Source organism: Triticum urartu, chromosome 2A, assembly GCF_056163025.1.
Source record: "Triticum urartu cultivar PI428250 chromosome 2A, HENAU_Tu73, whole genome shotgun sequence".
NCBI lineage: Eukaryota > Viridiplantae > Streptophyta > Magnoliopsida > Poales > Poaceae > Triticum > Triticum urartu.
The window spans coordinates 547024429-547096517 of record NC_141874.1 but is presented as its reverse complement, the minus strand read 5'-3'; the positions used below and the strand labels follow the sequence as shown (position 1 = coordinate 547096517).

General features: G+C 46.0%; 1 protein-coding gene and 1 pseudogene across 5 annotated transcripts; one reads left to right on the top strand and one right to left on the bottom strand.

Moving 5' to 3' along the window:
* Positions 1-29405: 29405 nt before the first annotated feature.
* LOC125538571 (peroxidase 31 pseudogene) lies at positions 29406-30943 on the top strand (annotated as a pseudogene).
* Positions 30944-33191: 2248 nt separating this feature from the next.
* LOC125538572 (uncharacterized) lies at positions 33192-38501 on the bottom strand. 5 transcript variants are annotated; one of them, XM_087544336.1, is made up of 9 exons: positions 38266-38501; positions 36980-37119; positions 36325-36371; positions 35397-36211; positions 34731-34811; positions 34327-34360; positions 34179-34241; positions 33629-33741; positions 33192-33549 (listed from the first exon to the last, which is right to left on the bottom strand). In XM_087544336.1, the coding sequence occupies exons 1-9, from the start codon at positions 38311-38313 to the stop codon at positions 33499-33501; spliced, it is 1392 nt and encodes a 463-aa protein (XP_087400462.1). In that variant the 5' UTR covers positions 38314-38501; the 3' UTR covers positions 33192-33498. The 5 variants fall into 5 exon arrangements, 4 of the variants coding, with proteins under 4 accessions (XP_087400462.1, XP_087400463.1, XP_048557792.1 ...); XM_087544337.1 differs by having other exon boundaries at positions 36331-36371; XR_007296444.2 differs by lacking the exon at positions 34327-34360 and having other exon boundaries at positions 38266-38498.
* Positions 38502-72089: the final 33588 nt, after the last annotated feature.

Here is a 72089-nt window from a genome sequence, read left to right as displayed (position 1 = left end):
CGAACCCTTACCCGATCTGAGACCCAGGGGCCGAGGAGTTTCCAATCCTGGAAGTTCGGGTTCCGGGATGTTGCCCGATAAGTCTGGCCCGCTGCCTGACTCTAGGTTTAGGGCTTGGGTGATGTCCTCCCGTAAATGGGTATCCGGCTCGGAGAGCTCAGGAATCCGGACATAGTTAGTCCTCAAGATAGAGGAAGAATCGCCGCATTGTTCCTCCACCACCGCAATATGATGGGTGACCGGTGGAGAGTTAATCTACCTTCGATCTGGTTTAAGCACAATCCGATCATAGTCCGTAGCGACTCCCAAGGCGGCGATGCCATCCAAGAGCTCGTTTAGGGAAGAGAGCTCCATTGGATCCATCTGCTCGGCAAATTCCAAGCTGACGTGGAGGCTGTTTTCGATGACCCGAGAAGTCATCGTCGGTGCAGCAGCCGAACGGGCGGTCATGATGAAACTGCCTAGCCGGAGAGTTTGGCCGACACCCAGGGCTCCCCCGGCGGTAATGTTGTTTTTAACAACGAGACGAGGCATCCTTCCTAACGGTGACGACATAGTGGAACTCTCAATGAAAGCACCAATGTCGGTGTCAAAACCGGCAGATCTCGGGTAGGGGGTCCCGAACTGTGTGTCTAGGCGGATGGTAACAGGAGGCAGGGGACACGATGTTTACCCAGGTTCGGGCCCTCTTGATGGAGGTAATACCCTACGTCCTCCTTGATTGTTCTTGATAATATGAGTAGTACAAGAGTTGATCTACCACGAGATCAAAGAGGCTAAATCCTAGAAGCTAGCCTATGGTATGATTGTTGTCGTCCCTACGGACTAAACCCTCCAGTTTATATAGACAGCGGAGGGGGCTAGGGTTACACAGAGTCGGTTACAAGGAAGGAGATCTACATATCCATATTGCCAAGCTTGCCTTCCACGCCAAGGAGAGTCCCATCCGGACACAGGACGAAGTCTTCAATCTTGTATCTTCATAGTCCGATAGTCCGGCCAAAGGATATAGTCCGGCCGTCCGGATACCCCCTAATCCAGGACTCCCTCAGTAAGCTTATAGGTATTTTCTCTATCGTATCTAGGGCCCTCTGCTACGCGTTCCTCTTATACGGGACATATTCTGCTCAACTCTCATCTTTCTCGATAGCAGGTTGTGGTAGCTGGTAGGATTTGACGGTTGAGGAAAGCAAATGTGTTCAGTACACAACAACTTTTGTAGTGTACCTCTTATTTCTAATCTTCGGTCACTTAATAGTGTTATTTTTCATATGCATATAGTTGCTATATGAGTCTGTTCAGAACACATCTAGACGTGCCTTGATTATTGCACATCTAATTGACTCAATCAAACTAGAAAGAAAGGAAAATGCTTACACGAATCTTATCGTAAAATCAATGACATATGACTTAAATGTCCAATACTTAGAGCACATCTAAATGTGCTTTAGCAAAACTGTGTATTAAAATCTCAGCATTATAGAAACACCCTTGAAAACAATAATACAGGAGAATCCCTATAGAGTCCATCATCTTCAGACTCTGGGATGAGTGGATGAAGCCTTGGTGTTGTGGCTATTCACTGTCGGAGCCTGCCAAACCTAGTTTGTTGCATATGAAAATTCATCACCACTTCATTCCCATCGGACAAGCATCCCAGAAATCAAAAGGTGGAGGCAGGAGTGGGGCAGACCCAAAGCTTGCTTCAATGTGTTGTAGTTGTAGGATGATGTTCTACACTAATGAAAGCCTTTGCGCGGTCGTCAGCCCCGAGCCACGGCCCAACATGCCCAAGGTTTGTCTCCACCCCTTCTTAGAGTCAAAGCCTTCACTTGAATCGATGAAGAACATCACCGAGGGATTTGGGTACTTCTCGTGGATGCAACCTTACACTGTATTTTACTGAAGAAACACAACTGATAATGAGCTCCACCCACCTTTCATGGAAACCAAGTCGCGCATTTCCTATTTAATTGTAAGCTTATAGGTATTTTCTCCATCTTAACTAGGGCCCTCTGCTGCACGTTCCTCTTATACGGGAATAATTCTGCTCAACTCTCATCTTTCTCGATAGTAGGTTGTGGTAGCTGGTAGGATTTGACGGTTGAGGAAAGCATATGCGTTCAGTACACAACGACTTTTGTAGTGTACCTCTTATTTCTAATCTTCGGTCTCTTGATAGTGTTATTTTTCATATGCGTATAGCTGGTATATGAGTCTGTTTAGAACACATCTAGATGTGCCTTGATTATTGCACATCTAAGTGAGTAAATCAAACTAGAAATAAAAGAAAATTCTTACACGAATCTTAGTGTAAAATCAATGATATATGACTTAAATGTACAATACTTAGAGCACGTCTAAATGTGCTTTAGCAAAACTATGTATTAAAATCTCAGCATTATAGAAACACCCTTGAAAATAATAATACAAGAGAATCCCTATGGAGTCCATCATCTTCAGAATTTGGGATGAATGGATGAAGCCTTGGTGTCGTGGCTATTCACTATCAGAGCCTGCCAAACCTAGTTTGTTGCAGATGAAAAGTCATCACCACTTCATTCCCATCGGACAAGCATCCCAGAAATCAAAAGGTGGAGGCAGGAGTGGGGCAGACCCTAAGCTAACTTCAATGTGTTGTAGTTGTAGGATGATGTTATGTTCTAATGAAAGCCTTTGCGCGGTCGTCAGCCTAGCATGCCCAAGGTTTGTATCCACCCCTGCTCAGAGTCAAAGCCTTCGCCTGAATCGATGAAGAACATCACCGAGAGATTTGGGTACTTCTCATGGATGCAACCTTACACTGTATTTTACTAAAGAAACACAACTGATAATGAGCTCCACCCACCTTTCATGGAAACCAAGTCCCGCATTTCCTATTTAATTGTAAGATTATAGGTATTTTATCCATCTTAACTAGGGCCCTCTGCTGCGTGTTCCTCTCATACAGGACAAATTCCACTCAATTCTAATATTTCTCGATAGTAGGTTGTGGTAGCTGGTAGGATTTGATGGTTGAGGAAAGCATATGCGTACAGTACACAACGACTTTTGTAGTGTACCTCTTATTTCTAATTTTCGGTCTCTTGATAGTGTTATTTTTTCATATGCATATAGTTGGTATATGATTCTGTTTAGAACACATCTAGATGTGCCTTGATTATTGCACATCTAAGTGAGTCAATCCAAATAGAAAGAAAAGGAAATGCTTACACGAATCTTAGCGTAAAATCAATGACATATGACTTAAATGTACAATACTTAGAGCATATCTAAATGTGCTTTTGCAAAACTGTGTATTAAAATCTCAGCATTATAGAAACACCCTTGAAAATACTAATACAAGAGAATCCCTATGGAGTCCATCATCTTCAGAATTTGGGATGAATGGATGAAGCCTTGGTGTCGTGGCTATTCACTATCGGAGCCTGCCAAACCTACTTTGTTGTAGATGAAAGTCATCACCTCTTCATTCCCATCGGACAAGCATCCCAGAAATCAAATGGTGGAGGCAGGAGTGGGGCAGACCCTAAGCTTGCTTCAATGTATTGTACTTGTAAGATGATGTTCTGTACTAATGAAAGCCTTTGCGTGGTCGTCAGCCCAACATGTGCAAGGTTTGTCTCCACCCCTGCTCAGAGTCAAAGCCTTCGCTTGAATCGATGAAGAACATCACCGAGGGATTTGGATACTTCTCGTCGATGCAACCTTACACTATATTTTACTAAAGAAACACAACTGATAATGAGCTCCACCCGCTTTTCATGGAAACCAAGTCCCGCATTTTCTATTTAATTGTAAGCTTATAGGTATTTGTGCCGGGCAAGGCGAAAATTCACATGTGGCGTTTGATAAGGAATGGACTGGCAGTTGGTGCAGAGCTCCTTAGGAGGAAGATCAAAGCAGGTGTGTTCTGCACAGCGTGCGGGCGTGAGGAAACGAACCTGCACAGATTTTGGGGTTGCTATCACTCTAAGAAATTTTGGGCGATAATGCAGTCGGAGTTGGGAGTACCGGTGGCGATCCCACCAGAGTCAATCTATTCCCAGAGTGCGTTATCTAGGTGGCTACTATCGTGGTTCGCGGATGCCTCGGATGATGAGCGGGCTGTTATGGTGCAGGGTGTATATGCACTCTGGCTTGCCAGAAACAATGCTCGTGATGGACAGAGGATTGAAGAGCTGGAGCCGATCGCGCAAAGGGTGTTTAATTTGATCTCAGAGTGGCAGGCGATCCATGGGCGCAAGAGCAAGCAGGCTAGACCGGTTTTGAAGGAAAGATGGAAACCCCCGGATGAGGGCTGGATCAAGCTCAACGTCGATGGTGCAACTAGTAAGGGCGGCGAGATCAGTGGTGCTGGGATGATTTTCAGAAATCATGATGGAGCATACTTGGGTGGTGCATGCCACGCCCTCCCACTGGGGAGGGACCCGGAGCGTTGTGAGCTCTTGGCATGTAAGAGAGCTATCCAAATGGCGAACGATCTGCATGTTACAAAGATACACATTGCAATGGACTGCAAGTTGATTGTTAGCAAACTCCAGAGTGAGCAGAAGGATCTCTCACCGATAGGACCAATCATCGAAGAAGTTCGGCAGATGTTGGCCTCGATGGAAAGCTGGAGAATTGCTTGGGTAAGGAGAGAAGCTAATGGTGCTGCTCATCTGCTTGCTAAGGAAGCAGTTTCGAATAATGTTTGCAAGGTGTGGCTGCATGTGCCCCCAGATTTTATTTTGCGTACTGTTTCAGACGAAATGCCCACGTGGGAGACCTAAATAAAGCTTTGATGTGAGTTTCAAAAAAAAGACACAGTTCCGAGCGACCCCAATAATTTTGCCGGGGACAGCGTATAAATGGGAGCTCGGGGGACCAACGGACCGGCTCGTGCGCAGGTACATCACGCATGTGCGGACAAAGTGTCATCCACCGGAAAACCCGTCTACTCTCAAACTACCACAAACTGCACTATCAGGAGGGTCGAACCGATACGATACATCTTCGCCATGCTCACGGTCACAGGCGAACAAAAGGCGATTAGGGGTTGCCATGGCTCCCGTCCGCACCGTTGCCGACCCGCTTCGCCGGCACGTTCGGTTTTTGCTTACATTTCCTGTCTTGATCAAGTGTCCTGCTCAAAGCGGCGAGGCGGCGGCGGCTACATGTTGAAGCCAGAATAATATCCTTTTCATCTAACCCTCGCTCTGGCGGTGCATCCAACAACAAAAAGAGTGTAGTATTTGATTGAGTGCGAGGGCGTTGGTTCGAGAGGCAATGATGGTGCTCTGACTCTGAGCAGGGGGGAGGTGCATCTACGTTGACTCTGAGCAGGGGTGGAGACAAACCTTGGGCATGCTAGGCTGACGACCGCGCAAAGGCTTTTATTAGTATAGAACATCATCCTACAACCACAACACATTGAAGCAAGCTTACGGTCTGCCCCAACCCTGCCTCCACCTTTTGATTTCTGGGATGCTTGTCCGATGGGAATGAAGTGGTGATGACTTTTCATCTGCAACAAACTAGGTTTGGCAGGCTCCGATAGTGAATAGCCACGACACCAAGGCTTCATCCACTCATCCCAGAGTCTGAAGATGATGGACTCCACAGGGATTCTCTTGTATTATTATTTTCAAGGGTGTTTCTATAATGCTGAGATTTTAATACACAGTTTTGCTAAAGCACATTTAGATGTGCTCTAAGTATTGTACATTAGTCATATGTCATTGATTTTACGCTAAGTTTTGTCTAAGCATTTTTTTATAGTTTGATTGACTCACTTAAATGTGCAATAATCAAGGCATATCTAGATTGTTCTAAACAGACTCATATACCAACTATACGCATATGAAAAATAACACTGTCAAGAGACCGAAGATTAGAAATAAGAGGTACACTACAAAAGTCGTAGTGTATTGTACGCATATGCTTTCCTCAACCGTCAAATCGTACCAGCTACCACAACCTACTATTGAGAAAGATGAGAGTTGAGCAGAATTTGTCCCGTATAAGAGGAACGCGCAGCAGAGGACCCTAGTTAAGATGGAGAAAATACCTATATGCTTACAATTAAATAGGAAATGCGGGACTTGGTTTCCATGGAAGGTGGGTGGAGCTCATTATCAGTTGTGTTTCTTCAGTAAAATACAGTGTAAGGTTGCATCTACGAGAAGTACCCAAATCCCTCGGTGATGTTCTTCATCGATTCAAGTGAAGGCTTTGACTCTAAGCAGGGGTGGAGACAAACCTTGGGCATGCTGGGCCGTGGCTCGGGGCTGACAACCGCGCAAAGGCTTTCATTAGTACAGAACATCATCTTACAACTACGACACATTGAAGCGAGCTTAGGGTCTGCCCCACTCCTGCCTCCACCTTTTGATTTCTGGGATGCTTGTCCGATGGGAATGAAGTGGTGATGACATTTCATCTGCAACAAACTAGGTTTGGCGGACTCCGACAGTGAATAGCCACGACACCAAGGCTTCATCCACTCATCCCAGAGTCTGAAGATGATGGACTCCATAGGGATTCTCTTGTATTATTATTTTCAAGGGTGTTTCTAGAATGCTGAGATTTTAATACACAGTTTTGCTAAAGCACATTTAGATTTTAATACACGGTTTTGCTAAAGCACATTTAGATGTGCTCTAAGTATTGTATATTTAAGTCATATGTCATTGATTTTACGCTAAGATTCGTGTAAGCATTTTCTTTTCTTTCTAGTTTGATTGACTCACTTAGATGTGCAATAATCAAGGCACATCTAGATGTGTTCTAAACAGACTCATATACCAACTATACGCATATGAAAAATAACACTATCAAGAGACCGAAGATTAGAAATAAGAGGTACACTACAAAAGTCGTTGTGTATTGTACGCATGTGCTTTCCTCAACTGTCAACTCCTACCAGCTACCACAACATACTATCGAGAAAGATGAGAGTTGAGCAGAATTAGTCCCGTATAAGAGGAACGTGCAGCAGAGGGCCCTGGTTAAGATGGAGAAAATACCTATAAACTTACAATTAAATAGGAAATGCGGGACTTGGTTTCCATGAAAGGCGGGTGGTGCTCCTTATCAGTAGTGTTTCTTTAGTAAAATACAGTGTAAGGTTGCATCGACAAGAAGTACCCAAATCCCTCGGTGATGTTCTTCATCGATTCAAGCGAAGGCTTTGACTCTGAGCAGGGGTGGAGACAAACCTTGGGCATGCTGGGATGACGACCGCGCAAAGGCTTTCATTAGTACAGAACATCATCCTACAACTACAACACATTGAAGTAAGCTTAGGGTCTGCCCCACTCCTGCCTCCACCTTTTGATTTCTGGGATACTTGTCCGATGGGAATGAAGTGGTGATGACTTTTCATCTGCAACAAACTAGGTTTGGCCGGCTCCGACAGTGAATAGCCACGACACCAAGGCTTCATCCATTCATCCCAAATTTTGAAGATGATGGACTCCATAGGGATTCTCTTGTATTATTATTTTCAAGGTTGTTTCTATAATACTGAGATTTTAAGACACAGTTTTGCTAGAGCACATTTAGATATGCTCTAAGTATTGTGCATTTCAGTCATATGTCATTGATTTTACGCTAAGATTCATTTAAGCATTTTCTTTTCTTTCTAGTTTGATTGACTCACTTAGATGTGCAATAATCAAGGCACAACTAGATGTGTTCTAAACAGACTCATATACCAACTATACGCATATAAAAAATAAGACAATCAAGAGACCGAAGATTAGAAAAAAGAGGTAAACTACAAAATTCGTTGTGTACAGTGCGCATATGCTTTCCTCAACCGTCAACTCCTACCAGCTACCACAACCTACTATCAAGAAAGATGAGAGTTGAGCAGAATTAGTCCCTTATAAAAGGAACGCGCAACAGATGGCCCTAGTTAAGATGGAGAAACTACCTATAAGCTTACAATTAAATAGGAAATGCGGGACTTGGTTTCCATGAAAGGTGGGTGCAGCTCATTATCAGTTGTGTTTCTTTAGTAAAATACAGTGGAAGGTTGCATCGACGAGAAGTACCCAAATCCCTCGGTGATGTTCTTCATCGATTCAAGCGAAGGCTTTGACTCTGAGCAGGGGTGGAGACAAACCTTGGGCATGCTGGGCTGACGACCGCGCAAAGGCTTTCATTAGTACAGAACATCATCCTACAACTACAACACATTGAAGCAAGCTTAGGGTCTGCCCCACTCCTACCTCCACCTTTTGATTTCTGGGATGCTTGTCCGATGGGAATGAAGTGGTGATGACTTTTCATCTGCAACAAACTAGGTTTGGCAGGCTCCGACAGTGAATAGCCACGGCACCAAGGCTTCATCCATTCATCCAAAATTCTGAAGATGATGGACTCCATAGGGATTCTCTTGTGATATCATTTTCAAGGGTGTTTCTATAATGCTGAGATTTTAAGACACAGTTTTGCCAAAGCACATTTAGATATGCTCTAAGTATTGTACATTTAAGTCATATGTCACTAATTTTACGCTAAGATTCATTTAAGCATTTTCTTTTCTTTCTAGTTTGATTGACTCACTTAGATGTGCAATAATCAAGGCACATCTAGATGTGTTCTAAACAGACTCATATAGCAACTATACACATACGAAAAATAACACTGTCAAGAGACCGAAGATTAGAAATAAGAGGTACACTACAAAATTCATTGTGTACTGTACGCATATGCTTTCCTCAACCGTCAAATCCTACCAGCTACCACAACCTACTATCGAGAAAGATGAGAGTTGAGCAGAATTAGTCCCGTATAAGAGGAACGCGCAGCAGATGGCCGTAGTTAAGATGGAGAAAATACCTATAAGCTTACAATTAAATAGGAAATGCGAGACTTGGTTTCCATGAAAGGCGGGTGGAGCTCATTATCAGTTGTGTTTCTTTAGTAAAATACAGTGTAAGGTTGCATCGATGAGAAGTACCCAAATCCCTCCGTGACGTTCTTCATCGATTCAAGCGAAGGCTTTGAATCTAAGCAGGGGTGGAGACAAAACTTGGGCATGCTGGGCTGACGACCGCGCAAAGGCATTCATTAGTATAGAACATCATCCTACAACTACAACACATTGAAGCAAGCTTAGGGTCTGCCCCACTCCTGCCTCCACCTTTTGATTTCTCGGATGCTTGTCCGATGGGAATGAAGTGGTGATGACTTTTCATCTGCAACAAACTCGGTTTGGCAGGCTCCGACAGTGAATAGGCACGACACCAAGGCTTCATCCATTCATCCCAAATTCTGAAGATGATGGACTCCATAGGGATTCTCTTGTATTAGGATTTCAAGGGTGTTTCCATAATGCTGAGATTTTAATACACAGTTTTGCTAAAGCACATTTAGATATGCTCTAAGTATTGTACATTTAAATCATATGTCACTGATTTTACGCTAAGATTCATGTAAGCATTTTATTTTCTTTCTAGTTTGATTGACTCACTTAGATGTGCAATAATCCAGGCATATCAAGATGTGTTCTAAACAGACTCATATACCAACTATACGCATATGAAAAACAACACTATCAAGAGACCGAAGATTAGAAATAAGAGGTACACTACAAAAGTCGTTGTGTACTGTACGCATATGCTTTCCTCAACCGTCAAATCCTACCAGCTACCACAACCTACTATCGAGGAAGATGAGAGTTGAACAGAATTAGTCCCGTATACGAGGAACGCGCAGCAGAGGGCCCTAGTTAAGATGGAGAAAATACCTATAAGCTTACAATTAAATAGGAAATGTGAGACTTGGTTTCCATGAAAGGTGGGTGGAGCTCATTATTAGTTGTGTTTCTTCAGTAAAATACAGTGTAAAGTTGCATCGACGATAAGTACCCAAATCCCTCGGTGACGTTCTTCATCGATTCAAGCGAAGGGTTTGATTCTGAGCAGGGGTGGAGACAAACCTTGGGCATGCTGGGCTGACGACTGCGCAAAGGCTTTCATTAGTACAGAACATCATCCTACAACTACAACACATTGAAGCAAGCTTTGGGTCTGCCCCACTCCTGCCTCCACCTTTTGATTTCTCGGATGCTTGTCCAATGGGAATGAAGTGGTGATGACTTTTCATCTGCAACAAACTAGGTTTGGTAGGCTCCGACTGTGAATAGCCATGACACCAAGGCTTCATCCATTCATCCCAAATTCTGAAGATGATGGACTCCATAGGGATTCTCTTGTATTAGGATTTCAAGGGTGTTTCCATAATGCTGAGATTTTAATACACAGTTTTGCTAAAGCACATTTAGATATGCTCTAAGTATTGTACATTTAAGTCATATGTCATTTATTTTACGCTAAGATTCGTGCAAGCATTTTCTTTTCTTTCTAGTTTGATTGACTCACTTAGATGTGTAATAATCAAGGCACATCAACATGTGTTCTAAACAGACTCATATACCAACTATACGCATATGAAAAATAAGACTATCTAGAGACCGAAGATTAGAAATAAGAGGTACACTACAAAAGTCGTTGTGTACTGTACGCATATGCTTTCCTCAACCGTCAAATCCTACCAGCTACCACAACCTACTATCGAGAAAGATGAGAGTTGAGAAGAATTTGTCCTGTATAAGAGGAACGCGCATCAGAGGGCCCTCGTTAAGATGGAGAAAATACCTATAAGCTTACAATTAAATAGGAATTGCGGGACTTGGTTTCCATGAAAGGTGGGTGGAGCTCATTATCAGTTGTGTTTCTTCAGTAAAATACTGTGTAAGGTTGTTTCCACGAGAAGTACCCAAATCCCTCGGTGATGTTCTTCATCGATTCAAACGAAGGCTTTGACTCTGAGCAGGGGTGGAGACAAACCTTGGGCATGCTGGGCTGACGACCGCGCAAAGACTTTCATTAGTACAGAACATCATCCTACAACTACAACAGATTGAATCAAGCTTTGGGTCTGCCCCACTCATGCCTCCACCTTTTGATTTCTGGGATGCTTGTTCGATGGGAATGAAGTGGTGATGACTTATCATCTACAACAAACTAGGTTTGGCAGGCTCCGATAGTGAATAGTCACGACACCAAGGCTTCATCCATTCATCCCAAATTCTGAAGATGATGGACTCCATAGGGATTCTCTTGTATTATTGTTTTCAAGGGTGTTTCTATAATGCTGAGATTTTAAGACACAGTTTAGCTAAAGCGCATTTAGATATGCTCTAAGTATTGTACATTTAAGTCATATGTCATTGATTTTACGCTAAGATTCGTGTGAGAATTTTCTTTACTTTTCGAGTTTGATAGACTCACTTAGATGTGCAATAATCAAGGCACATCTAGATGTGTTCTAAACAGACTCATATACCAACTATACCCATATGAAAAATAAGACTATGAAGAGACCGAAGATTAGAAATAAGAGGTACACTACAAAAGTCGTTGTGTACTGTACGCATATGCTTTCCTCAACCGTCAAATCCAACCAGCTACCAAAACCTACTATCGAGAAAGATGAGAGTTGAGCAGAATTTGTCCTATATAAGAGGAACGTGCAGCAGAGGGCCCTAGTTCAGATGGAGAAAATACCTATAAGCTTACAATTAAATAGGAAATGCGGGACTTGGTTTCCATGAAAGGTGGGTGGAGCTCATTATCAGTTGTGTTTCTTCAGTAAAATACAGTGTAAGGTTGCATCCATGAGAAGTACCCAAATCGCTCGGTGATGTTATTCATCGATACAAGCGAAGGCTTTGACTCTGAGCAGGTGTGGAGACAAACCTTGGGCATGCTGGGCTGACGACCGCGCAAAGGCTTTCATTAATACAGAACATCATCCTACTGTTGGAAATATGCCCTAGAGGCAATAATAAAATGGTTATTATTATATTTCCTTGTTCATGATAATTGTCTATTGTTCATGCTATAATTGTGTTATCCGGAAATCGTAATACATGTGTGAATACATAGACCACAACACGTCCCTAGTGAGCCTCTAGTTGACTAGCTCGTTGATGAAAATATAGTCATGGTTTCCTGACTATGGACATTGGATGTCATTGATAACGAGATCACATCATTAGGAGAATGATGTGATGGACAAGACCCAATCCTAAGCATAGCTCAAAGATCGTGTAGTTCATTTGCTATAGCTTTTCCGAATGTCAAGTACATTTCCTTAGACCATGAGATTGTGCAACTCCCGGATACCGTAGGAGTGCTTTGGGTGTGCCAAACGTCACAACGTAACTGGGTGACTATAAAGGTGCACTACGGGTATCTCCGAAAGTGTCTGTTGGGTTGGCACGAATCGAGACTGGGATTTGTCACTCCGTATGACGGAGAGGTATCTCTGGGCCCACTCGGTAATGCATCATCATAATGAGCTCAATGTGACCAAGTGGTTGATCACGGGATCATGCATTACGGTACGAGTAAAGTGACTTGCCGGTAATGATATTGAATGAGGTATTGGGATACCGACGATCGAGTCTCGGGCAAGTAACGTACCGATTGACAAAGGGAATTGTATACGGGATTGATTGAATCCTCGACATCGTGGTTCATTCGATGAGATCATCGAGGAGCATGTGGGAGCCAACATGGATATCCAGATCCCGCTGTTGGTTATTGACCGGAGAGTCGTCTCGGTCATGTCTGCGTGTCTCCCGAACCCGTAGGGTCTACACACTTAAGGTTCGGTGACGCTAGGGTTGTTGAGATATTAGTATACGGTAACCCGAAAGTTGTTAGGAGTCCCGGATGAGATCCCGGACGTCACGAGGAGTTCCGGAATGGTCCGGAGGTGAAGATTTATATGTAGGAAGTCAAGTTTCGGCCATCGGGAAAGTTTCGGGGGTAATCAGTATTGTACCGGGACCACCGAAAGGGTCCCGGGGTCCACCGGGTGGGGCCACCTATCCCGGAGGGCCCCATGGGCTGAAGTGGGAGGGGAACCAGCCCCTAGTGGGCTGGTGTGCCTCCCATGGGCCTCCCCCTGCGCCTAGGGTTGGAAACCCTAGGGGTGGGGGGCGCCCCACTTGGCTTGGGGGGCACTCCAACCCCCTTGGCCGCCGCCCCCCTTGGAGATTGCACCTCCTAGGGCCGGCCCCCCTAGGGGTCCTATATATAGTGGGAGGGGGAGGGAGGGCAGCCGCACCCTAGCCCCTGGCGCCTCCCTCTCCCTCCCGTGACATCTCTCCCTCTCCCTGAGCTTGGCGAAGCCCTGCCAAGATCACCGTTGCTTCCACCACCACGTCGTCGTGCTGCTGGATATCCATCAACCTCTCCTTCCCCCTTGCTGGATCAAGTTGGAGGAGACATCTTCCCAACCGTACGTGTGTTGAACGTGGAGGTGTCGTCCGTTCGGCGCTAGGTCATCGGTGATTTGGATCGCGACGAGTACGACTCCATCAACCCCGTTCTCTTGAACGCTTCCGCTCGCGATATACAAGGGTATGTAGATGCACTCCCCTATCCCTCGTTGCTAGATGACTCCATAGATTGAGCTTGGTGATGCGTAGAAAATTTTAAAATTCTGCTACGTTCCCCAGCAGTGGCATCATGAGCTAGGTCTATGCGTAGTTTCTATGCACGAGTAGAACACAAAGCAGTTGTGGGCGTCGATATTGTCAATTTACTTTCCGTTACTAGTCTTATCTTGATTCAGCGGCATCGTGGGATGAAGCGGCCCGGACCGACCTTACACATACGCTTACGTGAGACTGGTTCCAGCGACTGACATGCACTAGTTGCATAAGATGGCTAGCGGGTGTCTGTCTCTCCCACTTTTGTCGGATCGGATTCGATGAAAAGGGTCCTTATGAAGGGTAAATAGAAATTGGCATATCATGTTGTGGTTTTGGCGTAGGTAGGAAACGTTCTTGCTAGAAACCTATAGCAGCCACGTAAAAACTTGCAACAACAATTAGAGGACGTCTAACTTGTTTTTGCAGCATGTGCCGTGTGATGTGATATGGCCAAAAGGATGTGATGAATGATATATGTGATGTATGAGATTGATCATGTTCTTGTAATAGGAATCATGACTTGCATGTCGATGAGTATGACAACCGGCAGGAGCCATAGGAGTTGTCTTTATTTATTTATGACCTGCGTGTCAACATAAACGTCATGTAATTACTTTACTTTATTGCTAAAGCGTTAGCCATAGTAGTAAAAGTAATAGATGACGAGACAACTTCAAGAAGACACGATGATGGAGATCATGATGATGGAGATCATGGTGTCATGCCGGTGACAACGATGATCATGGAGCCCCGAAGATGGAGATCAAAAGGAGCAGATGATATTGGCCATATCATGTCACTATTTGATTGCATGTGATGTTTATCATGTTTTACATCTTATTTGCTTAGAACGACGGTAGCTTAAATAAGATGATCCCTCGTAATAATTTCAAGAAAGTGTTCCCCCTAACTGTGCACCGTTGTGAAGGTTCGTTGTTTCGAAGCACCACGTGATGATCGGGTGTGATATATTCTAACGTTCGAATACAACGGGTGTAAGCCAGATTTACACACGCAATACACTTAGGTTGACTTGACGAGCCTAGCATGTAAAGACATGGCCTCGGAACACGGAAGACTGAAAGGTCGAGCATGAGTCATATAGAAGATACGATCAACATGAAGATGTTCACCGATGTTGACTAGTCCGCCTCACGTGATGATCGGACACGGCCTAGTTGACTCGGATCATGTTTCACTTAGATGACTAGAGGGATGTCTATCTGAGTGGGAGTTCATAATTTGATTAGATGAACTTAATTATCATTAACTTAGTCTAAAATCTTTACAATATGTCTTGTAGATCAAATGGCCCACGTTGTCCTCAACTTCAACGCTTTCCTAGAGAAAACCAAGCTGAAAGATGATGGCAGCAACTATACGGAATGGGTCCGGAACCTGAGGATCATCCTCATAGCTGCCAAGAAAGATTATGTCCTAAAAGCACCGCTAGGTGACGCACCCATCCCAGAGAACCAAGACGTTATGAACGCTTGGCAGTCACGTGCTGATGATTACTCCCTCGTTCAGTGCGGCATGCTTTACAACTTAGAACTGGGGCTCCAGAAGCGTTTTGAGCAACACGGAGCATATGAGATGTTCGAAGAGCTGAAAATGGTTTTCCAAGCTCATGCCCGGGTCGAGAGATATGAAGTCTCCGACAAGTTCTTCAGTTGTAAGATGGAGGAAAACAGTTCTGTCAGTGAGCACATACTCAAAATGTCTGGGTTGCATAACCGCTTGACTCAGCTGGGAGTTAATCTCCCGGATGACGCGGTCATTGACAGAATCCTTCAGTCGCTTCCACCGAGCTACAAGAGCTTTGTGATGAACTTCAATATGCAGGGGATGGAAAAGACCATTCCCGAGGTATATTCAATGCTGAAATCAGCGGAGGTGGAAATCAAAAAGGAACATCAAGTGTTGATGGTGAATAAAACCACTAAGTTCAAGAAAGGCAAGGGTAAAAAGAACTTCGAGAAGGATGGCAAGGTAGTTGCCGCGCCCGGTAAGCAAGCTGCCGGGAAGAAGTCAAAGAATGGACCCAAGCCTGAGACTGAGTGTTTTTATTGTAAGGGAAGTGGTCACTAGAAGCGGAACTGCCCCAAATACTTAGCGGACAAGAAGGCCGGCAACACTAAAGGTATATGTGATATACATGTAATTGATGTGTACCTTACCAGTACTCGTAGTAGCTCCTAGGTATTTGATACCGGTGCGGTTGCTCACATTTGTAACTCAAAGCAGGAGCTGCGGAATAAGCGGAGACTGCCGAAGGACGAGGTGACGATGCGCGTCGGGAATGGCTCCAAGGTCGATGTGATCGCCGTCGGCACGCTACCTCTACATTTACCTACGGGATTAGTTTTAAACCTCAATAATTGTTATTTAGTGCCAGCTTCGAGCATGAACATTGTATCAGGATCTCGTTTAATTCGAGATGGCTACTCATTTAAATCCAAGAATAATGGTTGTTCTATTTATATGAGAGATATGTTTTATGGTCATGCTCCGCTGGTGAATGGTTTATTCTTAATGAATCTCGAGTGTAATGTTACACATATTCATAGTGTGAATACCAAAAGATGTAAGGTTGATAATGATAGTCCCAGATATTTGTGGCACTGCCGCCTTGGTCACATAGGTGTCAAACGCATGAAGAAGCTCCATGCAGATGGACTTTTGGAGTCTCTTGATTACGAATCATTTGACACGTGCGAACCATGCCTCATGGGTAAAATGACCAAGACTCCGTTCTCAGGAACAATGGAGCGAGCAACCAACTTATTGGAAATCATACATACTGATGTGTGCGGTCCAATGAGTGTCGAGGCTTGCGGTGGCTATCGTTATGTTCTCACCCTCACTGATGACTTGAGTAGATATGGGTATGTCTACTTAATGAAACACAAGTCTGAGACCTTTGAAAAGTTCAAGGAATTTTAGAGTGAGGTTGATAATCAATGTGACAGGAAAATCAAGTTCTTGCGATCAGATCGTGGGGGAGAATACTTGAGTCACGAATTTGGCACACACTTAAGGAAATGTGGAATAGTTTCACAACTCACGCCGCCTGGAACACCTCAGCGTAATGGTGTGTCCGAACATCGTAATCTCACTCTATTGGATATGGTGCGATCTATGATGTCTCTTACCGATATGTCGTTGTCATTTTGGGGCTATGCTTTAGAGACTGCCGCATTCACTTTAAATAGGGCTCCGTCGAAATCCGTTGAGACGACACCGTATGAATTATGGTTTGGCAAGAAACCTAAGCTGTCGTTTCTAAAAGTCTGGGGATGCGATGCTTATGTCAAGAAACTTCAACCTGAAAAGCTCGAACCCAAGTCGGAAAAATGCGTCTTCATAGGATACCCTAAAGAAACTATTGGGTATGCCTTCTACCTCAGATCCGAAGGCAAGATCTTTGTTGCCAAGAATGGATCCTTTCTAGAGAAAGAGTTTCTCTCAAAAGAAATAAGTGGGAGGAAAGTAGAACTTGATGAAGTATTACCTCTTGAACCGGAGAGTGGCACAGCTCAGGAAATTGTTCCTGAGGTGCCTGCACCGACTAGAGAGGAAGTTAATGATGATGATCATGAAACTTCAGATCAAGTTGCTACTGAACTTCGTAGGTCCACAAGGACACGTTCCGCACCAGAGTGGTACGGCAACCCTGTCTTGGAAATCATGTTGTTAGACAACGGTGAACCTTCGAACTATGAAGAAGCGATGGCGGGCCCAAATTCCGACAAATGGCTGGAAGCCATGAAATCCGAGATAGGATCCATGTATGAAAACAAAGTATGGACTTTGACTGACTTGCCCGATGATCAGCGAGCCATAGAAAATAAATGGATCTTTAAGAAGAAGACAGACACGGATGGTAATGTGACCATCTATAAAGCTCGGCTTGTCGCTAAGGGTTATCGACAAGTTCAAGTGGTTGACTACGATGAGACTTTCTCACCCATAGCGAAGCTGAAGTCCGTTCGAATCATGTTAGCAATTGTCGCATTCTATGATTATGAGATATGGCAGATGGACGTCAAAACGGCATTCCTTAATGGTTTCCTTAAGGAAGAATTGTATATGATGCAGCCGGAAGGTTTTGTCGATCCTAAGAATGCTGACAAGGTGTGCAAGCTACAACGCTCGATCTATGGGCTGGTGCAAGCATCTCGGAGTTGGAACGTTCGTTTTGATGAGATGATCAAAGCATTTGGGTTTACGCAGACTTATGGAGAAGCCTGCATTTACAAGAAAGTGAGTGGGAGCTCTGTAGCATTTCTCATATTGTATGTGGATGACATACTGTTGATGGGAAATGATATAGAATTCTTGGAAAGCATAAAGGCCTATTTGAACAAAGTGTTTTTCAATGAAGGATCTTGGAGAAGCTGCTTACATATTAGGCATCAAGATCTATAGAGATAGATCGAGACGCCTCATTGGTCTTTCACAAAGTACGTACCTTGACAAGATATTGAAGAAGTTCAATATGGATCAGTCAAAGAAGGGGTTCTTGCATGTATTGCAAGGTACGAGATTGAGCACGGCTCAATGCCCGACCACGGCAGAAGATAGAGAAAAGATGAGTGTCGTCCCCTATGCCTCGGCCATAGGGTCTATCATGTATGCTATGCTGTGTACCAGACCTGATGTAAACCTTGCCGTAAGTTTGGTAGGAAGGTACCAAAGTAATCCCGGCATGGAACACTGGACAGCGGTCAAGAATATCCTGAAGTACCTGAAGAGGACTAAGGATATGTTTCTCGTTTATGGAGGTGACGAAGAGCTCGTCGTAAAGGGTTACGTCGATGCTAGCTTCGACACAGATCTGGATGACTCTAAGTCACAAACCGGATACGTGTATATTTTGAATGGTGGGGCAGTAAGCTGGTGCAGTTGCAAGCAAAGCGTTGTGGCGGGATCTACATGTGAAGCGGAGTACATGGCAGGCTCGGAGGCAGCACAAGAAGCAATCTGGGTGAAGGAGTTCATTACCGACCTAGGAGTCATACCCAATGCGTCGGGCCCGATGACTCTCTTCTGTGACAACACTGGAGCTATTGCCCTTGCCAAGGAGCCCAGGTTTCACAGGAAGACCAGGCATATCAAGCGTCGCTTCAACTCCATTCGTGAAAGTGTTCAAAATGGAGACATAGATATTTGTAAAGTACATACGGACCTGAATGTGGCAGATCCGTTGACTAAACCTCTCCCTAGAGCAAAACATGATCAACACCAGAACTGCATGGGTGTTCGATTCATCACAATGTAACTAGGTTATTGACTCTAGTGCAAGTGGGAGACTGTTGGAAATATGCCCTAGAGGCAATAATAAAATGGTTATTATTATATTTCCTTGTTCATGACAATTGTCTATTGTTCATGCTATAATTGTGTTATACGGAAATCGTAATACATGTGTGAATACATAGACCACAACACGTCCCTAGTGAGCCTCTAGTTGACTAGCTCGTTGATCAAAAGATAGTCATGGTTTCCTGACTATGGACATTGGATGTCATTGATAACGGGATCACATCATTAGGAGAATGATGTGATGGACAAGACACAATCCTAAGCATAGCTCAAAGATCGTGTAGTTCGTTTGCTATAGCTTTTCCGAATGTCAAGTATCATTTCCTTAGACCATGAGATTGTGCAACTCCCGGATACCATAGGAGTGCTTTGGGTGTGCCAAACGTCACAACGTAACTGGGTGACTATAAAGGTGCACTACGGGTATCTCCGAAAGTGTCTGTTGGGTTGGCACGAATCGAGACTGGGATTTGTCACTCCGTATGACGGAGAGGTATCTCCGGGCCCACTCGGTAATGCATCATCATAATGAGCTCAATGTGACCAAGTGGTTGATCACGGGATCATGCATTACGGTACGAGTAAAGTGACTTGCCGGTAACGAGATTGAACAAGGTATTGGGATACCGACGATCGAGTCTCGGGCAAGTAACGTACCGATTGACAAAGGGAATTGTATACGGGATTGATTGAATCCTCGACATCATGGTTCATCCGATGAGATCATCGAGGAGCATGTGGGAGCCAACATGGATATCCATATCCCGCTGTTGGTTATTGACCGGAGAGTCGTCTCGGTCATGTCTGCGTGTCTCCCGAACCCGTAGGGTCTACACACTTAAGGTTCGGTGACTCTAGGGTTGTTGAGATATTAGTATACGGTAACCCAAAAGTTGTTCAGAGTCCCGGATGAGATCCCGGACGTCACGAGGAGTTCCGGAATGGTCCGGAGGTGAAGATTTATATATAGGAAGTCAAGTTTCGGCCATCGGGAAAGTTTCGGGGGTAATCGGTATTGTACCGGGACCACCGGAAGGGTCCCAGGGTCCACCGGGTGGGGCCACCTATCCCGGAGGGCCCCATGGGGTGAAGTGGGAGGGGAACCAGCCCCTAGTGGGCTGGTGCGCCCCCCATGGGCCTCCCCCTGCACCTAGGGTGGGGGCGCCCCACTTAGCTTGGGGGGCACTCCAACCCCCTTGGCCGCCGCCCACCTTGGAGATTGCATCTCCTAGGGCCGGCGCCCCCCGCCCTAGGGGTCCTATATATAGTGGGGGGGAGGGCAGCCGCACCCTAGCCCCTAGCGCCTCCCTCTCCCTCCCGTGACATCTCTCCCTCTCCCTGAGCTTGGTGAAGCCCTGCCGAGATCACCGTTGCTTCCAGCACCACGTCGTCGTGCTGCTGAATCTCCATCAACCTCCCCTTCCCCCTTGTTGGATCAAGTTGGAGGAGACGTCTTCCCAACCGTAGGTGTGTTGAACGCGGAGGTGCCGTCCGTTCGGCGCTAGGTCATCGTTGATTTGGATCACGACGAGTACGACTCCATCAACCCCGTTCTCTTGAACGCTTCCGCTCGCGATCTACAAGGGTATGTAGATGCACTCCCCTCTCCCTCGTTGCTAGATGACTCCATAGATTGATCTTGGCGATGCGTAGAAAATTTTAAAATTCTGCTACGTTCCCCAACACCTACAACTACAACACATTGAAGCAAGCTTAGGGTCTGCCCCACTCCAGCCTCCACCTTTTGATTTCTGGGATACTTGTCCGATGGGAATGAAGTGGTGATGACTTTTCATCTGCAACAAACTAGGTTTGGCAGGCTCCGACAGTGAATAGCCACGGCACCAAGGCTTCATCCATTCATCCCAAATTCTGAAGATGATGGACTCCATAGGGATTCTCTTGTATTATTATTTTCAAGGGTGTTTCTATAATGCTGAGATTTTAAGACACATTTTTGCTAAAGCACATTTAGATATGCTCTAAGTATTGTACATTTAAGTCATATGTCATTGATTTTACGCTAAGATTCATGTAAGCATTTTCTTTTCTTTCTAGTTTGATTGACTCACTTAGATGTGCAATAATCAAGTCACATCTAGATGTGTTCTAAAAAGACTCATATACCAACTATACGCATATGAAAAATAACACTACCAAGAGACCGAAGATTAGAAATAAGAGGTACACTACAAAAGTCGTTGTGTACTGTACGCATATGATTTCCTCAACCGTCAAATCCTACCAGCTACCACAACCTACTATCGAGAAAGATGAGAGTTGAGCAGAATTTGTCCCGTATAAGAGGAACGCGCACCAGAGGGCCCTAGCTAAGATGGGGAAAGTACCTATAAGCTTATAATTAAATAGGAAATGCGGGACTTGGTTTCCATGAAAGGCGGGTGGAGCTCATTATCAGTTGTGTTTCTTTAGTAAAATACAGTGTAAGGTTGCATCGACGAGAAGTACCCAAATCCCTCGGTGATGTTATTCATCGATTTAAGCGAAGGCTTTGACTCTGAGCAGGGGTGGAGACAAACATTGGGCATGCTGGGCTGACGACTGCGCAAAGGCTTTCATTAGTACAGAACATCATCCTACAGCTACAACACATTGAAGCAAGCTTAGGGTCTGCCCCACTCCAGCCTCCACCTTTTGATTTCTGGGATGCTTGTGTGATGGGAATGAAGTGGTGATGACTTTTTATCTGCAACAAACTAGGTTTGGCAGGCTCCGATAGTGAACAGCCACGGCACCAAGGCTTCATCCATTCATCCCAAATTCTGAAGATGATGGACTCCATAGGGATTCTCTTGTATTATTGTTTTCAAGGGTGTTTCTATAATGCTGAGATTTTAAACATAGTTTTGCTAAATCACATTTAGATATGCTCTAAGTATTGTACATTTAAGTCATATGTCATTGATTTTACGCTAAGATTCGTGTAAGCATTTTATTTTCTTTCTAGTTTGATTGACCCACTTAGATGTGCAATAATGAAGGCACATCTAGATGTGTTCTAAACGGACTCATATATACCAACTATACGCATATGAAAAACAACACTATCAAGAGACCGAAGATTAGAAATAAGAGGTACACTACAAAAGTCGTTCTGTACTTTACGCGTATGCTGTCCTCAACCGTCAACTCCTACCAGCTACCACAACCTACTATCGAAAAAGATGAGAGTTGAGCAGAATTAGTCCCGTATACGAGGAACGCGCAGCAGATGGCCCTAGTTAAGATGGAGAAAATACCTATAAGCTTAAAATTAAATAGGAAATGCGGGACTTGGTTTCCATGAAAGGCGGGTGGAGCTCATTATCATTTGTGTTTCTTTAGTAAAATAAAGTGTAAGGTTGCATCGACGAGAAGTACCCAAATCCCTCGGTGATGTTCTTCATCGATTCAAGCGAAGGCTTTGATTCTGAGCAGGGGTGGAGACAAACCTTGGGCATGCTGGGCTGACGACCGCGCAAAGGCTTTCATTAGTACAGAACATCATCCTACAACTACAACACATTGAAGCAAGCTTAGGGTCTGCCCCACTCCTGCCTCCACCTTTTGATTTCTGGGATGCTTGTCAGATGGGAATGAAGTGGTGCTGACCTTTCATCTGCAACAAACTAGGTTTGGTAGGCTCCGACAGTGAATAGCCACGACACCAGGGCTTCATCCATTCATCCCAAATTCTGAAGATGATGGACTCCATTGGGATTCTCTTGTATTAGTATTTTCAAGGATGTTTCTATAATGCTGAGATTTTAAGACATAGTTTTGCTAAAGCACATTTAGATATGCTCTAAGTATTGTACATTTAAGTCATATGTCATTGATTTTACGCTAAGATTCGTGTAAGCATTTTCTTTTCTTTCTAGTTTCATTGACTCACTTAGATGTGCAATAATCAAGGCACATCCAGATGTGTTCTAAATAGACTCGTATACCAACTATACGCATATGAAAAATAACACTATCAAGAGACCGAAGATTAGAAATAAGAGGTACACTACAAAAGTCGTTGTGTACTATACGCACATGCTTTCCTCAACCGTCAAATCCTACCAGCTACCACAACCTACTATCGAGAAAGATGAGAGTTGAGCAAAATTTGTCCCGTATAAGAGGAACGCGCAGCAGAGGGCCCTAGTTAAGATGGAGAAAATACCTATAAGCTGACAATTAAATAGAAAATGCGGGACTTGGTTTCCATGAAAGGTGGGTGGAGCTCATTATCAGTTGTGTTTCTTCAGTAAAATACAGTGTAAGGTTGCATCCACGAGAAGTACCCAAATCCCTCGGTGATGTTCTTCATCGATTCAAGCGAAGGCTTTGACTCTGAGCAGGGGTGGAGACAAACCTTGGGCATGCTGGGCTGACGACCGCGCAAAGGCTTTCATTAGTACAGAACATCATCCTACAACTACAACACATTGAATCAAGCTTAGGGTCTGCCCCACTCCTGCATCCACCTTTTGATTTCTGGGATGCTTGTCCGATGGGAATGAAGTGGTGATGACTTTTCATCTGCAACAAACTAGGTTTGGAAGGCTCCGACAGTGAATAGCCACGACACCAAGGCTACATCAATTCATCCCAAATTCTGAAGATGATGGACTCCATAGGGATTCTCTTATATTATTATTTTAAGGGTGTTTCTATAATGCTGAGATTTTAATACACAGTTTTACTAAAGCACATTTAGATATGCTCTAAGTATTGTACATTTAAGTCATATGTCATTGATTTTACGCTAAGATTCGTGTAAGCATTTTCTTTTGTTTCTAGTTTGATTGACTCACTTAGATGTGCAATAATCAAGGCACATCTAGATGTGTTCTAAACGGAGTCATATACCAACTATACGCATATGAAAAATAAGACTATCAAGTGACCGAAGATTAGAAATAAGAGGTACACTACAAAAGTCATTGTGTATTGTACGCATATGCTTTCCTCAACCATCAAATCCTACCAGCTACCACAACCTACTATCGAGAAAGATGAGAGTTGAGCAGAATTTGTCCCGTATAAGACGAACGTGCAGCAGAGTTCCCTAGTTAAGATGGAGAAAATACCTACAAGCTTACAATTAAATAGGAAATGCGGGACTTGGTTTCCATGAAAGGTGGGTGGAGCTCATTATCAGTTGCGTTTCTTCAGTAAAATACAGTGTAAGGTTGCATCCACGAGAAGTACTCAAATCCCTCGGTGATGTTCTTCATCGACTCAAGCGAAGGCTTTGACTCTGAGCAGGGGTGGAGACAAACCTTGGGCATGCTGGGCTGACGACTGCGCAAAGGCTTTCATTAGTACAGAACATCATCCTACAACTACAACACAATGAAGCAAGCTTAGGGTCTGCCCCACTCGTGCCTCCACCTTTTGATTTCTGGGATGCTTGTCCGATGGGAATGAAGTGGTGATGACTTTTCATCTGCAACAAACTAGGTTTGGCAGGCTTCGACAGTGAATAGCCACGACACCAAGGCTTCATCCACTCATCCTAGAGTCTGAAGATGATGGACTCCACGGGGATTCTCTTGTATTACTATTGTCAAGGGTGTTTCTATAATGCTGAGATTTTAATACACATTTTTGCTAAAGCACATTTAGATGTGCTCTAAGTATTGTACATTTAAGTCACATGTCATTGATTTTATGCTAAGATTTGTGTAAGCATTTTCTTTTCTTTCTAGTTTGATTGACTCACTTAAATGTGCAACAATCAAGGCACATCTAGATTGTTCTAAACAGACTCATATACCAACTATACGCATATGAAAAGTAACACTATCAAGAGACCGAAGATTAGAAATAAGAGGTACACTACAAAACTCGTTGTGTATTGTACGGATATGCTTTCCTCAACCGTCAAATCCGACCAGCTACCACAACCTACTATCGAGAAAGATGAGAGTTGAGAAGAATTTGTCCCGTATAAGAGGAACGCGCAGCAGAGGACCCTAGTTAAGATGGAGAAAATACCTATGAGCTTACCATTAAATAGGAAATGCGGGACTTCGTTTCCATGAAAGGTGGGTGGAGCTCATTATCAGTTGTGTTTCTTTAGTAAAATACAGTGTAAGGTTGCATCTATGAGAAGTACCCAAATTCCTCGGTGATGTTCTTCATCGATTCAAGCGAAGGATTTGACTCTAAGCAGGGGTGGAGACAAACCTTGGGCATGCTGGGCCGTGGCCCGGGGCTGACGACCGCGCAAAGGCTTTCATTAGTATAGAACATCATCCTACAACTACAACACATTGAAGCGAGCTTAGGGTCTGCTCCACTCCTGCCTCCACCTTTTGATTTCCGGGATACTTGTCCGATGGGAATGAAGTGGTGATGACTTTTCATCTGCAACAAACTAGGCTTGGCAGGCTCCGACAGTGAATAGCCACGACACCAAGGCTTCATCCACTCATCCCAGAGTCTGAAGATGATGGACTCCACAGGGATTCTCTTGTATTATTATTTTCAATGGTGTTTCTATAATGCTGAGATTTTAATACACAGTTTTGCTACAGCACATTTAGATGTGCTCTAAGTATTGTACATTTAAGTCATATGTCATTGATTTTATGCTAAGATTCGTGTAAGCATTTTCTTTTCTTTCTAGTTTGATTGACTCACGTAGATGTGCAATAATCAAGGCACATCTAGATTTGTTCTAAACAGACTCATATACCAACTATACGCATATGAAAAATAACACTATCAAGAGACCGAAAATTAGAAATAAGAGGTACACTACAAAAGTCGTTGTGTACTGTACGCATATGCTTTCCTCAACCGTCAACTCCTACCAGCTACCACAACCTACTATTGAGAAAGATGAGAGTTGAGCAGAATTAGTCCCGTATAAGAGGAACGCGTAGCAGAGGGCCCTAGTTAAGATGGAGGCTACCGTGTCCCACAGGCTCAACCAGGACTTGTGATCTGCCACTGATGATGAGGATTCCGGCCGTCCGGCTCTCATCCGCTTTTGGCTCATCCGAAGATGATATGCTGACCGGACTGAAAAGATCCCGTTTTTGGTGTAGTTCCAGGCCAGGTAATCCTGAACATCCGGACCACCTACTGGAATCTGCAGAATCTCTAGAGCTTCATCCGGTGCGAACATTTCCATCATCGCTCTTCTGTTCCATGAGCGGCCATCAGTTTCCAACAGGTCCCCCACGCGTGTGTAACCGGCGATATAGTGTTGGCCCGGTGGCTTGAGACTTCCATTCCTTGGCAACCAATTGTCGTGATGAATCTTAACATGCGATCCATCGCCTATCCTCCAAATCAGCCCATCGTTCAGGAGATCGCGGCCGTGTAAGATACTTCGGAACGTGTATGATCCCCCGTCTGGGCATGTGGCGTTTAAGATCGTTCCGTCAGGGAAATACCTCGCCTTTAAGACCCTTCCACACAAAGAATCCGGTACTTGAAGTAAACGTCAAGCTTGTCTTGCAAGCATAGCTTGATTGAAGGCTTCCGGGTCTCTAAACCCAAGCCCCCCATCCTTCTTGCTCATACACATCTTATCCCAACCGATCCAGTGCACTTTCTTATTACCATCAGTTTCACCCCACCAGAAGTTTGAAGAAATTGTAGACAGGTTCCCGCAAATTTTCTTTGTGAGTTGGAAACAGCTCATGGTAAAAGTCGGTGTTGACTGAAGACCGGATTTGACAAGTACCTCTCTCGCCATCTTAGACAAGCCTTGACCCTTCTATCCTGACACTTTCCCTTTCGCACTATCCTTAACGTATTTGAAAGTACCGTCCTTAGATCTTCCCACCACCGTGGGTAGCCCCAAATACCGTTCACTCAGTGCCTCCTCCGAAATTTGCAACACATGTTTGAGTTCCTCCTTGTCACCATCCAAAGTACCCTTGCCAAAGTACACCGCTGACTTTTGGAGATTTACCTTTTGCCCCGAGGCCTCTTCATAATCAACCAGGATGTGGCGCAAAGCCTCAAAATTCTCTCTCAACCCCTCCACAAACACCACACTATCATCGGCAAAGAGTAAATGAGTGATCGTTGGTCCACCTCTCCCAAACGAAACCCCTTTGATGTTCTCACGACAGCCGAACTGTGTCATCAACCGGAGCACTGTATATCCTGGCCCTGCCCCAGCCGAACGTACGAACGTACTCACGACAGCTATACGTCCGGCGTGCGTCGCTCGTACGCGCCCCAGCTGTACAAGGATCGCGACCGTTTTGGACCTACGTACACGCATGAATCAATGCTCAACAGCCCTGCAGATAGTCCCTAAGAGTACTCCTGGATGGCATGTGATGGAGCGCTGAGGCGTATGCGTGAAGAAATATTAAGATTCCCGCTAACTCCGAGGCAAAACCTCATCGTCCACCTCCGCATTCCACTCCTAGCTTAGCTAGGTAGCCACTCCCGAAAGAAGGCGCACTGGCAGAAATTGGAACTGGATACGCGCCAGCATACAGCTGTGTATATGTGGTCGCAGGTGAGATGCTTCTCGAGAGACGGAAGCTGGTGACAAACCTTATTCACGGGCCGGACAGCTACGCCGTACCCACCACCGTTAATACCGCGTTCGGTCACGCGCGCCATCAAGGGCAACGACGATTTTCCGTGGCGCAGCCGTGCGGTGCACCACACGGACGTACGTACGTGCGCATACGGTCGCCGCCGGTTTCAGCGCTTTCGACCTGCTTTGCTTCCGCCCCTATCCTTGCTTGTGGTGCCAGCTAAACATCGGAGGTGCGAACCATCGGAGGTCGTGGTAACTGCTTTTTCTTCCAGAGGAAGAACTAACTTTGGCAGACTCCGGCCTTCGTATAGGTTAGGTACGCATGCTGTCTCTCCATCCATCGCGAGAACTGCATAAATGGAGCTGCTCAGGCTCAGCTGCTGCATCGGCGGGTCAAGTTAATACTTGCTGACTCCGACTTGCCTGTTTTTGTGATCGATCTTACCTCATCTGCACAGTCTCCGTTTATTATCAGCCTGGTACGTGCATGCGGCCAAAAGATTTATATACGCGCTGACACACATTATGGAAAGCTTTGGACGGGAGCTGGGAAAGTTGGTAAAACCGTCCCCACTACTAAGGACATGTGTAATGGTGATATATGGATACAAATGACTCTTGGCAAAAAACTAGTTTAAGGCATCTGTATTGGTTTTTTCTTCCCAACGCAGGCTATTGTTAGTGGACCTTATCAAAGGATAGAAAGTATTCCCTTCAATCCTTTTTAGTCTGCATATAAGTTTTGTCAAATCAACGTATCTCTACTTTGATCAAATTTATAGAAAAAATGATCAACATTCACAATGCCAAATCAACATTGTTAGATTCATTATGAAATGTAGATTCATAGTATATATATTGGGTATTGTAGATGTTGATATTTTTTAATATATATATGGTCAAACTTTGTAAAGTTTGACTTGACACAAATCTAATACGCGGAGTAAAAAGAACCGGAGGGAAGTAGACCATTACTACACATGCATCCCTTCTCTTCACTTCAATTTTTTACACCGGATCACACTTTTTCTCCTCAAGCACCCGCCTCTTACAGAGGATCCCGCTTCTCTATACGGACCTACTTTCCATGACATCCGATCCTACATGGCACATGGGGCATCACCATGAGGCTATGCATTGGCCATGCCCTAAGGTCGTTTCAATAGAATTTCCCATGGTCCTACTTTTTGTGTAGAAATAAAGATGCCCAAAAAATTACCAAAAATGTACAATTATTTTGGGAGAAAAGAGCTATGGAGCCACAAGGCCGCGTGGGTCCCTGTCCACCGCCTTACGCCCTCTTTGGCCTATATTTTCCTTCATCCCTGAAACCCTTAATGTGAACTTTTCGCTTCATGGAACCGCTACCATCTCTGTTCTTCTTCGGGAGGGGTAGTCTGAAGAACAACCTCGAGGGAGGGGAATTTGTTGCCATCGTTGTCAACAACCTCTTCTCCATCATCATGATATTTCCACTCACGTGTGAGTAATTTTCCCTAGGCATATGAGTAGTTTAGGTCAGAGTTTTTTAGTCATCACATGTTTTGCGATGGGACGAATGGCGACGGTTCCTCCTCGAGTTGCTCTTTCGGGTTTCAATCCTCCTCGAGCTCGTCCGTCTGCATGAAGTCGGTGAAGCTCCGACGTAGATTTATGTCTGCCATCTCCTTGGGAGGGGGGGGGGGGGTTAGGGTTTCTTGTGGTGCTTGCGCCGTGGCGATATTTGATGTCAGGTGCTTCAACGACGACTGCGGCTCCAGCACGCTAATTCTTAGGGACACATGCGCAAAGACTTTTCGGCTTTTATCGACAAGGTCAGGTCGACTTTGATAGAGGAGCAATGGCAGCAGCACATTAGCGGTTCTTTCTGACGATGATAGTGGTGGTTCGGTAATTCATGAGTAATTTTTATTACATTTGAAGTGTTTTGTATACTTTTGATGATTTTTCTTAATGAATATGTGCCCTTTTCCTAAAAAAAAAAGTCATGTTTATATATTCGAAGAAAAAACAAAATCCACTGCAGAGTTTGGAGCGTGGACCACCTCCGCTTATAAAGAACTCACCGCGGTTGCGGCAGGAACATCCGTCCATCCGTCCTCGAGCTCCACCCGTCTTTACCAGGGAGGCCACCGCACCACCCTTCCCCTTAACCTTAAACCCCACAATTACTTCACTCATCAGTCATCACTAATCCTCCCACTTCACCATTCTTCCCTTCTCCAGCCCACCGCCCTTTTCCTTTCCCCTCACCCCAATCTCCGTCTCTCTCATTTCCAAATCCAGCCACCTCCACCTCTCTCTCTCTCTCTCTCTCTCTCTCTCGCCATGGGCACGCTTCTCCGCCGCGTCCTCCTCTCCCTCGCGCTCCTCGCCGCCGCCGCGGCCCCCGGCGCGGCGGCGGCGGCGGCCAGGCTGTCGACGTCGTACTACAGCCGCAGCTGCCCCCGCGCGGAGCAGATCGTCTCGGACGTGGTCGCCGCCAAGCAGCAGGCCAACCCGTCCACGGCGGCGGGCACGCTGCGCCTCTTCTTCCACGACTGCTTCGTCTCCGGCTGCGACGCCTCCGTCCTCGTCTCCCCGCTCTCCTCCGACCGGACCCCGGAGCGCGCCGCGGAGATCAACCTCTCCCTCCCGGGGGACGCCTTCGACGCCGTGGCCCGCGCCAAGGCCGCGCTGGAGGCCGCCTGCCCGGGCACCGTCTCCTGCGCCGACATCCTCGCGCTGGCCGCGCGCGACCTGGTGGGGATCCTCGGCGGGCCGCGCTTCCCCGTCCCCCTCGGCCGCCGCGACGCGCGCCGCTCCGACGCGCGCGACGTGGAGGGCAACCTCCCGCGCACCAACATGTCGGCGCGCGCCATGACGGTCCTGTTCGCGCGCAAGGGCATCACGCCGCAGGAGATGGTGGCGCTGGCGGGCGCCCACACCGTGGGCTTCTCCCACTGCTCCGAGTTCGCGCACCGGGTGTACAACTACAAGGGCAAGGGCGGCGGCGCCAGCGGGCACGACCCGTCGCTGAACCCGGAGTTCGCGCGGGCGCTGCAGAGCTCCTGCGCCGGCTACGAGAGCAACCCGGACATCTCCATCTTCAACGACATCGTGACGCCGCGGGAGTTCGACGAGCTCTACTTCAAGAACCTGCCCCGGGGCCTGGGGCTGCTCGCCTCCGACGCCGCGCTGTGGGAGTACCCGCCCACCAAGGTGTTCGTCCAGCAGTACGCCGACAACCGGACCGCCTTCTTCCAGGACTTCGCCAAGGCCATGCAGAAGCTCGGCACCGTCGGCGTCAAGACGGGGCGGCAGGGCGTCGTCAGGCGGCAGTGCGACATCCTCGACTAGGTCCGGCGACCGCGCGCGTTGCTACAGCTTTGCCTGATGTTGTGCCGTCGCTAGTCCGGTGAAAATTGGGCGATATTAGGATTGGATTTTGGTGCGTGTCCGCTCTCTGATTTTCTGAATGAACTCGTGAATTGTGATGCTTTTCGGTCTTGTGAATCGAAAAGCGAGCGATGAAGGCCGTCCAATTCGGCGAGTGGCGCTGGGCCGTTGGCACCTCCCTTTCTGTTACGCAAGTCGTTATCGTCGCCTGGACTGGTTCATCTTGTGCATGTATTGTTACTTTCAGTCATACATACATTCCGCGTAGTCATCACGGAACGCTCAATTGCCGCCGCCGAATGCTCCTCTTGCGGTTACGCAGCTACCGGCGGCGGATACACGGAACGTAGCATAATCACGCGACCAACGGCAACGAAGGTGACACGAGCAGATTGCCGGCCGTTGGGGTTGGCACATGGGAGGGCAAGGCAACATTGGCTGCTGCCTTTTTCTTGTACAGCGCCGGGCGGCCGAAATCACTGTTCTGAACTTAACATTGATCTTTGTTATAAAATAAATTCGACTTAAAAGTATTTCATGATCTGACCCTTTTAGAAACATCAGATCCCGCGGCGTTGCTGCGAGATATAGAAACGCCAAGGTATGCTGCGTTTTTTATCCACATTAAAACGCCGAGGTATGCAGCGTTTCTGATCCACATGGAAACGCCATTGGTGTTGGCGTTTCTTCCTGACATGGAAACGCCATAGGTGGTGGCGTTGCTGGCGTACATGGTTGGAACAACGATGCCAACTATGCGAAAGGGTACACATGGACATGGTTCGTGAGAAGGAGCAGCAGGGTAGGCATTCAAAAAGTGACTTGACCTGACGATGACGATGTTTGATGGGTGGTGGGGCAGATTGCATGCAGCAACTTTTGTCTAATGACATACTGCCACTGTAGCAACATGCACAGTGCGATGTGATGTTGACACCCTGCGTTAATCTTGCAGGTAATGCATGTTTCGCAAATTAGTTCGCAGATCATCAATCAAATCTAATGAGCTGGTTCATTTGGCCGGATAAAAACAGATTGTTAAAATCTAAAAACAACTATAGAAGACTCTAAATTGCAAGGAAACTATCAATACAGTTTATGGGCTTCATAATGTAAGAAATTTCTTAACTTTAATCCTCCAAAATCTTGAGCGAGCCAAGAGATTTCCCTGAGTACTATATGACAAAATGTACTCCTAAAATAATCACAAGCGAAATGTAGTTGCTGATAGCCACAAATGCAATATTTGGCAATCAAATTCGCAATATATTTGGCCGAGTAAAAAAAGATGGATAAAAAATAAAAACAACTAGAAGACTGTCTAATGAAGATTTTAGATGACAGAGTATAGTTTTATAGTTTAACATGATTTGTGACAAGAATAACATTGGGCATTATTTGAATTTTTTTTAAAATATAACAGACGCCACACTTATAAATTAATCTAATAGTATGTATGAGACTAATTCTTGTTTAACCGCCATACCAAAAATGTTAAAATCCTACTTCAAGTAACTCACGCTGGAAAATGTTTAATTCCTACTTTCAGTAAATCACACTGACTAACAACTCTTGTTAGCAACACTGAATCATTCTATGTGGTCACGTGGGGTAGCAGTGTGGAGCATGGTGCCGTCCTTTGAGCTAGATGGCAGGTCGGGCTGTTTGTTTGTTGCTTTTCACGGTCAATAGAAAATGCACCGGCGCCCTAGATTTCTGTCAGTAAGGCTAGGGCTGTCAGCCGGTACATGATGGCGAGCATCTAGGCTAGGGCCATTTAGAAACGCCAACACCCATGGCGTTTGCATGTCAGTCAGAAACGCCAACAACCATGGCGTTTTCATATGGAGCAAAAACGCGGCATACTTCGGCGTTTTCATATGGAGCAGAAACACGGCATACCTTGACGTTTTTATGTGTCTCAGCAACACCGTGGGATCTGGCATTTTCAAAAAGGTCAGATTGTGAAGTACTTTTAAGTCAAATTCATTTTGTGACAAAGATTACTGTTACGGTCAGAACAGTGATTTTGGCCGCGCCGGGCCGGTTCATGTCGGCTGAAGCTTTTTTCGGTTGCGTTTTAATGGTGGACCCTCGACTGGACCGATGCCGGTGCGGGGAGGCATCTGGTGGTGCATGGACGGTCTGATTTTTTCGATTCGGTGCCTTCCATTGTGACAGTTTGGATAGCATGGATAGCAAATGATTAGGCCAAACATTCACGTCCATTTCCAGGGCCAATAGTTCGCGTCATTGTACAATGATAACAGATGAAAGAACTGGCGCACGACAGCTTGCACGGGTTCTGCTGAGCCGTCGCTACTCAGCTGCAGTGCATAATCAACCATTTCCTGCTAGTAATTCATGATGTTAAACGCTGCTCTATCCTAGCAATGCAGTTATAGAGTAGAGCGTCCTAAACATCGTTCAAGAACAACACCTAATTGAAAACCCGGGGTAACTCTGGTATACAGGCAACACAACTATGCACAATCCATATGGCAAAGATTGACAGTTGAACAAATGTAGGTAGGAGCAGTCAAACTGAAAAAACAATCTACTACTTCCTCCATGCACAAGACTGGTGGAATTCGATGGCCATTTGGCATACATAATAGATTGGGTTAGTTGTATCCCTCATCATGTTCCCCAAAATACAGGAAGTCCAGATTGATGATGGCGCTAGACCATGTTGTATCCACTCTGTTTCAAACCCTACTGCTGTTAACAAATACAGCAGGGCAGCATATCGCCGCCAGTGGTACGATTCGGAGCATCAGCTGACAAGACATGACTTTACACAAGCCAAGAACAGGGCGACATTAATCTATCAGCAAACAAAAAAAAGGTTAACTAAGCCAGACTACCAGTGAGGATATACAAGATCCGCATTAGAGCATGCTTACACCAATAAAAATGCATTCCCAGCAAATGTTCAACGTCACAGAGCACATGCTGCTCATCTTTGCCGTTGTTTTCCGTAAGGTGCCGCCGCAAGGAGTATCTTCTTCCTGGGGCCCTGATCCAATACAATGGTGTTACTCTAGTCAAAACTACAAGAGAAAGCCTATCTTCTACAGGACTCCAAAGCGGTAATTACTACTATGTCAAAAACGCTCTTATATTATGGGACGGAGGGAGTAAGTACTATGTATATTTGGCATGCTCTTGCTAGATTCTGAAGGTAAGTTCCTCCATTATGCATGTTCAAGTACTAGAAGCATGCTAACGAAATTACAACGAAAAAACATAGCATGCAATGCAGACACTATTCCTAACTACTATCAAGTTCGGTTGTGCTGAAAGCATGCAACTCATGTCTATCATTTCAATCCCGTTAATATTTGATGTTTCCAGTGTAATCAGATGGAGTAGCTTTTAGGAAAAAACATACTCAGAGCAAGAAAATCACGATGTATCATGTAAAGCGGCTAGTAATTGAACGACAAACACTACCATTGGTACTCCCATATCTTTGAGGTCGCTGTCTTTCATCTGACTCAATGCGGCCATATCCACCTGCAAACAAGTAAATACAAAGGAAAATGAACACTCCATAATAAAACATATATGTCTAAACATACTCATGGATTCAAGAGTATACTTGAATTGAATGGACTGACGAACACATTCTGGATCTTGAAGAAAGAAAGAAGGAAACATCCAATGGTAGTAGTTGAAAGATCGAATAGGGTAGAGTCAACAGAGGAACATGCATAGGAATGAAATAGTTTTAATGGAAAGATAATTGTGAAAGAAAAGAGATAAGAGACCGAAAGGATAGAGAATGTAATGAATTGTCCAGATTATACAAAAATAACAGCTAGAGCCCCTCGGGGGCATAAATTCATAACTCCATGCAAAACATCAAACAGAAGGCATCAAATGCTAATACATGAGCACTATGGGTAGCAAACAGATAACCCATTATCCGCAGGAAATATGTCTATTTGGGCATTATAAATATGGATTTAAAAGTTGGAAACAATCAAGATAACGGAAAATCACCTCCTCAGCCTGAAAGAGAACAACATACTTCTCAAGTCCCATTGAATTCAGTAATCCAGTAACTGTCGACGGTACTTCTTTCTGCAAATCACACAGAATAATGTCAGAAAATCTGGAGCAAAATCACATAACAGAATGATTGCATAACCAGAAACTCGCTAATATAATCGATACAAGACTCGCAATTGGTCAGCATAACTGGATGTTGAAAAATTCTCACATCAACAACTATAGGCAAAGTGAACAGAAATTCAGCTATAAGCCTGTAACCAAGGGCAACGTGAAGAGAAAACTGAGCTAATGGTCAGCACACATGACGATATATTGCATACATAGCAATGACCACGTTTTACCAATGTCAACTTTATGTCTCATGGTGTTCTACGAACTATGAAGCCTGCTGTATTGAGCAGCACTAAGCAAATACATCACTGGAACCTAACCAAAGTGCAAGATGAACCTTATAGGCAGAGATAGTTTGTAATAAGTTCACATTCGAGTTCCTTCTCAAATCATAATTGACAAATTTCACGGCACCAACAACATTGTAGGACAAACAACAGATACTGTCCCAAAAGACCATTGAAAAGGAAGAGCACAAAATAAAGCAATAAAGTGAACATTTAGAAGCCAGGCTAATTTCAGATATATGAGAGAGATACAAACCAGCACAGGGGATGTAGGCCGGCGTCCAGATTGTGTGATTCCATTAGTTTGTTGTCCTCTATCGATCCCAATGGTAGAGCTGTCTTCGTAAGGTTGATGGGTTCTTAACGTGTCAGCAGCATCTCTTGTGATATGACTAGAAGGTCTTGTGGTACCGACAGATCGAAGGGATGGAATGGACCCTGTATGATCATATGTTCTTGGGGGAGACATGCCTCTTCGAACACTTCTTGGAGGAGACATGCCTCTTTGAACACTTCTTGGAGGAGACATGCCTCTTCGAACACTTCTTGGAGGAGACATGCCTCTTCGGGCACTTCTTGGGGGAGACATACCTCTTCGAGAACTTATCGGGGGAGACATGCCTCTCCGAACGGCCCTCGGGGGAGACATGCCTCTTCGAACACTTCTTGGGGGAGTCATGTCTCTTCGAACACTTGGAAGCTTGTCTGGGGACGTATACCTCAAACAATCAGCGGTCCACGAGGGATAAGGTTTTCCTGAAGACTCCAACTTGAACAACCCATCTGCACTCCTTGACGAAGGCACTTGGCTTACAAGAGTAGAGGCTCTTGACTCTGGGACTCTCCCCCTCAAACCATATCCAGATCCTGATTCTGGGATTTCCCCCTCATCATAACTAGACCTTGATTCTGGATCACCCCTTCTTGCCTCGTATCCCTGGAGTTTCTTTGACTTCCTGGAAAGCTTTTCACGGAGATCCACTCCATTCTGTTCTGCCTCACTGTTGCTCTTCTGTGTCAAGCCTTTCCTCATAAGCTTCAGCCTTAAATCATCCCTGCCAATCTGGCGAGCTTCAATATTATACAGCCCAACGTATGCAGGAAAACAAAAGGAAGTGTCAGGCAGACAGCTCAGTATTGAAATCTTAGAATACTGATAGTGGAAATGAAATGTTTATCGTCACCCAAACCATCATCTCCAAGCTGCGAGCTACTGCTTTCTGTTTGCCGTCTGCAGGAGAACAGTAATATAAGAGAGTAAAAATTTATAAGCAAACACTTTCAACAGATGCTCAAACTGAGGACACGACAGAAAGAGACATGCAGTGAGCTGCAGTCTGGAGCACGCGAAGTAATTGAACATAAAGACAGCCAATGGAACTTGCAGATAGCAAGTGCTTTCTTTATCAAACAAAATAAAGATAGTAAGTAAAAGTGCAACATCTGTACAAAGGTAGCTAAAATTGAATAATAAATATGCAAAAGAGACACACACAGTGCAATATACTTCACTGAATATAACAAAACATGCAGGGACAAGAATAAAAGAGACATGTGATGTAGAATTATAACTAATAAACTGGCAGGGTCCTACTTGACAAGTGAACATATAAAGTGACAAGCTGACACTAGCATGCATTAGAACATAGAGTATGGAGGACTGTAAAACTGAAGCCATGACACACAATAGGGGGTGAAACACCACAAAGGGATTCACTCCATTTCCATTACCATCTGAAACATCTGATATGCAAGGGTCATCGTGTATACTGCTTCTAATTAAAAACTTTGCAACACTGTTTCAATAAACATTGAGTAATGTAGATGAAGCAAATATACCTTTTATTACTCTGCTGACTTCCATACAAATCAGAATCAGCCACATTATTTCCTAACCTCTCTCGGACAGGTCGCTTTCTTCCTGATACTGGCACTTCATCATCGTTACCCATATCAGAAATAGTTCGCCTTTTGACAACCTGCAATCCAAAAAAATAAAGTGAGGAGGGCAAAGTTGAATAATTGATGCAGCATTCTGAAGCCTTAAAAGAAATAAAAATATATTTAAATACACAATCAAGATACTGGCATCCATGGTAACATTCACAACACAGAATGGCCTGAAAAAAGGGGGTCTGTTACCAACTTCAAGATAGTTACTACTCCCTCCATTCCTAAATACAATACCTTTTAGAGATTTCACTATGGACTATATACGGATGTATATAGACATACTTTAGAGTGTAGATTCACTCATTTTGCTCCGTATGTAGTCTATAGTGGAATCTCTAAAAGGTCTTATATTTAGGAACGGAGGGAGTAGTACTTACCAGCACCCCATTATCTAAAAAAAACCAAAAAGAAAACATAACCAGCCATGGAATGAAGTGGTAGCTGAATTGGTCAGCTAAAAATTGTACAAGTGCAAACAGGAAGGAGATGAATTGACATGCATTCTTCTATCACCTTATGGTTAACACCGACACAGCTCTGAATTCAGGACTTGCAATATGATAATAGTCAATACAGCCAGCAGAGAGCAATCAACCATTGGACAACAGGGCATGACCTGAAGGTTTGAACACTAGTTACAAGAAAACATCCCCAATACAGTGGTTTCCCCTCAATTCAAAAATGTGTTACGGGGCTAGCTATTCAAGTGACATTTGTCTCTAATCGTGAAAACCATGTACTTACTCCCCAACACACCCACAAACCCACCAGAGGCAAAGACACCTAGAAACTACCGTTAACTCACCATTTGTCAACAACTAAGTAAATCACGTAACTTTACTCATCCCTAATCAATACCTACAGGAAATCACAACACCCTTTGATGCAACACTCACTTAGAAGTTAGAACCTTCGGGAGAGATGAAAATTCAAGCCAACAATGTATCCACCACTGAGCGCACCAAAATCGCAGCTATGACTAGTAGAAACTGAGCATCTCGCCGCGCGCGCTAGAGCTACGGCTTGACTAAAGCTGTACTACATCCGATCATCCGTCTCGTTTCTAATCAACCAAACCGGCGACGGGGGCACAGCCGAATCACAGACGAGCAATCAAGATACAGAGGAATCCCACGAGCGTCAGAGCCCTGAGATCCGAGCCGACGGCTCACCTGGCCGCTGCGGCCGAGGGTGATGGTGACCTTCGCCGTGGATGCCATCGCCGCCGCTCCCCGCGGGTTACAGCCTTCGCCGGGGCCCTGGAAGGGCGAGGAGGGTGGCGGGGCGGCCGGCGGCGCGACGCAGAGGGGCGGTTAGGGTTTGTGGCGAATGGAGATTGGGGCGTGGCGAAGTTTACCGGCGCTTGAGACGGGACGGGGAGGGGGAGGGGGTGGGGGTCCTCGGGTTCGATTTGGTAGCACGAAGCCACCAAGGTGCGGGCTTTTTTGCGCTTTCCCTTCCGGATTTCGGTTTTCGTATATGAATTTTATTCGGCTCCAAATTCGATTTGTTTGGTGATGTTTATCGCCTGTCCACGGCGTGGGTGTGTCGGCAACGGTTGTGATGTGCCCCCCGGGTGACCGACGGACCGTCGTGGGGCACGGCCGCACGATTGGGTGGTTCGCCTCCGAATCAAACAGTTGATGTGGACTTCTTTTTTCCTTTTTTTGAAAAAGGCAAAGGCCGTATAGTAAGTACTCCCTCCGTAAACTAATATAAGAGTGTTTAATAGTGATGTAAACACTCTTATATTAGTTTACGGAGGGAGTAGCACATACCCTTACAAAAACATCCTTACACAAACCTTGAGGGTGCTGAAGTTTTCCTTCTGCATCCACCGTCTGTGCGCATCAAGCAAAACTCGTTGTTGTTTCTGTGTCTTTTTCGTCTCAACGGAGCAAACTTGTTTAAACTTAGGAGCTTGTATAAAAGCAGCGTCCGAGAAATTGTTGATGTAGACCAGAGAAGCCCGCGGCTAAAAATTTGCATAGAAAATCGTCGCGCAGGAGAATTCTTTTTTTATGAAGAGAGCCTCTGAAATGCCCTAGTCTCAGTCGGACGGAGTTAGAGAACACAAATCCCACGCGGCCCTTGACGTATAGCCACGTTGTCTGCTCTGGATGACAACATGACCGTGAAAAATCTGCAGAAGAAAACACCGAGCTGGAAGAACATGACCTAAGGACACACCATCATCCACACCTCTCCTGGTGTGGCAAAAGAAGCGTCACCAAAACGAGGATGGTGTGATGAGACTTTATTCCATGCCGATGACGATGCCATCTCTCGCCACCGCAGGACGAAGATCTGCCTAATGTCCCAAGAAAGGGAAATTACAACTTCCACCGGTAGATCAGGACCTCTCGGGAGCTTAGAGTTTGTACGGATCTCTACTTAGAGAATGTCCCAATCATTATTATCCATCTTGGATGGTTTGCGTTGGAAAAATTAGCACCTTATCGATTAATCTTATCCACGAGTAAACAGTAAGCATGGCAATCACAGTACGCAACTCATATCGATACATAAGCATGTAAGTACAATCACAGTACGCAACTCATATCGATACATAAGCATGTAAGTACGTACAGTACATAAAATCGAAACATCTACGAGCACATCATATACAACTAGCACATGGGCGAGTAAAATGAGGGATGGAAAGATCATACCCTCCGGTTGGCCAGGCCAACGCGGCGGTGACGACGGCAGGCTCGGCGGCGTCCGTGGCCTTCTTCTTGGTGGCGGTGCCGTCAGCCATGATGTCGATGTAGGGGAGGTAGTGGAAGCAGAGGAGGACGAAGACAGGGACAGATCAGGAGCAGTCGCGTCGAGACGCTCCCCAAAAACCTTATTGTTGTTCTCCCGGATAGGATCTCGAACGATAGGGTTCCGAAGGCACCTGCTCTCCCAACCAACCGTGCACGCTGTCGTCGGGATGGGATCGCCGGGAGTAGCATAGAGAGAGGAACAAAAGATGACGGCTAGGGTTATGCAGGAGGGAGGGAATGAGTTCTGGTTCACTCCACAGACCAATGCCTCCTTATATAGGTTGTCGGGTAGATGGGCCTGGGCTTAGGCCCATGATTGAGTCTGCGAACAGCCCACGGTCCAACGTCTCGTTCAACGGCATTTTCGTTAGCAACTCGTTAGTTAATCCACAATTCAGATTGCATCGGATTGCAAGCGGATGGTAGAAGATGTCCACAAAAGCTCGTCATCGGAATATGGAGCTATAGTGCATGAAATAATACATCGTGCTAATTCTTTTATGTCATGTAAAGTAGTCCATGAGTTTAGGAACTCGAATTTTGAGGCTCACAATCTCGCTAAGTATGCTTTCTCTCTGGGTTTTGGCCGTCATGTGTGGTTGGGCCAGCCTGGAGAGCTTGATTTTGTACCGTTAAACATTATGGAGAGTGAATAAAGCATGCGAGGTTGTCTCAAAAAAAAGTTGATCCACAATTAACTAACCGTTCATGACCGACAAAAAAGGCTCGGCTCGGCTCATCCCCACAACCCGCAGCGTGTGCGCATCGTGACGAGGCGAGGCGGACGACGGAGGAGGAGGAGCGCGCGTGTACAACTCCTCTTCCCAAGTTCCCAATGGCATGTGATAGAGCAACCCTTATAAAGGAGTCTCGCTCTTACTACTGTAGCAGTATGGTACTAAACCTCCTGATGACCCATAAGTATAGGGGGTCGCTACAGTCTTTGAGGATAGTATTTCACCCAAAATTATTGATTCGACACAACAAGAGTCAAAGAATATTTACAAGCCTTAGCAGTTGAGTTGTCAATTCAACCACACCTGAGAAGTTGTTTCTGTGCAGCAAAATATTACTAGCACAATAATAAGGTATTTTTGATAGCAGTGATAACAGTGATAACAGTAAGAATTTTGTAGCAGTTGCAATAGCAGTAGCAATATTAGTAACTTAGCAAAAACAATATGAGTAAAGCGTAGACATGGAGTAGTGATGGATATTTGGATGACATTCATTATGTAACAGTCACAACCTAGAGTGACACACAATAGCTCCAATTCATCAATCGTATGTGGGCATGTATTTCGTATATAGTCATATGTGTTTATAATAAGAACTTGCATAATATCTTTTGTCCTACCCTCCCGTGGCAGCGGGATCCTAATGAAAACTAAGGGTAGTTAAGGTGCTCCAATTAATAAAGAAGTGGAATAAAATACTGACACATAGTGAATAATTGATCTCCTCAAATTACAGTCATCCTCGAAGAGTATCCCAATTATTGTCACATCAGGGTCTAGGATAAGAACAATAACTGGTGCATATAACTTGCAAATAGGATCAAAAATGCAAACATATTCATGAAAACATAATTAGTGCAAATCAGGAATCATTGCACTCAGATCCTAGTGGATACTAGGGATCAAGCCCTAACAAATTGACTCGATTACATGACGAATCTCATCCATCTCCCTCTACCTCCAATATGTCGATGATGAAATTACTCACTCCCAGTGGTGAGCATCTTGATGTTGTTGATGATGACAGCGACGAATTCCCCTCTCTGGAGCCCCGAACGGAGTTCAGATCAGGCCTCCGACGAAGAACAGAAGGTGGTGGCGGTTTCGTATCATAAAACACAATGAAACTTTCTCTCTGATTTTGTTCTCACGAAGACTGTACTTATGGACTTAGAGGTAGGGCAAATGGAGCATCATGGGACCCACACATTCAAGTGGCGTGCCCTAGTGGAGTGCCCCTGAGCTTGTGGCTCTATGGTGACCCCTCTCTGGTAACTCTTTGCGCTAGTACTTTTTATATATTCCAAAATAATTCTCCGCAAAATTCCGTTCAATTCCGAGAACTTTTTATTTGTCCACAAAAAATAACATCAACGTCTAAGGCATAGCCTAGTGGTGGGAAAGGGCTGATGCCTTCCCACCCACCCAGGTTCAAGGCATGGTACTTGCAATTTGGGTTTGTTGCACCAATTATACCGTATGGGGTTCCCTTACAGTCTTTCTGTCAAAAAAACATCAACGTAGTTCTACTAAAACAACGTCAGTCCGGGTTAGTTTCATTCAAATCATGCAAATTAGAGTCAAAACAAGAGCAAAAGTGTTTAGAAAAGCCGGTACATTAGAGACGTATCAACTCCCCCAAGCTTAACTCATTACTTGTTCTCAAGCAGTTCAGTTGAGAAACTGAAAGTGACGAAGAATTTTTTTACAAACTATTTTGTTTCTGTTGTAGTATATAAGCTTAACTAGTAACACAAGTTCTCAGCAAAGATCATGAACTAGCCATCTAAATGATAACACTTAGAACTCATACTCATGTCAATGGCATAATCAACTAGAGAGCAATAATAACATATCTCAAATGCTAAACTTTGTCAAAACGGCCATGATATAATATGACAAAATAGTATCTCGCTAGCCCTTATGAGGCCACAAAACATAAATGCAGAGCACATCCGAAGTTCAAGCGGCGACTAAACATTGTAATTCAGGGTTGAGGGAGTCCTGGAATAAGGGGTCCTCGAGAGTCCGGCCCGTGTGTTGTGAGCCGGACTGATGGGCCGTGAAGATACAAGGTAGAAGGGCTTCCCCCGTGTCCGTATGGGACTCTCCTTTGCGTGGATGACAAGTTTGGCATCCGGATGTGTAGTTTCCTTCCTCTGTAAACCGACTCTGTACAACCCTAGGCCCCTCCGGTATCTATATAAACCGAAGGGGTTAGTCCGTAGAGGCAATCAAAATTCATATAGGCTTGACATCTAGGGTTTAGACATTATGATCTCGAGGTAGATCAACTCTTGTAACCCATATACTCATCAAATACAATCAAGCATGATGTAGGGTTTTACCTCCCTTAAGAGGGCCCAAACCTGGGTAAACATCGTGTCCACCTTGTCTCCTATTACCTTCGATCCTCAGACGCACAGTTCGGGGCCCCCTACCCGATATCAGCCGGATTTGACACCAACATTGGTGCTTTCATTGAGAGTTCCACTGTGCCGTCGACAGAAGGTTTGATGGCTCGTTCGATCATCAACAACGATACTGTTTCGGGAGAAACTTTCCCTCCCGGTTAAATTTTTGTGTTCGGTGGCTTCGCTCTGCATGCCAACTCAATTGGCCACCTCGAACAGATCGACAGCTATGCCCCAGGTCATCAGATTAGTTTTGGGAACCTGAATTATGTTGCTGATATCCGAGGAGACTTGATCTTCGAAGGGTTCGCGACCCCGACCACCGCTCTGGCCTTAGATCCGGAGTAAACTGTCGGGTCTGAAGACGGGAGTTTGGAGCCCGCCGGACTCTCTGCTATGAAGATCACTATCGAAGATCCGGAGGCGATTGTGTCCTCGGCAAGCCCGGAGTCAAACTGGGTTCCCCCTATCATTGAAAGGACGGATCCGCCCCCGGACTCTTGCTCTGAACTCTCGAAGTCCATGAAGGAAATATGCCCTAGAGGCAATAATAAAGTTATTATTTATTTCCTTATATCATGATAAATGTTTATTATTCATGCTAGAATTGTATTAACCGGAAACATAATACATGTGTGTATACATAGACAAACAGAGTGTCACTAGTATGGCTCTACTTGACTAGCTCATTGATCAAAGATGGTTAAGTTTCCTAACCATTGACATGGATTGTCATTTGATTAACGGGATCACATCATTAGGAGAATAATGTGATTGACTTGACCCATTCCGTTAGCTTAGCACTTGATCGTTTAGTTTGTTGCTATAGCTTTCTTCATGACTTATACATGTTCCTATGACTATGAGATTATGCAACTCCTGTTTACCGGAGGAACACTTTGTGTGCTACCAAACGTCACAACGTAACTGGGTGATTATAAAGGTGCTCTACAGGTGTCTCCAAAGGTACTTGTTAGGTTGGCGTATTTCGAGATTAGGATTTGTCACTCCGATTGTCGGAGAGGTTTCTCTGGGCCCTCTCGGTAATGCACATCACTTAAGCCTTGCAAGCATTGCAACTAATGAGTTAGTTGCGGGATGATGTATTACGGAACGAGTAAAGAGACTTGCCGATAACGAGATTGAACTAGGTATTGAGATACCGATGATCGAATCTCGGGCAAGTAACATACCGATGACAAAGGGAAAAACGTATGTTGTTATGCGGTTTGACCGATAAAGATCTTCGTAGAATATGTAGGAGCCAATATGAGCATCCAGGTTCCGCTATTGGTTATTGACCGGAGACGTGTCTCGGTCATGTCTACATAGTTCTCGAACCCGTAGGGTCCGCACGCTTAACGTTTCGATGACAGTTATATTATGAGTTTATGAGTTTTGATGTACCGAAGGTTGTTCGGAGTCCCGGATGTGATCACGGACATGGTGAGGAGTCTCGAAATGGTCGAGACATGAAGATTGATATATTGGATGACAGTATTCGGACACCGGAATGGTTCCGGGGGTTATCGGATATATACCGAGTACCGGGGGGTTACCGGAACCCCCCTGGGGGTTATTGGGCCTCATGGGCCCAAAGTGGTGGAAGAGGAGAGGCAACAGGAGGTGGCGCGCAGCCCCCCTTGCCCCAATCCGAATTGGGAAAGGGGAGGGGGCGCGGCCCACCTTCTCCTTCCTTCTCTCCACCTCCTCCTTCCCCCTTCTCCTAGTTGGAATAGGAAAGGGGGTGAGGGAGTCCTGGATTAGGGGGTGTCCGGATGGCCGGACTATACCTTCGGCCGGACTCCTGGACTATGAAGATACAAGATTGAAGACTTCGTCCCGTGTCCGGAAGGGACTTTTCCTTGGCGTGGAAGGCAAGCTTGGCGATACGGATATGTAGATCTCCTACCATTGTAACCGACTCTGTGTAACCCTAGCCCTCTCCGGTGTCTATATAAACCGGAGAGTTTTAGTCCGTAGGACGAACAACAATCATACCATAGGCTAGCTTCTAGGGTTTAGCCTCTCTGATCTCGTGGTAGATCTACTCTTGTACTACCCATATCATCAATATTAATCAAGCAGGACGTAGGGTTTTACCTCCATCAAGAGGGCCCGAACCTGGGTAAAACATCGTGTCCCCTGCCTTCTGTTACCATTCGGCCTAGACGCACAGTTCGGGACCCCCTACCCGAGATCCGCCGGTTTTGACACCGACATTGGTGCTTTCATTGAGAGTTCCTCTGTGTCGTCACTTTTAGGCCCGATGGCTTCTCCGATCATCAACAGCGATGCGATCCAGGGTGAGACTTTTCTTCCTGGACAGATCTTCGTATTCGGCGGCTTTGCACTGCAGGCCAATTCGCTTAGTCATCTGGAGCAGATCGAAAGCTACGCCCCTGGCCATCAGGTCAGATTTGGAAGTTTGAACTACACGGCCGACATCCGCGGAGACTTGATCTTCGATGGATTCGAGCCACAGCCGAGCACGCCGCACTGTTACGATGGGCATGATTTAGCTCTGCCGCCGAACAGTGCCCTGGAGGCCGCACCTGTGTCCGCTCCGACCCCTAGCTCGGAGCCGATCACACCAACCGAGGATGGGTGGTTAGACACCGCCTCGGGGACTGCAATCTCTACGGCGATCGAGCCGAACACCAGCCCTATTCTCTGCGAAGCCCGTGACTCCAAGGAGCCGGACTCCTCTCCAGACTCCGAGCCCTCCGCACCCCGACCGATCGAACCCGATTGGGCGCTGATCATGGAGTTCACCGCCGCGGACATCTTTCAGCACTCGCCCTTCGGCGATATTCTGAATTCACTAAAGTTTTTCTCTTTGTCAGGAGAGCCCTGGCCAGACTATGGTCGGCAAGGTTGGGATGCGGATGATGAAGAAATTCAAAGCCCACCCACCACCCACTTCGTAGCCACTGTCGATGATTTAACCGACATGCTCGACTTCGACTCCGAAGACATCGACGGTATGGGCGCCGATGCAGGAGACGATCAAGAACCAGCGCCTATAGGGCACTGGAAAGCCACCTCTTCGTATGATATATACATGGTGGACACCCCAAAAGAAGGCAATGGCGATGGAACAGCGGAGGATGACCCCTCCAAGAAGCAGCCTAAGCGCCGGCGTCAGCGGCGCCGCTCTAAATCCCGCCAAAACAAAAACGGTGATTCCGGCACGGGGGATAATAACACCCCGGACAGTGCCGAAGACAACCACCTCCAGCAAGATTCAGCACAGGTGGATAGAGAAGCCAGCCCTCATGAGAGAGCGGCAAACAGAGAGGTCGAGGACGATAATTATATGCCTCCCTCCGAAGACGAGGCAAGCCTCGATGACGACGAATTTGTTGTGCCAGAGGATCCCGTCGAACAAGAGCGTTTCAAATGTAGGCTTATGGCCACGGCGAGCAGCCTCAAGAAAAAACAACAACAGCTTAGAGCTGATCAAGATTTGCTAGCCGACAGATGGACTGAAGTCCTTATGGCCGAAGAGTATGAACTCGAACGCCCCTCCAAGAGCTACCCAAAGCGCAGGTTGCTACCCCAATTAGAGGAGGAAGCACCTAAACCTACATCACCAACGCATGATGCGGCCGACCGGCCACCCCGTGGCCGCGACAGAGAGGCCTCTCGGCCCTCCACTCAAGCTGCACCCCGGCGCCGCTCAAAAACTACCAAGGCATGGGAAAATTCGCCAGACCTGCGAGATATATTGGAGGACAAGGCAAGACAAACAAGATTGATCTACGGATCACGTGGGCGCCCCACGGCACGAGACGATACTCGTCACACCGGATATAGTAAATCTGGCCGGGCCGAACACAGTAGACAAAGCTCGTTTGAGTTGCGTCATGATGTAGCCCAATACAGAGGCGCCGCACACCCACTATGCTTCACAGATGAAGTAATGGATCATCAAATCCCCGAGGGTTTCAAACCCATGAACATCGAATCATACGATGGCACAATAGATCCTGCAGTATGGATCGAGGACTATCTCCTTCATATCCACATGGCCCGCAGTGATGACCTACATGCCATCAAATACCTCCCACTCAAGCTTAAAGGACCAGCCCGGCATTGGCTTAACAGATTATCAACAGAATCAATTGGTTGTTGGGAGGACCTGGAAGCTGCATTCCTCGACAATTTCCAGGGCACTTATGTGCGACCACCAGACACCGATGACCTAAGCCACATAATTCAGTAGCCAGAGGAATCGGCTAGACAATTCTGGACACGGTTCCTAACCAAGAAAAATCAAATCCTCGACTATCCGGACGCAGAGGACCTAGCAACCTTCAAGCATAACATCCGCGACGAGTGGCTTGCACGGCACCTAGGACAGGAAAAGCCGAAATCTATGGCAGCCCTCACGACACTTATGACCCGCTTTTGCGCGGGAGAAGACAGCTGGCTAGCTCACAGCAATAACATGACCAAGAGCCCTGGTAATTCGAATACCAAGGACAGTAGTGGCAGGTCGCGTCGCAACAAGCAAAAGCGTCGCATTAACGGCGACAATGCTGAGGATACGACAGTTAATGTCGGATTCAAAGGCTCTAAACCCGGTCAGCGGAAAAAGGCATTCAAAAGAAATACTCCGGGCCCGTCCAGTTTGGACTGAATACTCGACCGCTCATGCCAGATACATGGCACCCCCGAAAAACCAGCCAATCACACCAACAGGGATTGTTGGGTGTTCAAGCAGGCAGGCGAGTTAAATGCTGAAAGCAGAGACAAGGGGCTGCATAGCGATGACGAGGAGGAGCCCCAGCCGCCGAACAACAGTGGACAGAAAGGTTTTCCCCCACAAGTGCGGACGGTGAACATGATATACACAACCCACGTCCCCAAGAGGGAGCGGAAGCACGCGTTAAGGGATGTATACGCGATGGAGCCAGTCGCCCCAAAGTTCAACCCATGGTCTTCCTGCCCGATCACTTTTGATCGAAGGGACCACCCCACTAGCATCCATCATGGCGGATTTGTTGCATTGGTTCTAGACCCAATTATTGACGGATTTCATCTCACTAGAGTCCTTATGGACGATGGTAGCAGCCTGAACCTGCTTTACCAGGATACAGTGCGGAAAATGGGCATAGATCCCTCAAGGATTAAGCCCACCAAAACGACCTTTAAAGGCGTAATACCAGGTGTAGAGGCCAACTGTATAGGCTTAGTCACACTTGAAGTGGTCTTCGGATCTCCGGATAATTTTCGAAGCGAGGAGTTAATCTTCGACATAGTCCCGTTCCGCAGTGGCTATCACGCACTGCTCGGGCGAACCGCATTTGCCAAATTCAATGCGGTGCCGCACTACGCATACCCCAAGCTCAAGATGCCAGGCCCTCGAGGCATCATCACAGTCAATGGAAACACTGAACGCTCTCTCCGAACGGAGGAGCATACGGCGGCTATCGCAGTGGAAGTACAAAGTAGCCTCTGAAAGCAATTCTCCAGTCCGGCCATTAAACGTCCGGACACCGTCAAGCGCGCCCGGAGTAACCTACAACAAGACCGCCTAGCACGTTCCGAGCAAGCGTAGCAATGCGGCCCCAACCCCAGCCCTCGCGAACTTGCGAAACCAGTGTTGCGCGTACATAACTACGCTCTAGAAATACCATGGGCACAGGGGGAGGGGCACCATCACGGCACGCCTGAAACGCGGCTTAAACCGCACTAGGGGCTGCCGATTTCTTAAAATTTCTCTTATTTTCAGGACTCCATTCTTCGGAAGGCTTGTCCGGTAGTACAATTGCCGCACAAACGATACAACCAGGGAAGCAGAAAGCTACGCCGCACTACGGAACTCTAAGGTGGTCTCTATAACAAGCAATATACCTGTTTCGCATAACATTCTGCAGCTCGCCCCTGGAAAGGACATATTTGATAGTCCCATCTTTTGCTTATCGCACTATTTGTATCGTCCTACTTTGATCGCAGCCTTTTTAAATAAACAATGCATAGCTTCCGTCTATTATTGCATTACCTTTTTTACGAATATATGTTCATTAATGACATGTTGCACCCGTACACTTTGGTACGGACAATACGCCAGGGGCTTAAGTACCCCACAATACGGCGTGAGAAGTCCGAACACTTTCACAAGTGCGGCACCCCGAACTTATAGCATTATATGCATCGGCTCCGAATCATGTCTTGGGTCAAATGTTGGGTTTGCCCGGCTCCTATGTTTTGGTACCTTACATTCCGTTATATTGACTAAGGTAGCACTAGGAGAACTACTATGATTGTGCCCCAGTTGAGCTGGGCTAAGCACCTTAGTAGAGAAAGCTAAAACTGACCGTCATGATAAGGCGAGAGCTGGTTGCTGTTCGAGAGGTTTTCGAGTCCCTAAAGACTTATGCCGCTTAGAGCGAGGAGTTGGCTTTGTCCGGCCTAGGCGTGGATAGCGCCCCGAAGTCGGTCTTCCGAACACTAGGGGCTTCGCCGAAATTTAAAATTATAGAATTCTATGGCTAAGTGAGAGTGTTCAAGCATTATAGTCCGATTGCCTTGTTCGTTGTGTTGAGCGCCTCCCTCGAAGGACCCAAGAATGGGAAAAGAGCGCTCATGTTTATCCCGAACACCCCAGCACTCATGGCATGGGGGCAGAAGCCGACGACTCGCCATCTCTCAAATTTGATAAACGGCCGCACAGAAGGTAATATTTTAAATTCAAAAGCGTTGCTTAGCGCATATGAACAAGTTTTCAGCGTACAGGATCACAAATGCGAGTTTACTCAAAAATTACATCTTTGGAGCATTCATCCGCTATAAGACGGGCACCCTTCAGGACGCCCTCATAATACGCTTCCGGGACGCGATGCTCCTTGCCCGGCGGCGACCCGTCCTTCACCAGCTTCTCCGCATCCATCTTGCCCCAGTGCACTTTAGCACGGGCAAGCGCCCTACGGGCACCTTCGGTGCAGACGGAGTGCTTGATTACTTCAAGCCGTGGACAGGCATCCACCAGCCGCCTCACCAGCCCGAAGTAGCTCCCAGGCAGAGCCTCTCGAGGCCACAGCCGAACTATGAGGCCCTTTATGGCCTGTTCGGCAACCATGTGGAGCTCGACCATTTGCTTCAGCTGGTCGCTCAAAGGCACCAGGTGTCCGGCCTCAGCATACTGAGACCAGAACACCTTCTCCGTCGAGCTCCCCTCTTCAGCTCGGTAGTAGGCAGCATCATCCGACGCACTGCGGGGCAAATCTGTGAATGCTCCTGGAGAGCTCCGGACTCGGGTAAGTAACAAGTAATTCACTTTCACGTGCTTGCTTTGCATAATGAATGCCTTACCCGCCGCTATCTTCTTCATCGCTTCAATTTCTTTGAGGGCTTTCTAGGCTTCAGCCTTGGCAGACTCCGCGCTTTTAAGGGCTGCCGCAAGCTCGGACGCTTGCGTCTTTGAGTTAAGCTCCAAACTCTCGTGTTTTTTCACGAGAGCCTGGAGCTCTTTCTGCACCTCCTCCACCCGCGCCTCCTGCTTCCTTCTCTCCGTGCGCACCGCGGCCGCTCTGTTTTCGGCCTCGGACAGCGCTTTCTTAAGGGTTGCCACCTCGGTCGTGGCCCCTATAATAGCACGTTGATCCTGTCATTTTTTGCAACCACATCTTCTCTATATACTTTGCGCAAGGTATTACTTACCTTCCTTCTCCTCGAGTTGCCTCTTGGCATGGCCGAGCTCGTTCTCGGACCGCGCAAGGTTTTGCTTCAGCGTATCCACCTCCGCAGTCAGTGCGGCGGAGGCCAGCAGCGAAGCCTGCATACGCATATTGACTTGATTATGTTAGACTCCTGCAAATGTTATTAGATCCTCTATTCGGCTTTTCTTTCCGAACGCCGAACAGAGCATCAGGGGCTACTGTCTATGCGGTAATATTTTTACATATTCTTTACTTACCTCAAAGCCTGTTAGAAGGCTGGCACAGGCTTCAGTCAGCCCGCTCTTGGCGGACTGAACCTTCTGGATCACCGCACTCATAATAGTGCGGTGATCCTCGTTGATGGAGGCGCCGTTAAGCGTCTCCAGCAAATTGTCCGGTGCCTCCAGTTGGACGAAGGTCACCGGCTCGGTAGGCTCGCTCCTCTTGGAAGGAGGCCGCCTACTGGAGTCCGAAACCATTGAAGGTTCCGACACGGTGTCCGGCTCAAGGCCGGACTCGGAGCCCTTGGGGGTTTTATCCCCTTTGCGCCTGGAGTCCGGGAGGTCGCCTTACGGCGCCTCCAGGACCACCTCCTCCTGGCTTGAAACCTGTTGGGACAGCACCTCGGTGTCGTCCGTAGGGTGGGGGGAGGTAGCCGTCGGAAGCGAATTCACATCCGACGAATCCAGGGAACTGCTCGACGACACGTCGAGCCGGTCTTTGGGTGGACTGCATAAACATGTTCGACATAAGGAAAAGCTGTGTAATGGAGGAATACTATGAATCACTCTGGTATCCGGACACTTACGATCTTGCCAGGGGCTTGGCCCTGTGCGGCCACTCCTCTTCACCGTCGTCGGCGTTTGTGGAGCCGTCCGGAGGAAGGGTTTTCCCCTTCTTGGACCCTTCGGCCTCCCCAGTTGGGGCGGCCTTCCTTTTCTTCTCTCCCCCCACTGGAGGGGGAGAGGTCTCTTCCTCCTCCTCCTCGTCTTCACGGGAGGAGTGCGTCTTGGAGTCGTCGGATGATGAATCCAACACCCCCAGGCGCCGGGCACTCTTTCGAGTCCCCATGGCCTTCTTCTTGGACTTCTTCTCCGGCACCACGTAGGGTGCCGGAACCAGCAGCTTCGCCAAGCGAGCGTCCGCTGGGCCTTCGGGCAAAGGAGCCGGACAGTTGATCTATCCGGACGTCTCCTGCCAATCCTGTCGAAGGTAAGGGAGCTTAAGATCCCGCATGGAGTCAAACTATGAAAAACTAATACCCTGTAAAAGGTAAAAACAGCTTACCGCACGAGCGCGACGCTGCATGCTGAATCCGCGATCCTCGGTAGCGGATGTGGGGGCCTCGGCACCCTTGAAAAGCACCTTCCAGGCATCTTCGTATGTCGTGTCGAAGAGCCTGCTCAGAGTTTGGTGCTGCGCCAGGTCGAATTCCCGCAGGTTGAAAGCCCGTTGTTGACACGGGAGAATCCGGCGGATGAGCATAACCTGGACTACGTTGACAAGTTTGAGCTTCTTGTCCACCAGGGTTTGGACGCATGTTTGGAGTCCGGTTAGCTCTCCTTCTTTACCCCATGACAGGCCCGTCTCTTTCCAGGAGGTGAGCCGCGTAGGGGGTCTGGATCGGAACACGGGGGCTGCGACCCATTCAGGGTCGCGCGGCTCGGTGATGTAAAACCACCCCGATTGCCACCCCTTTAGGGACTCCACGAAGGAGCCCTCGGGCCATAGGACGTTGGGCATCTTTCCCACCATGGCGCCTCCGCACTCCGCCTGGGTGCAGCGCACCACCTTCGGCTTGACGTTGAAAGTCTTGAGCCATAAGCCGAAATGGGGGCGGATTCAGAAGAAAGTCTCACACACGATGATAAACGCCGAGATATTGAGGATAAAGTTCGGGGCCAGATCGTGGAAATCCAGGCCATAGTAGAACATGAGCCCCCGGACAAATGGGTGGGGAAGCCCAGTCCACGGAGGAAATGGGGGAGGAATACCACCCTCTCATGGGGCCTAGGGGTGGGGATGAGCTGCCCCTCTTCAGGAAGCCGGTGCGCAATGTCGTTAGACAAGTATCCGTCCTTCCTCAGTTTTTTGATGTGTCCCTCCGTGACGGAGGAGACCATCCACTTGCCTCCCGCTCCGGACATGGCTGGAGAAGGTTGAGGTGGGGTGTGCGGACTTGGGCGCTGGAGCTCGAGTGCGCGGAAATGGATAGGCAAAGGAGGAAGAAGGCGTGGATGAAAAGGCGGATCCTTATCCCCTTATATCGGTGGACGCGACTATGCGCCCCCACCAGCCTGGTAAAACTCGCTTATCTCCCAAGCGCCGTAGTCAATGGCGCGGTTGGGTTACCCATGCCCGTATTGATGAGAATCCCGGAATAAGGGGACACGATCTCTGCCTTAACAAGACGTGCCAAGGAAACCGCCTCGCTAAACGTGCTGGGGTAGAACAATAAAATGATTCAAATAAAGACTTGGCCGTGGTGTGATGTCACGCTACGGAATACATCAGCAGATTAGATTTGTGTAAATATTATTCTCTCTATGGCAATATGTGGAAACTTATTTTGCAGAGCCGGACACTACCTTTGTGTTCAAAATCTTCTATGAAGTACTTGGAGGGGGAACCCGCCTTGCAATGCCGAAGACAATCTGCGCGCCGGACTCGTCGTCATTGAAGCCTGGTTCAGGGACTACTGAGGGAGTCCTGGATTAGGGGGTGTCCGGATGGCCGGACTATACCTTCGGCCGGACTCCTGGACTATGAAGATACAAGATTGAAGACTTCGTTCCGTGTCCGGAAGGGACTTTCCTTGGCGTGGAAGGCAAGCTTGGTGATACGGATATGTAGATCTCCTACCATTGTAACCGACTCTGTGTAACCCTAGCCCTCTTCGGTGTCTATATAAACCGGAGAGTTTTAGTCCGTAGGACGAACAACAATCATACCATAGGCTAGCTTCTAGGGTTTAGCCTCTCTGATCTCGTGGTAGATCTACTCTTGTACTACCCATATCATCAATATTAATCAAGCAGGACGTAGGGTTTTACCTCCACCAAGAGGGCCCGAACCTGGGTAAAACATCGTGTCCCCTGCCTCCTGTTACCATCCGGCCTAGACGCACAGTTCGGGACCCCCTACCCGAGATCCGCCAGTTTTGACACCGACAGGGGGGGCAAAACCTACTTGGAGTAGGATTGCCCCCCCCTTGGGCACGCCTCCTCCTCTTGCCCCCCCTCCTCCCCCCTTTATATACGGAGGAGGGGGGCACCCCATAGACACAACAATTGATCAAGTTGATCTTTTAGCCGTGTGCGGTGCCCCCTCCACCATATTCCACCTCGACAATACTATAGCAGTGCTTAGGTGAAGCCCTGCGTTGGTAGAACATCAACATCGTCACCACGCCGTCGTGCTGACGAAACTCTCCCTCAACACTCAGCTGGATCGAAGTTCGAGGGACGTCATCGGGATGAACGTGTGCTGAACTCGGAGGTGCCGTGCGTTCGGTATTTGATCGGTCGGATCGTGAAGACGTACGACTACATCAACCACGTTGTGCTAACGCTTCCGCTTTCGGTCTACGAGGGTACGTAGACAACACTCTCCCCTCTCGTTGCTATGCATCACCATGATCTTGCGTGTGCGTAGGAATTTTTTTGAAATTACTACGTTCCCCAACAGTGGCATCCGAGCCAGGTTTTATGCGTAGATGTCATATGCACGAGTAGAACACAAGTGAGTTGTGGGCGACATAAGTCATACTGCTTACCAGCATGTCATACTTTGGTTCGGCGGTATTGTTGGATGAAGCGGCCCAGACCGAGATTACGCGTACGCTTACACGAGACTGGTTCTACCGACGTGCTTCGCACACAGGTGGCTGGCGGGTGTCAGTTTCTCCAACTTTAGTTGAACCGAGTGTGGCTACGCCCGGTCCTTGCGAAGGTTAAAAAAACACCAACTTGACAAACTATCATTGTGGTTTTGATGCGTAGGTAAGAACGGTTCTTTCTAAGCTCGTAGCAGCCACGTAAAATTTGCAACAACAAAGTAGAGGACGTCTAACTTGTTTTTGCAGGGCATGTTGTGATGTGATATGGTCAAGACATGATGCTAAATTGTATTGTATGAGATGATCATGTTTTGTAACCGAGTTATCGGCAACTGGCAGGAGCCATATGGTTGTCGCTTTATTGTATGCAATGCAATCGCCCTGTAATGTTTTACTTTATCACTAAGCGGTAGCGATAGTCGTGGAAGCATAAGATTGGCAAGACGACAACGATGCTACGATGGAGATCAAGGTGTCGCGCCGGTGACGATGGTGATCATGAAGGTGCTTCGGAGATGGAGATCACAAGCACAAGATGATGATGGCCATATCATATCACTTATATTGATTGCATGTGATGTTTATCTTTTATGCATCTTATCTTGCTTTGATTGACGGTAGCATTATAAGATGATCCCTCACTAAATTATCAAAATATAAGTGTTCTCCCTGAGTATGCACCATTGCGAAAGTTCTTCATGCTGAGACACCACGTGATGATCGAGTGTGATAGGCTCTACGTTCAAATACAACATGTGCAAAACAGTTGCACACACAGAATACTCAGGTTAAACTTGACGAGCCTAGCATATAACAGATATGGCCTCGGAACACAGAGACCGAAAGGTCGAGCGTGAATCATATAGTAGATATGATCAACATAGTGATGTTCACCGTTGATACTACTCCATCTCACGTGATGATCGAACATAGTTTAGTTGATATGGATCACGTGATCACTTAGAGGATTAGAGGGATGTCTATCTAAGTGGGAGTTCTTAAATACTATGATTAATTGAACTTAAATTTATCATGAACTTAGTACCCGATAGTATCTTGCTTGTCTATGTTGATTGTAGATAGATGGCCCGTGTCGTTGTTCCGTTGAATTCTAATGCGTTCCTTGAGAAAGCAAAGTTGAAAGATGATGGTAGCAATTACACGGACTAGGTCCATAACTTGAGGATTATCCTCATTGCTGCATAGAAGAATTACGTCCTGGAAGCACCGCTAAGTGCCAAGCCTGCTGTAGGAGCAACACCAGATGTTATGAACGTCTGGCAGAGCAAAGCTGATGACTACTCGATAGTTCAGTGTGCCATGCTTTACGGCTTAGAACGGGGTCTTCAACGACGTTTTGGACGTCATGGAGCATATGAGATGTTCCAGGAGTTGAAGTTAATATTTCAAGCAAATGCCCGGACTGAGAGATATGAAGTCTCCAATAAGTTCTATAGCTGCAAGATGGAGGAGAATAGTTCTGTCAGTGAACATATACTCAAAATGTCTGGGTATCATAATCACTTGACTCAACTGGGAGTTAATCTTCCTGTTGATAGTGTCATTGACAGAGTTCTTCAATCACTGCCACCAAGCTACAAAAGCTTCGTGATGAACTATAATATGCAAGGGATGAATAAGACTATTCCCGAGCTCTTCGCGATGCTAAAGGCCACGGAGGTAGAAATCAAGAAGGAGCATCAAGTGTTGATGGTCAATAAGACCACCAGTTTCAAGAAAAAAGGCATAGGGAAGAAGAAGGGGAACTTCAAGAAGAACAGCAAACAAGTTGCTACTTAGGAGAAGAAACCCAAGTCTGGACCTAAGCCTGAGACTGAGTGCTTCTACTGCAAACAGACTGGTCACTGGAAGCGGAACTGCCCCAAGTATTTGGCGGATAAGAAGGATGGCAAAGTGAACAAAGGTATATGTGATATACATGTTATTGATATGTACCTTACTAATGATCGCAGTAGCACCTGGGTATTTGATACTGGTTCTGTTGCTAACATTTGCCACTCGAAACAGGGGTTACGGATTAAGTGAAGATTGGCTAAGGACGAGGTGACGATGCGCGTGGGAAATGGTTCCAAAGTCGATGTGATCGCGGTCGGCACACTACCTCTACATCTACCTTCGGGATTAGTATTAGACCTAAATAATTGTTATTTGGTGCCAGCATTGAGCATGAACATTATATCTGGATCTTGTTTGATGCGAGACGGTTATTCATTTAAATCAAAGAATAATGGTTGTTCTATTTATATGAGTAATATCTTTTATGGTCATGCACCCTTGAAGAGTGGTCTATTTTTACTAAATCTCGATAGTGGTGATACACATATTCATAATATTGAAGCCAAAAGATGAAGAGTTGATAATGATGGTGCAACTTATTTGTGGCACTGCCGTTTAGGTCATATCGGAGTAAAGCGCATGAAGAAACTCCATACTGATGGACTTTTGGAACCACTTGATTATGAATCACTTGGTACTTGCGAACCGCGCCTCATGGGCAAGATGACTAAAACGCCATTCTCCGGAACTTTGGAGAGAGCAACGGATTTGTTGGAGATCATACATACAGATGTATGTGGTCCAATGAATGTTGAGGCTCGGGGCGGATATCGTTATTTTCTCACCTTCACAGATGATTTAAGCAGATATGGGTATATCTACTTAATGAAACATAAGTCTGAAACATTTGAAAAGTTCAAAGAATTTCAGAGTGAAGTTAAAAATCATCGTAACAAGAAAATAAAGTATCTACGATCTGATCGTGGAGGAGAATATTTGAGTTATGAGTTTGGTCTTCATTTAAAACAATGCGGAATAGTTTCGCAACTCACGCCACCCGGAACACCACAGCGTAATGGTATGTACGAACGTCGTAATCGTACTTTACTAGATATGGTGCGATCTATGATGTCTCTTACTGATTTACCGCTATCGTTTTGGGGTTATGCTTTAGAGACGGCCGCATTCACCTTAAATAGGGCACCATCGAAATCCGTTGAGACGACGCCTTATGAACTATGGTTTGGTAAGAAACCAAAGTTGTCGTTTCTGAAAGTTTGGGGCTGCGATGCTTATGTGAAAAAGCTTCAACCTGATAAGCTCGAACCCAAATAGGAGAAATGTGTCTTCATAGGATACCCAAAGGAGACTGTTGGGTACACCTTTTATCACAGATCCGAAGGCAAGACTTTTGTTGCTAAATTCGGAGTTTTTCTAGAGGAAAGTAGAACTTAATAAGGTAACTGTACCTGCTCCCTTATTGGAAAGTAGTTCATCACAGAAAACGGTTTCTGCGACACCTACACCAATTAGTGAGGAAGTTAATGATGATGATCATGAAACTTTAGATCAAGTTGTTACCGAACCTCGTAGGTCAACCAGAGTAAGATCCGCACTAGAGTGGTACGGTAATCCTGTTTTGGAAGTTATGTTACTAGACCATGACGAACCTACGAACTATGAAGAAGCGATGGTGAGCCCAGATTCCGCAAAATGGCTTGAGGCCATGAAATCTGAGATGGGATCCATGTATGAGAACAAAGTGTGGACTTTGGTTGACTTGCCCGTTGATCGGCAAGCAAATGAGAATAAATGGATCTTCAAGAAGAAGACTGACGCTGACGGTAATGTTACTGTCTATAAAGCTTGACTTGTTGCAAAAGGTTTTCGACAAGTTCAAGGGATTGACTACGATGAGACCTTCTCACCCATAGCGATGCTTAAGTCTGTCCGAATCATGTTAGCAATTACCGCATTTTATGATTATGAAATTTGGCAAATGGATGTCAAAACTGCATTCCTGAATGGATTTCTGGAAGAAGAGTTGTATATGATACAACCAGAAGGTTTTGTCGATCCAAAGGGAGCTAACAAAGTGTGCAAGCTCCAGTGATCCATTTATGGACTGGTGCAAGCCTCTCGGAGTTGGAATAAATGCTTTGATAGTGTGATCAAAGCATTTGGTTTTATACAGACTTTTGGAGAAGCCTGTATTTACAAGAAAGTGAGTGGGAGCTCTGTAGCATTTCTGATATTATATGTGGATGACATATTGCTGATTGGAAATGATATAGAATTTTTGGATAGCATAAAGGGATACTTGAATAAGAGTTTTTCTATGAAAGACCTCAGTGAAGCTGCTTACATATTGGGCATCAAGATCTATAGAGATAGATCAAGACGCTTAATTGGACTTTCACAAAGCACATACCTTGACAAAGTTTTGAAAAAGTTCAAAATGGATCAAGCAAAGAAAGGGTTCTTTCCTGTGTTACAAGGTGTGAAATTGAGTAAGACTCAATGCCCGACCACTGCAGAAGATAGAGAGAAGATGAAAGATGTTCCCTATGCTTCAGCCATTGGCTCTATCATGTATGCAATGCTGTGTACCAGACCTGATGTGTGCCTTGCTATAAGTCTAGCAGGGAGGTACCAAAGTAATCTAGGAGTGGATCACTGGACAGCGGTCAAGAACATCCTGAAATACCTGAAAAGGACTAAGGATATGTTCCTCATTTATGTAGGTGACAAAGAGCTCATCGTAAATGGTTACGTTGATGCAAGCTTTGACAAAGATCCGGACGATTCTAAATCGCAAACCGGACACGTGTTTATATTAAACAGTGGAGCTGTCAGTTGGTGCAGTTCGAAACAAAGCATCGTGGCGGGATCTACATGTGAAGCGGAGTACATAGCTGCTTTGGAAGCAGCAAATGAAGGAGTCTGGATGAAGGAGTTCATATCCGATCTAGGTGTCATACCTAGTGCATCGGGTCCAATGAAAATCTTTTGTGACAATACTGGTGCAATTGCCTTGGCGAAGGAATCCAGATTTCACAAGAGAACCAAGCACATCAAGAGATGCTTCAATTCCATCCGGGATTTAGTCCAGGTTGGAGACATAGAAATTTGCAAGATACATACGGATCTGAATGTTGCAGACCCGTTGACTAAGCCTCTTCCACGAGCAAAACATGATCAGCACCAAGGCTCCATGGGTGTTAGAATCATTACTGTATAATCTAGTTTATTGACTCTAGTGTAAGTGGGAGACTGAAGGAAATATGCCCTAGAGGCAATAATAAAGTTATTATTTATTTCCTTATATCATGATAAATGTTTATTATTCATGCTAGAATTGTATTAACCGGAAACATAATACATGTGTGTATACATAGACAAACAGAGTGTCACTAGTATGCCTCTACTTGACTAGCTCGTTGATCAAAGATGGTTAAGTTTCCTAACCATTGACATGGATTGTCATTTGATTAATGGGATCACATCATTAGGAGAATAATGTGATTGACTTGACCCATTCCGTTAGCTTAGCACTTGATCATTTAGTTTGTTGCTATTGCTTTCTTCATGACTTATACATGTTCCTATGACTATGAGATTATGCAACTCCCGTTTACCGGAGGAACACTTTGTGTGCTACCAAACATCACAATGTAACTGGGTGATTATAAAGGTGCTCTACAGGTGTCTCCAAAGGTACTTGTTGGGTTGGCGTATTTCGAGATTAGGATTTGTCACTCCGATTGTCGGAGAGGTTTCTCTGGGCCCTCTCGGTAATGCACATCACTTAAGCCTTGCAAGCATTGCAACTAATGAGTTAGTTGCGGGATGATGTATTACGGAACAAGTACAGAGACTTGCGGTAACGAGATTGAACTAGGTATTGAGATACCGACGATCGAATCTCGGGCAAGTAACATACCGATGACAAAGGGAACAACATATGTTGTTCTGCGGTTTGACCGATAAAGATCTTCGTAGAATATGTAGGAGCCAATATGAGCATCCAGGTTCCGCTATTGGTTATTGACCGGAGACGTGTCTCGGTCATGTCAACATAGTTCTCGAACCCGTAGGGTCCGCACGCTTAACGTTTCGATGACAGTTATATTATGAGTTTATGAGTTTTGATGTACCGAAGGTTGTTCAGAGTCCCGGATGTGATCACAGACATGGCGAGGAGTCCCAAAATGGTCGAGACATGAAGATTGATATATTGGACAACTATATTCGGACACCGGAATGGTTCCGGGGGTTATCTGATATATACCGGAGTACCAGGGGGTTACCGGAACCCCCCCGGGGTTATTGGGCCTCATGGGCCCAAAGTGGTGGAAGAGGAGAGGCAGCAGGAGGTGGCGCGCAGCCCCCCTTGCCCAAATCCGAATTGGGAAAGGGGAGGGGGCGCGGCCCCCCTTCTCCTTCCTTCTCTCCACCTCCTCCTTCCCCCTTGTCCTAGTTGGAATAGGAAAGGGGGGCAAAACCTACTTGGAGTAGGATTGCCCCCCCTTGGGCGCGCCTCCTCCTCTTGGCCGGCCCCCTCCTCCTTCCCCCCTTTATATACGGAGGAGGGGGGCACCCCATAGACACCACAATTGATCAAGTTGATCTTTTAGCCGTGTGCGGTGCCCCCCTCCACCATAGTCCACCTCGACAATACTATAGCAGTGCTTAGGTGAAGCCCTGCGTTGGTAGAACATCAACATCGTCACCACGCCGTCGTGCTGAAGAAACTCTCCCTCAACACTCGGCTGGATCGGAGTTCGAGGGACGTCATCAGGCTGAACGTGTGCTGAACTCAGAGGTGCCGTGCATTCGGTACTTGATCGGTCGGATCGTGAAGACGTACGACTACATCAACCGCGTTGTGCTAATGCTTCCGCTTTCGGTCTACGAGGGTATGTAGACAACACTCTCCCCTCTCGTTGCTATGCATCACCATGATCTTGCGTGTGCGTAGGAATTTTTTTGAAATTACTACGTTCCCCAATAGTCCACGCCAAGTGAGCATGGCCAGGAGGCTTTTGCCCTGGCTAGCTCCACGGACTCTTATTTCCCCGTCCAATCCTCGCTCTTAAACGAGGCTCTAGACTTAATGCGGTCCCTCGCCATTACAGAGGGATCACCTCCGAACTACGCCCCGCCCATATTAGGGGCTGAGAGTAGGGAATTTTATGTCCCACCCACCACCCACTTCAGAGCCACCATCCAGGACTTAACCGACATGCTGGATTACACCTCCGAAGGCATCGACGACATGGACGACGATGCCGGAGACGAACAAGGCCAAGACCCGCCGTTTATCGGACGTTGGACGGTCACCTCCACATACGACGTGTATATGGTGGATACACCCAAAGAGGATGACGGCGAAGGCAGGAAGGATCCGGTTGAGGACAAACCTGCTGAGGCACCACCAAAGCGTCGGCACCAGCGACGCCGCTCAAAATCGTGTCATGAAAAAGACAGTAATACCAACACTAGAGACAAATAACACTCCATAGAACACCGAAGACCCCGAAGCCCCCATCGAGCCCGCATCCGAACATGATGATGGGGAGGAGGGGCAAGTTAACCCCTACGATCCAGTCGGGGATGAGGATTCGGAAGATAGCAACTATCTACCGGTCTCCGAGGATGATGTCAGCCTCGGCAACGAAGATTTCATCATGCCGGAGGAACCCCTCGAGCAGGAGTGCTTTAAGCGCCAACTAATCGCCACGGCGAGAAGCCTAAAAAAGAAGCAGCAACAGCTCCAAGCCGAACAAGATACACTCAACGATAGATGGACCCAGGTCCTAGCTGCCGAAGAATATGGCCTCCAACACCCAACAAAGAGTTACCTGAAGCGTCGGCTACTATCACAATTTGATGACGAGGCCCTCGAGCCAATACTGTCAAGACATGACCACGCTGATGAACCAGACCGGCCACCACGTGGGCGAGATAAAGCAGCCATCTACGCCAAACACCATCCCGCACCACCTCGCTGTAGAGGCAGAGAGACAACGGTCCCAGGATACACCTACGACCTACGACAGGACCTGGACAATACAACAGGCCAAGCTAGATCAATCTATGGGTCAAGGGGGCGTACCCCAACGCGAGAAGACAACCATCAGGCCTAGCGCGATAGGCATAACCTCACCCGGGCCAAAAACCACATACGAATGTCATCCAAACTCCGTCGTGACGTTGCCCGATACAGAGGCGCCGCACACCCCTTATGCTTTACCGATGAGGTAATGCAGCACTAGTTCCCGGAAGGGTTTAAACCCGTAAACATCGAATAATACGACGGCATGACAGATCCCATGGTATGGATTGAAGATTTCCTTCTCCATATCCATATGGCACGCGATGACGATCTCCACGCTATCAAATATCTCCCCTTAAAACTGAAAGGACCAGCGCGACATTGGTTAAACAGCCTCCCAGAGAACTCCATTGGTAGCTGGGAAGATTTGGAAGATGCCTTTAGAGACAACTTCCAAAGTACATATGTCCGGCCTCCGGACGCCGATGACCTTAGTCATATAGTCCAGCAACTCGGAGAGTCAGCTCAAAAACTCTGGACTAGGTTCTTAATTAAAAAGAACCAAATTGTCGATTGTCCGGACGCCGAAGCCCTCACGGCCTTTAAACACAGCGTTCATGATGAATGGTTGGCCCGACACCTCGGCCAAGAAAAACCAAAGTCCATGGCAGCTCTTACCGCACTCATGACCCGCTTTTGCGAGGGAGAAGACAGCTGGCTAGCTCGTAGAAGCAACAACACCAGCGACCTTGCCACCTCCGAAGCCAGAGATGGCAACGGTAGGCCACGACGCAACATACACAAGCGTATAAACAACAATGAAGATGCCGAAGACACGGCGGTCAACACCAGATTCAGTGGCTCTAAACCCGGTCAGCGGAAGAAGCCATTCAAAGTAAACAAACATGGTCCATCCAGTTTGGACAGATGATATGTCTCCAACGTATCTATAATTTTTTATTGTTCCATGTTGTTATATTACCAATCTTGGATGTTTTATAATCATTTTATAGTCATTTTATATCATTTTTGGTACTAACCTATTGACATAGTGCCAAGTGTCAATTGTTGTTTTTTCCATGTTTTTCTACATCGCAAAAAATCAATATCAAACGGAGTCCAAATGCCATGAAACTTTATGGAGAATTTTTATGGTCCAGAAGGAACACAACGGGCCCTGGCTGCGCCTGGGAGGTGCCCCGAGGGGGGCACAACCCACCAGGGCACGCCAGGAGGCCCAGGCGTGCCCTGGTAGGTTGTGCCCACCTCGGGTGCCCCCCGGACCACCTCTTTGCTCTATAAATACCCCAATATTCCAGAAACCCTAGGGGAGTCGACGAAATATTCATCCAGCCGCCGCAGAGTCCAAAACCACCAGATCCAATCTAGACACCATCTCGGATGGGGTTCACCACCTCCATTTGGTGCCTCTCCGATAACACGTGAGTAGTTCTTTGTCGACCTTCGGGTCCATAGTTAGTAGCTAGATGGCTTCATCTCTCTCTCTCTCTCTTGATTATCAATACAATGGTCTCTTGGAGATCCATATGATGTAACTCTTTTGCAGTGTGTTTGTTGGGATCGATGAAGTTTGAGTTTATGATCAGATCTATCTTTTTATATCCATGAAAGTATTTGAGTTTCTTTGATCTCTTTTATGCATGATCTCTTATAGAATCATATTTCTTCCCCGATATTTGGCTTTTGTTTGGCCAACTTGATCTATTTATCTTGCAATCGGAAGAGGTGCTTTGTAGTGGGTTCGATCTTACGATGCTTGATCCCAGTGATAGAAAGGGAAACAACACGTATGTATTGTTGCTACTAAGAAACAATGGGGTCTATCTCTACATAGATAGATCTTGTCTACATCATGTCATCGTTCTTATTGCATTACTCTGTTTCTCCATGAACTTAATACACTAGATGCATGTTGGATAGCCGTCGATGTGTGGAGTAATAGTAGTAGATGCAGGCAAGAATCAGTCTACTAATCTTGGACGTGATGCCTATATAATGATCATTGCCTGGTGAGGGAGTCCTGGACTAAGGGGTCCTCGGGCGTCCGGCCTGTTAGCCATGGGCCGGACTGATGGGCTGTGAAGATACGAAGACCGAAGACTGCACCCGTGTTCGGATGGGACTCTCCTTGGCGTGGAAGGCAAGCTTGGCAACCAAACATGTAGATTCCTTTCTTTGTAACCAACTTTGTGTAACCCTAGATCCTCTCGGTGCTTATATAAACCAGAGGACTTAGTCCGGAGGGGGAATATTCATTACCATAGCCATACCAGCTAGACCTCTAGGGTTTAGACATTACGATCTTAAGGTAGATCAACTCTTGTAATACTCATATTCATCAATATCAATCAAGCAGGACGTAGGGTATTACCTCCATAGAGAGGGCCCTAACCTGGGTAAAACATCATGTCCCCTGTCTCCTGTTACCATCGACCTTAGACGCACAGTTCGAGACCCCCTACCCGAGATCCGCCAGTTTTGACACCGACACTGGTGCTTTCATTGAGAGTTCCACTTTGCCGTCGACAAAAGGTTTGATGGCCCCTTCAATCGTCGATAGTGATGCTGCAAAGGAGAAACCTTCCTCCCTGGACAGATCTTCGTGTTCGGCGGCTTCGCACCGCGGGCCAACTCGTTTGGCCACTTGGAGCAGATCGATAGCTACGCCCCTGGCCATTAGGTCACATTTGGGAGTTTGAACTACGTTGCGGACATCTGTGGAGATTTGATCTTCGCTGGATTCGAGATCGCAGCGACCACTCCCGGTCACCTTGACGAACATGACCTAAATCTGTCGTCAGACTGCACCTAGAAAATAGCTCCTGTGACCACTCCGGCCTTAGATCCAGAGCATACTGCGGCATCCAAGGATCGGAGGTTCAACCCCACCATGGAGGCCACAGACTCCCCGACATTGGAGCCGCACATGGACGTAATCTCACGCAATACTCGTGTCACCGGAACTCCGGACTCTTCTCTGGGTATAAGATCCGAACCATGCGAGTCCGCGGATGCCGAACTTGATCGTTTATCGATCTGCGAGTTCAACGCCGCAGACATCTTCCGCCCTTGGGCGATGTGCTGAAGTCTTTAAAGAACTTGTCCTTGGCGGGGGACTCACAGCCGAACTATGATAGTTCGAACTAGAGGCTGATGATGGGGAATTTTGCTTCCCACCCGCCACCCACTTCATAGCCACTATCGAGGATTTAACCGACATGCTTGACTGTGGCTCCGAAGACATCGCCAGTACGAACAATGATGCCGACAAGGAGCAAGGCCAAAACCCGCCATTCACTGGACGACGGACGGCCACTTCTTCCTATGACGTATACATGGTGGACACGCTGGGAAAAACTAACAACGATGACAAAGAGGATCCAGTTGAGGATAATCCTCCTGAGAGACAGCCCAAGCACCAACTTCTGAGACGCTGCTCTAAGTCATGTCATTCCAAAGACTGCAGTACGGGCACCAAAAAAATAATACTCCGGACAATGCCGAAAATAATGAAGACCCCGTCAAGGAAACCTTCGAACAGGGGGAACGGGAGATTCGGAGGACAATAATTATCTTCCGCTCTCCGAGGAAGAGGAGAGCCTCGGCAATGAGGATTTCATCGTGCCTGAGGAACCTCTCGAGCAGGAGTGCTTCAAACGTCGGCTAATAGCCACTACAAGGAGCCTGAGAAAGAAGCAGTTGCAGCTTCAAGCGGACCAAGTTCTGCTCAATGATAGATGGACCGAAGTCCTGGCCGCCAAAGAATACGACCTTAGTGGCCCAGCCAAAAACTACCCGAGGTGCACATTGCTACCTCGGTTCGATGACGAGGCACTGGAGCCCGTACCATCATCGCACAATGCGGCAGGTCGACCACAACTTGGTTTGGATAAAGCAACAACTCAAGCCAAACACCAGACCGCCCACCTCACCGTAAAGGCAAGAATAAAACATCTCGAGGTTGTACATATGACCTTCGACAGGACTTGGACAGTAGAGCAAGACATGCAAGATCGATCTACGAATCGCGAGGACGTGCATGGACACGCGACGACGGCTAGCTATTCGGACGTGACAAACCTAGCCACGCCCAGGCCGAAAACCGCAAACGGACTCCATCGGAGGTACATCACAGTGTGTCCCAACATAGAGGTGCCGCACACCCTCTTTGCTTTACAAACGAAGTAATGGAGCATGAATTCCCAGACGGGTTCAAACCCATGGATATCGAATCATACGACGGAACAACAGATCCCGCAGTATGGATCAAGGACTTCCTCCTCCATATCCATATTGTCAGATCATGGGTTCCGGCAGGCCCTTAAGGTTCAAACACTGGGGTGCGCGCAAAGGTTTTCTCCCTATCGATCCACACCCTAGCTCTCTAAGATCTCGCAGACAAACACCATGAACTCACAACACAGAAAGACACAAGATTTATACTGGTTCGGGCCACCATTGTGGTGTAATACCCTACTCCAGTGTGGTGGTGGTGGATTGCCTCTTGGGCTGATGAAGAACAGTTACAAGGGGAAGAACCGCCTCCTGAGGTTGAGGTGTTCTTGTGCTTGGCGAACTTGTGTGTGGCCTTGGTGGGGTGGATCTGTGATACGTCTCCGTCGTATCTACTTTTCCAAACACTTTTGCCCTTGTTTTGGACTCTAACTTGTATGATTTGAATGGAACTAACCCGGACTGACGCTGTTTTCAGCAGAATTGCCGTGATGTTGTTTTATGTGCAGAAAAAATATATTCTCGGAATGACCTGAAACTCCACGGAACATCTTAGAAAAAATAATAAAAAATCCTCGCCAAAGATGAAGACCAGGGGGCCCACACCCTTCTCACGAGGGTGGGGGCGCCCCCCTAGGGCGCGCCCCCTACCTCGTGGGCCCCCTGGATGCCCTTCGACGCCAACTCCAACTCTATATATTTGCTTTCGGAGAGAAAAAAAATCAGAGAGAAGAAATCATCGCGTTTTACGATACGGAGCCGCCGGCAAGCCCTAAAACCTCTCGGGAGGGCTGATCTGGAGTCCGTTCGGGGCTCCGGAGAGGGGGATTCGTCGCCGTCGTCATCATCAACCATCCTCCATCACCAATTTCATGATGCTCACCGCCGTGCGTGAGTAATTCCATCATAGGCTTGCTGGACGGTGATGGGTTGGATGAGATTTATCATGTAATCGAGTTAGTTTTGTTAGGGTTTGATACCTAGTATCCATTATGTTCTAAGATTGATGTTGCTATGACTTTGCTATGCTTAATGCTTGTCACTAGGGCCCGAGTGCCATGATTTTAGATCTGAACCTATTATGTTTTCATGAATATATGTGAGTTCTTGATCTGATCTTGCAAGTCTATAGTCACCTACTATGTGTTATGATCCGGCAACCCCGAAGTGACAATAATCGGGACCACTCCCAGTGATGACCATAGTTTGAGGAGTTCATGTATTCACTATGTGCTAATGCTTTGTTCCGGTTCTCTATTAAAAGGAGGCCTTAATATCCCTTAGTTTCCAATAGGACCCCGCTGCCACGGGAGGGTAGGACAAAAGATGTCATGCAAGTTCTTTTCCATAAGCACGTATGACTATATACGGAATACATGCCTACATTACATTGATGAATTGGAGCTAGTTTTGTGTCACCCTATGTTATGACTGTTACATGATGAACCGCATCCGGCATAATTATCCATCAATGATCCGGTGCCTACGAGTTTTCCATATACTGGTTTTCGCTTATTTACTTTCCCGCTGCTACTGTTACAATCACTACAAAATACCAAAAACATTACTTTTGCTGTCTTTACTTTTGTTGCCGCTACCACCACTATCATATTACTTTGCTACTAAACACTTTGCTGCAGATACTAAGTTTCCAGGTGTGGTTGAATTGACAACTCAGCTGCTAATACTTGAGAATATTCTTTGGCTCCCCTTGTGTCGAATCAATAAATTTGGGTTGAATACTCTACCCTCGAAAGCTGTTGCGATCCCTATACTTGTGGGTTATCAAGACTAATTTCTGGCGCCGTTGCCGGGGAGCATAACTCTATTCTTTGAGTCACTTGGGATTTATATCTGCTGGACACTATGAAGAACTTGAGAGATCCAAAAACCAAGATCTATCCCTCAACTACGAGGGGAGGTAAGGAACTACCATCTAGCTCTGCAGTTGATTCACCTTCTGTTATGGGTAAGTTTGCGACACCTACACCTGCTTCTACTATTCGTTCTGATATGTCGCATGTTATTGATGATGCCACTTCTGCTATGCATGATACTTATGATGAAACTACTTCTATGCCTGATACTACTGTGCCCCTTGGTGAATTTCTTGATGAACAAATTGCTAGGGCTAGATAAAAAGAAATTATTGAATCTGAATACGATGATGATAGTGATGATGAAAATATGCCTGTTATTCCTGAGGGTTATCTTTTTGATATGGAATCTTCTACCGCTATTTTAGCTTGCAAAGATAGATATGAGCTTAAGAGGTTATTAGTTAAATGGAACAAAGAATCACTTAGAGATAAAATGAAACCCGACCCTGCTTTTGCTACTTCACCCATATGTGTTCCAGATAAGGATTATGAATTCTCTGTTGATCCTGATATAATTACTTTGGTTGAATCTGATCCGTTTTATGGCTATGAATCTGAAACTTTTGTGGCACATCTTACTAAGTTAAATGATATAGTTGCCCTGTTCACTAATGATGAGAGATCGCGTTACTTTTATATACTCAAAATATTTCCGTTCTCATTAAAGGGTGATGCTAAGATATGGTTTAATTCTCTTGATCCTGGTTGTGTGCGTACTCTCCAGGATATGATTTATTACTTCTCTGCTAAATATTTCCCTGCTCATAAGAAACAAGCTGCTTTGAGGGAAATATACAACTTCGTGCAAATTAAAGAAGAGAGTCTCCCACAAGCTTGGGGGAGGCTTCTCAAGTCACTCAATGCTTTGCCTGATCATCCTCTTAAGAAACCTGAAATACTTGATATCTTTTATAATGGACTAACCGATGCTTCCAAAGATTACCTGGATAGTTGTGCTGGTTCTCTTTTCAGGGAAAGAACACCGGATGAAGCTGAGATTCTATTGAATAATATGTTGACAAATGAAAATAATTGGGCACCTCCTGAGCCAACTCCTACTCCAATTACTGAGCCTATTCTTAAACCAACTCCGAAGAAGAGAGGTGTTCTATTTCTCAGTCTCGAAGATATGCAAGAGACAAAGAAATCTATGAAAGAAAAAGGTATTAAAGCTGAAGATGTTAAGAATTTACCTCCTATTGAAGAAATGCATGGTCTTAATATACTGCCTGTTGAAGAAACATATGATCTCAATTCTTTATTTATTGAAGAACCTTCTGATCCCGATATCCCGACACAGGTAGTAAAGGTAAATTCTCTCTATAGATATAATAAAGCTGAAGTCCCTCCTACTAAAATTGCTAGTCAGTGCTTGGATGAGTTTGATAACTTTATGTTTAAGCAAGACGACTTCAATGCTTATTTTGGTAGACAATTAAAAGAAAATGCTTATATGATTAGACGCTTGGGTGATTATATGGCTAATATTAAAGGTGAACTTAAACTTGTTAGCAAACATGCTTCTATGGTTACCACTCAAGTAGAACAAGTACTCAAGGCTCAAAAAGAAGTGCTTGATGAAATGAATAGTAAGAAAAATGATTATGCTGTTAGAGTGGCTACTAGAACTGGTAGAATGACTCAGTAACCTTTGTATCCTGAAGGCCACCCTAAGAGAATCGAGCAAGATTCTCAAAGAAATAATATTGATGTTCCTAGTTCTTCTAAAAAGAAGAAGAAGAAAAATGATAGAACTGTGCAAACTTCTAGTGAACCTATTGCTGAACCACCTGATAATCCAAATGATATTTCTATGTCTGATGCTGAAACACAATCTGGTAATGAACATGAACCTAATGAAAATATTAATAATGATGTTCATGATGATGCTCAACCTAGTAATGATAATGATGTAGAAATTGAACCTGCTGTTGATCTTGATAACCCACAATCAAAGAATCAATGTTATGATAAAAGAGACTTTGTTGCTAGGAAACATGGTAAAGAAAGGAAACCTTGGGTTCAGAAACCCATGCCTTTTCCTCCGAAACCATCCAAGAAAAAGGATGATGAGGATTTTGAGCGATTTGCTGAAATGATTAGGCCTATCTTTTTGCGTATGAGATTAATTGATGTGCTCAAAACAAATCCTTATGCTAAATATATGAAGGATATCATTACTAATAAAAGAAAGATACCGGAAGCTGAGATTTCCACCATGCTTGCTAATTATACTTTTAAGGGTGGAATACCAAAGAAACTTGGAGACCTCGGAGTACCTACTATACCTTGCTCCATTAAAAGAAATTATATTAAAACTGCTTTATGTGATCTTGGAGTCGGTGTTAGTGTTATGCCTCTCTCTTTATATCATAGACTTGACTTGAATAAGCTGACACCTACTAAAATATCTTTGCAAATGGCTGATAAATCAACTGCTATACCTGTCGGTATTTGTGAGGATGTGCCTGTTGTGGTTGCAAACGTTACTATTTTAACGGACTTTGTTATACTTGATATTCCCGAGGATGATAGTATGTCTATTATTCTTGGAAGACCTTTTCTTAATACTGCAGGGGCTGTTATTGATTGCAACAAAGGCAATGTCACTTTTCATGTTAATGGTAATGATCATACGGTACACTTTCCGAGGAAACAACCTCAAGTTCATAGTATCAACTCTATTGGAAAAATTCCATCGATTATATTTGGAGGTTTTGAATTTCCTCTTCCTACTGTCAAGAAGAAATATGATATTCTTATTATTGGGGATGTGCATATCCCCGTTGAGGTAACTTAGTGTTATTCGAAATTTCTCCAGTTTCATGATTATCGGAACGAGTTTGTTAACAAGACTTGATCAACCTTGTTAGTGGATTCTTTTTGATGAGCATGAGATGGATGAAACTAGAAGCACAAACTTCTGTACCCCACTTTTACTTTCTATTATTTATATTAAATAAAGTAAAAAAAGTATTTTTCTGTCTGTTTCCTGACTTATCCGTGCAATATAAAAATATCCCGAAAATAGAAGTCCTTAGAATGCCATGCCAATTTAATATGATTTTTCGGGAATATTTGAGGATTTACTGTGCAAAAATTACCGCGGGAGGAGCTGCCACCTGGCCACGAGGGTGGTGGGCGCCCCCCTAGGGCGCGCCTCCCTACCTCGTGGGCCCATGGTGGGCCTCCTCCACTTATCCCAGCACCCATCTTCTTCCTCTGCCTCACATAAACCCGAAAAAACCAACTCAAGCACGAGTTCCAGCTACTTTTGCTGTGATTTTCGATCTCCTTGCTCAAAGCACCTCTCGCAAAACTGCTTGGGGAGATTGTTCTTTGGTATGCGACTCCTCCATTGGTCCAATTAGTTTTTGTTCTAGTGCTTTATTCTTTGCAAATTTGTGCTGCATAGGTGACCATGTTCTTGAGCTTGCATGTCAAATTTGTATGGTTCCAAGTAGTTCTAATGCTTGATATAGGCTCTAGGCACTTGTAGGAGTAGTTGCTATCAATATTATTGAAGTTGGTTCACTTTTGTTTGAAGTTACTAAAAATTTCAGATTATTTCAGAAAAATA

Excerpts from the sequence above, each read along its gene's own strand:
- LOC125538572 (XM_087544336.1), bottom strand. The coding sequence starts at position 38,313 with ATGGCATCCACGGCGAAGGTCACCATCACCCTCGGCCGCAGCGGCCAG. Across the intron at positions 36,212-36,324 it reads GCTTGGAGATGATGGTTTGG|CTCGCCAGATTGGCAGGGAT; the intron begins GTGACGATAAAC and ends ATAATATTGAAG. Across the intron at positions 34,361-34,730 it reads TTCTCTTTCAGGCTGAGGAG|ATCCAGAATGTGTTCGTCAG; the intron begins GTGATTTTCCGT and ends TCTTTCTTCAAG.